Source organism: Brachyhypopomus gauderio, chromosome 1, assembly GCF_052324685.1.
Source record: "Brachyhypopomus gauderio isolate BG-103 chromosome 1, BGAUD_0.2, whole genome shotgun sequence".
In the NCBI taxonomy this organism is placed as follows: Eukaryota; Metazoa; Chordata; class Actinopteri; order Gymnotiformes; family Hypopomidae; genus Brachyhypopomus; species Brachyhypopomus gauderio.
The window spans coordinates 54,381,057-54,453,145 of NC_135211.1; the positions used below are offsets into that span (position 1 = coordinate 54,381,057).

The 72,089-nt window shown below is 42.9% G+C and overlaps 2 protein-coding genes across 2 annotated transcripts; both read right to left on the bottom strand.

The window, feature by feature from the left end:
- Positions 1-971: 971 nt before the first annotated feature.
- LOC143525612 (NLR family CARD domain-containing protein 3-like) lies at positions 972-54,020 on the bottom strand. The gene is made up of 7 exons (XM_077019784.1): positions 53,607-54,020; positions 51,018-52,806; positions 48,409-48,579; positions 39,581-39,754; positions 2,604-2,650; positions 2,021-2,507; positions 972-1,620 (listed from the first exon to the last, which is right to left on the bottom strand). The coding sequence occupies exons 1-7, from the start codon at positions 53,671-53,673 to the stop codon at positions 1,554-1,556; spliced, it is 2,802 nt and encodes a 933-aa protein (XP_076875899.1). The 5' UTR covers positions 53,674-54,020; the 3' UTR covers positions 972-1,553.
- On the bottom strand, positions 16,121-23,790 carry LOC143525715 (uncharacterized). Its single transcript, XM_077019974.1, has 5 exons — positions 23,754-23,790; positions 21,753-21,922; positions 19,304-19,479; positions 18,814-18,915; positions 16,121-18,676 (listed from the first exon to the last, which is right to left on the bottom strand). Exons 2-5 carry the CDS (start codon positions 21,912-21,914, stop codon positions 17,878-17,880), a joined length of 1,239 nt encoding a protein of 412 aa, XP_076876089.1. The 5' UTR covers positions 21,915-21,922; positions 23,754-23,790; the 3' UTR covers positions 16,121-17,877.
- Positions 54,021-72,089: the final 18,069 nt, after the last annotated feature.

The following is a 72,089-nucleotide window of genomic DNA, read 5'->3' on the forward strand; positions in this document are numbered from 1 at the left end:
CGGATCGCGGGGTGACGGCAGGAGAAAGAACTGGATATGTTCGGTATGGAACAGCCCCACCTAGAGTACAACAGGTACAGTACACTGAGTAATAAGCCCTTCACCAATAGGCTGGCCGTTCAGGGCATTAACACGCAACGGAGGACTGACAGATGTCGTGGGGATGTGCAACCGATGCGCCAGGTCAACATCAATGATGTTTCCTGCAGCCCCCGAGTCTAACAGTGCAGAAAGGTGAGTGGATATACCTCCCCATGTGACTTGTACAGGCAAGTTAAGCTGGTTCTTACGGTTCAAACAAAACACTGGGTTGCTTACTCGTTTGTTCGTGCCGTCTTCTCCAGCGCGAGTAGGGCGAACAGGGCAGCGATCGCGGAAGTGACCTCTCTCACCACAGTACAGGCACAAGCCCTCTCGCAGACGCCGAGACCTCTCGTGTAGAGACAGGGGTGTTCTGCCCAGTTGCATGGGTTCTGCACCTTCACGCGTAGTGTCAGACGTCGGTTGATTCGGGCGACTCGAAGCAGCGAAGGCAGGACCTCTCCCTGACGTCGGACGACGGGTGAGCAGCAGCTTGTCTACGTTGACAGCGGTTTGGATGAACTCCGACAGCGATTTTCCTTCACCCCGGCAGGCGAGCTCCACCTGAAGGTCTTGTCTTAGCCCTCTACGGAACACTGTCGTCAAGGCGGGTTCGCTCCATCCGCTGCCGGCAGCCAAGGTGCGGAACTCTCGTGCGTAATCGGCTGCACTGCGTTGTCCTTGGTGTATCTCACATAACATAGTGCCCACGTCTCTTCCTGCAGCTGGGTGATCAAACACGGACTTGAACAGCATGGAGAACTGAGCTTCGGATTCAAGTGCCGGGTCTTTACTGTTCCACAGTGCAGTACCCCAGGCACCAGCCTCCCCGGTAAGGTGTGTCAGGACGAAGTGGATCTTTTGTTTCTCTGTTTGGAACTGGACTGGGTGATAGTCGAAGTACATGGAACACTGCATGAGAAAGTTCTGACACCGCTCTGGAGAACCGTCGTATCGCTCCGGCACTGCAACAGGAATACAAGGAGGAAAACCAGGAGGAGCGACGGCGGCAGCAGCCTGGTGTTGAGAAGCCTGCTGTTGGAATACCTGCTGCTGTATCGCCTGGTGTTGTGCCACCTGTTGTTGGGCCGTCTGTAACTGCGCGGCTTGAGCTTGCATGGTCTCCGTGAGTCGTCGGACGTCTTCCTGGAGCGCGGCGATGGTGTTCTCTTGTTGGGCCAGGAGTGCAGGTACGTCCGCTGGATCCATTGAACTTGGCGAAGTATTATGTAACGTTTCAGCCAGGAAGACACGGATCCAAATGCGGATTGCTGATGTTTTTATTTCTTGAGTGAATACGGAGTACTCGCACAGGTGAATAACTCCGTGTGGTGTGTGCAGTGTGTGAGTGCGGTTGTCGTGGTCAGGACGGTCCGAGTTCACGCCGGGTAGACAGATGGCTGGAGGTACAAAGGGGCTAGGCTGGAGACGAGGTCTGTAACGAGAGCAGAGGTCAAGACACAGGAGAGCAATCAGGAGATAACGCTTGGTAGATGGCATGCCAACAATACTTCGCAACCCGGAAGATAGAGGAGGAAGCTTAAATAGCGTGAAAGGGGAGGGGCGATGAGCGGCAGGTGAAACGCATCTCATGGCGATCATGTGCTGTTCCTGACAGTGGGTGGTGTTTGGAGCTTCGTCAAGCCCATTCCTACTCGCAGCCACCATTCGGAAGCATTTGGGACAGTACAAATTAGAACACCCAAAAGTGGTAGAAATAATCAGCTCCTCACTCTATGTGGATGACTTTATTTCAAGTTCAAGTGAGGTAACAGGCCTACACGGTAACAAAAACGGCCAAGGACATAATGTCTGAAGCAGGCATGGAGCTATGCAAATGGATGACGACCTCTCCTGAGCTCAAAGAAAAATGGCAGGAAAGCTCGATGGATCTAGCTCACACACACACACTGAGGCGTCAGAATAATAAACCCTAAACCCTGCATACAGGGGCTCAGTGAATGTGGAGTGGAATGTGTGTAAGTGTGTGAGTGTGTGTGTGTGAGAGGAGACGCTGTAGAAGGACAGAATGCCAGCCGGCCAGTCCAGATACACTCCTACTCTGTTGGAGCTGGAGGGGGCAGAGATCCCAGTGTAGTTATTATTGTGATGGACAGAGTATCTGTTATTACAGTAGCGCAGCATCCAGGACTTTATATTGTATCCAAACCAACAGTCATTACTGTCTCCTTTCCTGCTGATTCCTTTATATGTCACTGCTATACCAGTATCACCACTACACTCAGCCTCCCAGTAACAGCGTCCAGTCAGACTCTCTCTACACATCACCTGAAACCAGTAATCAAATCTCTCTGGATGATCAGGATACGTCTGCTGCTCCTGCATACACGTCACCTTTCTGTTCCCCTCAGACAGAGAGAGACGTGTGTGTGCTGTGTTTGGGTCCAGTGTGAGCTCACACGCATCTGCACACAAGAAGACACATTAGAGGAGACGACACAAATACTGTGTGTGTGTGTGTGTGTGTGTGTGTGTGTATTAACTACATAACTGCTGCTTACATTTTCTTAGTCCTGGTTTGAGTCTGATCTTCCCTGCATGATCCAACCTAAAGAACACACACACAACACACACACCCACACCAGAATCAGAATCAGAAATACTTTATTAATCCCCTGGGGGAAATTGCAATTGTTACGGCTGCTCCTATTAATAAAAGTACACTATATAAAAAATACCAAAAATATTTACATAATTAAATAACAAATCAAACAGAGTTTAGGAGAAGAAATAGAAATAAATAAAATAACGTGTCAATAGAAATAAAAATAAAGTGTCAGTAGAAATAAAAATAAAGTGTGAAGTGTCAGATGCAATTGTTGTTGTTATTGAGAGGGTATTGCACATTTGAAAAGTAATAATAATATTGTATAATCTTGTAATAATAATAGTATTGCACATTTGAAGGTAATACTAGTAGTAAACATTACACAGATGAATATTGAGCATTATGCTTTTAAAGAGGAGTTGTATAGTTTAATGGCCACAGGTAAAAATGATCTTCTGTGGCGCTCTGTAGTGCATTTTGGATTTATGAGTCACACACACACACACACACACACACACACACACCTATATAACAGGACTGTCTGTCTGTCTCACACACATGCGTCTTGATAACTGGACTTTCTGTCCCTGACACACACATGCGTCTTGATAACTGGACTGTCTGTCCCTCACACACAGATGCGTCTTGATAACTGGACTATCTGTCCCTCACACACACATGCACCTTGATAACTGGACTGTCTGTCCCTCACACACACGTGTCTTGATAACTGGACTGTATGTCCCTCACACACACATGCGTCTTGATAACTGGACTGTCTGTCCCTCACACACACATGCGTCTTGATAACTGGACTGTCTGTCCCTCACACACACATGCGTCTTGCTAACTGGACTGTCTGTCCCTCACACACACAATTGATAACTGGACTGTCTGTCCCTCACACACACGTGTCTTGGTAACTGGACTGTCTGTCCCTCACACACACATGCGTCTTGATAACTGGACTGTCTGTCCCTCACACACACATTTACTGAATGAATGGTGTTTGGTCAGTATTACTAGTTTCATAATACTTTTGTAATATATAATTTACGGTACCACTTTAAAATAAGGCTCCCTTTATAAAGGGTTATAAATGGTTTATAAATGCATTTATAAATGTTTATTAATTAGGTTGTAAACCCCTTAAAAGCATTAATAAACAGTTATAATGCATTAATAGAACGGGCAATAGTAACCTGTTTTTTTGCCAAATAGTGATCCTCATCCGTCTTTAGTGTTAAATCTCATATTTTGCTGGAATTTTTGTATTACTTTGTCTTCTACATTTAGCCAGCTTTAAACGTGCATACTTTATCACAAACATGTTAATAAGTTTAACCATTTAATCACCAAGTTTAATAATTAAACCACCTACAAGATGTTATTTATTCATTAATTAGGATTGCATTCATGGCAACATTCTTTATCATATGTTCATGTGATTCTCACAGGTATTGATTTAATGTTGTAAGGCGCTAACGTATACCTTGTACTCTTGAGGTCGAGTAGCATCTTCTTTAGGACAGCATTCCAGGTGTGACTTCCTTTACTGTTTACTGCTGGCCATTTCCAGACATCTGTGATCTGCCTAAACTATCATTTTAAGTTTATTATATTTTATTATATATTATTGCTGCTCCCAGATCAGTATGTAGTTTTCAATTTTGCATTTGCTGATCCACAAATCTCAAATGGTCTCCCATCACTAGTTATTGAGGTATCAACATTTATAGCCACCATTTATTAATGAGTTATTAACACTTATAACCGTCAAATGGGAGCCTTATTCCAAAGTGTAAACAACATCACCATTTGTTAATAAGTTATTAACACTTATAACCGTCAAATGGGAGCCTTATTCTAAAGTGTAGACCCCATCACCATTTGTTAATGAGTTATTAACACTTATAACCATCAAATGGGAGCCTTATTCTAAAGTGTAAACCCCATCACCATTTGTTAATAAGTTATTCATACTTATAAACACCAAAATGGAGACTAATTGTAAAGTATAAAGCATATCACCATTGGTTAACCCTTATATGGTCCAAGGGTCTGTGGGACCCATTTTGAAAAAATCAGCTTAAAAAAATTCTACAATTTTTTTTTTTTCAAACTGAGATTCATTGATCCTTGGCTCATTTTCCGTGAGCAACATTAGTCAGAAAATATTTTCAATGACCACCCCCCCGTACCCCCCCCTTCACATTTGTATTACATACAGGGTCCAGGGTCCACTGGGCCCTGGGCTAGTCAAAGTGGGCAATCAACATTGGGTTGGGTAGTTGACAGTCGTCTGTATGACTTTAAAGGAAATACAAACAAAGGACAGAGGTGTTTGGCATGCAAAGGTGGGCAACCATCAACACTTTTGATGGTTGTCACATCAGGGGTTGATTGCATATTGTCAGACAGTAGACAAAGAATCTCTATAGAGACAAAGGGGTGAGATCTGAAAGAAGCATCTTTTCTCTCAGCCCTCATTATCCCTCCCTCCTCTCTGGACCTGTATGTGTGTGTATGTATGTGTGTGTATGTGTGTGTGTGTGTGTATGTGTGTGTGTGTGTGTGTTTCACCCAATCATGGGGACATGATGCTATAAATGCTAAAAATGCTAAAAATGCTATAAAAGATGGCAAAGCGATTCTCAGTTCAGACTGCCTTACAGCTGATATTGGAAGAGACAGAGGATTTTGATGGTGATTCAGAAGAGGAAATTTCAGGATCACATTTCAGAAATATCAGAATCTGATACTGATAATGAAATGGAGGATGAGCAGCAGCCAGCTCCGTTAGCACCAGCCCGTGAGCAGCTAGCCATAGGACCAGCCTGTCAGCCAGCATGATTTATGATTGATTTCCTTATTGTGTTACATTTTAATAAAAAAGTAACTAATAAATAAATAAGAGAGCAAACTAATTTAACATATGTATTGTTTATTTTACTTGCAATTGGGCTGAATCTGCTGATTATTTTAACAAAAATTGCAATGGGTCCCCCACACCCAGCTGGACCCCAAGAATGTAGACCACGCCTGGATCTCATCAGGGTTAATGAGTTATTAACACTTATAACCACCAAAAATAACCCTATTGTAAAGTACAAAATACATCACCATTTATTAATTTGCAAGCATTTACAGTTAACTCATTTTCTTACATGGAATACAAGGATAAACTACAGAAATAAGCCTAAGCAATATTTTCAATTATACATGCTGAAACACTTTTCACAATCAAAGTTATTAAAGTTCAAGAAACAATTGATATTCAAATTCAGACATTACACCAGTCTTTACTAAATGATTAAGAATAAATAATGAATTTCCGACCGGAAAGGCTTTTTGAATATCTTTGAACAAACGTCCAAGTAGCCCATTGGGGTAATGAGTGCCAAGCCAGGATGACCACTCAAAAACCATGAGGTGTTCTTTCAGCAAGGTCTCGGTGCGATTTCCTCTCAGTCTACGGATGTGTCCTTTGATAGTCCCCCAAGCTCTTTCAATATGTTGGGTATGGCTACCAGACCTGACATCCACAAACTGCCTGCTGTGGTTTAGTGTAATGCTTGTACCACATGTTTCTCAAATCAGCCTTTTATGCCCTCCACTCATCAATGATTATGTTGCTTCCTGCTTTAACATACTGTCTAATCAGAGGGAGAAGGTGGTGTCTTGATCTCTTCTCCACTAGTTTTAACAGTAGTCTCCGTCTTTTTTCTCTAACTCCCATCATTCCAAAGACCGATTTCTTTCTTCTCCAGGTGTGTCCAAACCGCCCCCTTGCATACAAAAAAAAACACTATAGGTTAGAAGGTGAATTATCAATGTAATGCACATAGAAAATCATATTAACATCAATTAGTTATATTATTGTCTGCCCTGTGGTGGATTGGTGGTCCATCCAGCATGTTTCTGGCCTCCGCCCTGTGAATGATGGGATATGCCCCAGCACCCCCCACAACCCAGAAAGATAAAGCAGATTAGAAGATGAATGAATGAATGAATAATGACTCCTTTCAAGGGCAGCAGTGATTGATGTTTGTTAATTTGATTGTCATTAATAACTTGTGCTTAAGCTATTTCTGTTGTCAGCTGGAAGGTACTAAGTATCAACAGCTAGGAAGTTTACAGGGCATGTTACCTATGTCCAGTGGCGGACTTAGCAATTTGGGGGCTCAAGGCGAATTTAGCTAGGGGGCCCTTCCCTGTAGGCCTATGGCCTACACTGCAGGCTACAGTGGGCTGCAGTGGGAGGGCCCCAAGATAGTTGCCTAGCAAAGACCGCCTCTGACTATGTCATATACAATGATCAAACAATCACAAGCATCTTAATGGCAATAGCAACAGGCCTATTATGTACAGTGAGGAGAACAAGTATTTGATACGCTGTCGATTTTGCTGGTTTTCACACTTGCATGTAAAAATCTGTAATTTTTATCATAGGTGCTCTTCAATTGTGAGTGATGGAATCTAAAAACAAAATTCAGAAAATCACACTGAATGACTTTTAAATTATTAATTTGCATTTTATTGCAGGAAATAAGTATTTGATACATCAGAAAAATGAAACTTAATACTTGGTACAGAAACCTTTGTTTGCGATTACACACACAAACACACAAACACAGAAGGTTTGCACACTCTACAGCAGGGATTTTGGCCCACTCCTCCATACAGATCTTCTCCAGATCCTTGAGGATTCTATAGGCTGTCGCTGGGCAACACAGTGTTTCAGGTGTCTCCAGAGATTTTCGATCTGGTTCAGATCTGGAGACTGGCTAGGCCACTCCAGGACCTGGAGATGCTTCTTATGTAGTCACTCCTTAGTTGCCCGGGCGGTGTGCTTCGGGTCATTGTCATGTTGATAGACCCAACCGCGACCCATCTTCAGTGCTCTTACTGAGGGAAGAAGGTTGTTGGCCAATATCTCACGATACATGGCTCCATCTATCCTCCCCTCAATACAGTGCAGTCGCCCTGTCCCCTTTGCAGAAAAGCATCCCCAAACCATGATGTTTCCACCTGCGTGTTTCACTGTAGGGATGGTGTTCTTGGGTTTGTACTCTTCCTTCATTCTACTCCAAACACTGTGAGTGAAGTTTAGACCATAAAGCTCTATTTTCGTCTCATCTGACCACATTACCTTCTCCCACACATCATCTGGATCTTCTATATGGTCATAGGCAAACTTCAGACCGGCCTGGACATGTGCTGGCTTAAGCAGGGGGACCTTGCATGCACTGCAGGATTTTAAGCCATGACGGCGCAATGTATTATGTTGTGATTTTCAGCAGATGGGAGTTTTAGTTACTCAAAAGTGTTCTGAGGGCAGAACGAAAAATGATTGGTTCGGAGAGATAACCAATCACATTGTAGAGGAGGCGGGCGCGCCCCCAAAAATCGAAAACCGACGGGACCAAAAAAAAAAAAACAAAGAACTGTTGCGCCTGAGAAATTTACCAAAAGGTAAGAATTTTTCATTTCGATTTGTTTTAATTGCTTATTTGGGCTTATATCGATGAGTTAGGTTGAATCAAGTAAGGTAACCTTATAAGGCTAACGAGGTAAACACTAGCTAGCTAATTTTTAACCTCGATTAACAGTAGTTTCACTAACGTTAGCTAGATAGCTAGCAATTTCAATTACGTCTGAACGCCAACATTATTTACAGACTAATAAAAACATGGTTAGCTAGCTTGATATAGTAGATGTAGTTAGGGAATTAGCATGTAACACTTGCATTTTAGTGCTTGGCTAGCTTCCTAGCTAGATTTCCTATTTGTCATTGACAGTGAAAAATCCCAGTGTTGACTCGCCAATAGCTTTTCTAGCTATTTTAAATATGCGTTAGCAACGGGTTTTTTTTTGCTAAACGAGCCAGATAAATGTAGCGTGTAGTGTAGTGCTGCTCTTAAGGCAGGAGAAATGTTCCGTATAGTGTAGTGCTGCTCTTAAGGCAGGAGAAATGTACTGTATAGTGTAGTGCTGCTCTTGAGGCAGGAGAAATGTACCGTATAGTGTAGTGCTGCTCTTGAGGCAGGAGAAATGTACCGTATAGTGTAGTGCTGCTCTTGAGGCAGGAGAAATGTACCGTATAGTGTAGTGCTGCTCTTGAGGCAGGAGAAATGTACCGTATAGTGTAGTGCTGCTCTTGAGGCAGGAGAAATGTTCCGTATAGTGTAGTGCTGCTCTTAAGGCAGGAGAAATGTACAGTATAGTGTAGTGCTGCTCTTAAGGCAGGAGAAATGTACAGTATAGTGTAGTGCTGCTCTTAAAGCGGGAGAAATGTACCGTATAGTGTAGTGCTGCTCTTAAAGCGGGAGAAATGTACCGTATAGTGTAGTGCTGCTCTTAAGGCGAGAGAAATTTTCCGTATAGTGTAGTGCTGCTCTTAAGGCAGGAGAAATGTACAGTATAGTGTAGTGCTGCTCTTAAGGCAGGAGAAATGTACCATATAGTGTAGTGTTGCTCTTAAGGCAGGAGATATGTACCGTATAGTGTAGTGCTGCTCTTAAGGCAGGAGAAATGTACCGTATAGTGTAGTGCTGCTCTTAAGGCAGGAGAAATGTACCGTATAGTGTAGCGCTGCTCTTAAGGCAGGAGAAATGTACCGTATAGTGTAGCGCTGCTCTTAAGGCACGAGAAATGTACCGTATAGTGTAGCGCTGCTCTTAAGGCAGGAGAAATGTACCGTACAGTGTAGCGCTGCTCTTAAGGCACGAGAAATGTACCATATAGTGTAGTGTTGCTCTTAAGGCAGGAGATATGTACCGTATAGTGTAGTGCTGCTCTTAAGGCAGGAGAAATGTACCGTATAGTGTAGTGCTGCTCTTAAGGCAGGAGAAATGTACCGTATAGTGTAGCGCTGCTCTTAAGGCAGGAGAAATGTACCGTATAGTGTAGCGCTGCTCTTAAGGCACGAGAAATGTACCATATAGTGTAGTGTTGCTCTTAAGGCAGGAGAAATGTACAGTATAGTGTAGTGCTGCTCTTGAGGCAGGAGAAATGTACTGTATAGTGTAGTGCTGCTCTTGAGGCAGGAGAAATGTACCGTATAGTGTAGTGCTGCTCTTAAGGCGGGAGAAATGTTCCGTATAGTGTAGTGCTGCTCTTAAAGCGGGAGAAATGTACCGTATAGTGTAGTGTTGCTCTTGAGGCAGGAGAAATGTACCGTATAGTGTAGTGCTGCTCTTGAGGCAGGAGAAATGTACCGTATAGTGTAGTGCTGCTCTTAAGGCAGGAGAAATGTACCGTATAGTGTAGCGCTGCTCTTAAGGCAGGAGAAATGTACCGTATAGTGTAGCGCTGCTCTTAACCTTATACTGCAGATTCGCACGCCCGGTGGCCATTTTTAACATTTTTGACATAGTTCACATTAAAACTAGATATCTCAAGTTGTACATATAGGAAAATTATCATTCATGGCTCAAACTGAAGTAGGCAGTTGGGGGAACATATTAATACACTTCAGTATCATATTCACATAATTTGGTTTATTTTAGAGCCTCTATTGCAGATGCTAATATGCCAGGAATGTCACAAATGCTGACTTGAACTTGAACATGACTGGAATGTATATTCACATAGTTATTCAAATTAGGTATCAGAAATTACAATAAATTTCGCTAGGGTCTTTTCTAACAACACAGAAAAAATGGAGCAAATCCATGCAAGCATTGAAAAGTTATTCAGCTTTATCCAAGGTATGTCAAGTGCACCACACCCATGTCTAAATATGCCACACCCGGTACACACCCTTAGTCAACCAAGCTAACATGCTAACAAATTCCATACACGAAACCGATGAGCCATTTCAAACAACAACGCTGCACATATTACAGAAAGACCAGAAAATTCCAATGAATAAATTCCATGTCCAAATATGAACGTTATGATATCATATTTATGTCCAATATAGTCCGACAGCATAAGCTAGGTTACCGTAGCCAACTCCGGTAGCATCCGACACGATACAGAGTGCTGCAGCACTCAAACGCTCTAAAACTGTTTATAATCTAACGCTTAGTTAATGTTTAGTATTAGAATATATATTTTGTACAATATCGCTTATGAAAAATTATCCATTGTCACTCACAGTACGTAGAATCGCGTCGTAGCCGGTGTACCGTCTTACTTCCGGGTTGGCGAAAATTCCGAAAATTGCTCATATATTCCACACAAAGTAATCCGTTTATGTTCAAAAGTATCCACAATCCGCATAAAAACGAACAAAATAATCCATGGCTGCTTCAGTTTCGCCGAACAGTGTGTTCTGGGGAGCTTAGCTTAGGTTAGCAAAGGGTTAGCTTATGTTGCTATGCTAGCGGCCGAAATTGGAAATGAAGCGCCAGTTTCCGAGGGCTCAATTTAAAAATATACTTGACCAATCATGTCATATGAGGGCTGGCTAGCTTCGGAAGGATGTACACTATTGGTTAGAACAGCTTTCAATCACTTCTGAGGCGCCAGCTTGTCTCTGTGGGCTTATTGGTTCACCCTCCCCCCCTCCCCTTCGCACCTCGCCGTGGGAGAGGTTGTAAAACCTGTCACTCAAAGTCACTACCCCACTTTAGACCAATAAAAACCACTCAAATCAAAGCAGAACCGCTGCAGCTTTGTAATGAGGGGTCAAATCAGCGTTAAGAATGCTTCTGTGACGCTTAGGGGGCAGATTTGTCGGAGTGTCTCATTCAGGAAGCGGATTTTGGAAAATTTTGCAGTGAGGTGAGCAAGCTTTTTAAGGTACTTAACCACAACGGATCTACGCTGTTAAGGTCTTAAATGAAAGCCTTATTAGTAAACGATTTTTAGGTGACAAAACATTAAGACATTTCACAACATAAATATGTTTTGTAAACGGATATGTCGGGAGACCCCCTCGCGGGGTGCACTTTTGTGGTCAACTTCAAAGCCGGATATCTCGCGATCGGCTGCACGTAGACGGCTGAAACTCGGTAGGCATGTAGATGGGATAGGAAATTTTGATTTAAGCGCTGTTGTTCGGAGATTCATTAATGTTTAATATGTTTTATATCGCCGTAAAGGAGCTGGGCCCGCCGGCGGGCCCACTAGGGGGCGCTTCACGAGAAATGTACCATATAGTGTAGTGTTGCTCTTAAGGCAGGAGAAATGTACAGTATAGTGTAGTGCTGCTCTTGAGGCAGGAGAAATGTACTGTATAGTGTAGTGCTGCTCTTGAGGCAGGAGAAATGTACCGTATAGTGTAGTGCTGCTCTTAAGGCGGGAGAAATGTACCGTATAGTGTAGTGCTGCTCTTAAGGCGGGAGAAATGTTCCGTATAGTGTAGTGCTGCTCTTAAGGCGGGAGAAATGTACCGTATAGTGTAGTGCTGCTCTTAAGGCAGGAGAAATGTACCGTATAGTGTAGTGCTGCTCTTAAGGCAGGAGAAATGTACCGTATAGTGTAGTGCTGCTCTTAAGGCAGGAGAAATGTACCGTATAGTGTAGTGCTGCTCTTAAGGCAGAGGTGCTTATAGTGGCTAAGCTGAGACCAACTATTGTGTTAACAGATATTTGTTTTCACAGATACTATATTGTTTGTGTCATAATTTGTTTATGGAGGTTGATTAAAATGATCTTTAGTCAATGTGATTTAGAATTATATTGAAAACTGTTTTTTTTTATACTAATCCGTCTTTTTATTTCTTTATATTTTCAAGGAATCGTCAACTGTCTGCAGGGAAAAATGAATGGTAAGCATGAAGTGCATGTGCCTTTTAATAACATACCATGTTAATTAGGTATAAACAATACAAGGGATGTCTTCCAGTGTGGTAGCATTTTAAGAGAGCTTTTTGGCATATGAGAGAAATGTATAGGCTTGTAAATTTTATACAACAATCTTTGCAAAATGTTTTAACATTAAACCTTTACCGATGCAGTCTTACAAACTGTGATGTCTGGAGGAAGGGAGACCAAAATTGGAAGTGTTGGGCCCTATCCACTTTATGTGGGTGTCACGTATGGCTACGCCCCCTCTCCTAGCTGTCACTCCGGGTTCCCTTGTGTCTGTGTCCCGTGCCTGTTTATCCCGCCCTGCTCGTTGTCTCCGTGATTCCTCGGGTGCTACCACGCCCCGTGTCATTGTTATCACCTGTTCCTTGTTTCAGTTCTATGTATTTAAGTCCCGTCATTCCCCCAGTCGAGTCATCCGTGGTTTTGTTCTATCAGTCGGTTTGTGCTTTCACGTTCGTTGTTTTTCTAGCCCTGTATTTCCCGTCATCTGTTTGTTCCTGCCTGGTCCGTGAGTCTTCCCTGTTCTCGTCTCGTCATGCCTGTTTCTTGTTCTTGTTCGGACTGCTTGCACGTTATGACCCCTGCCTGTTCTATCGACTCTGGTTTTGGTATTCCCTGTATTAAATCTCGCTCATCTCTGCATTTGTGTCCGTCTCCTCGCTCCGTGGCGCGAGCCACGTTACATAACCACGGATCTATCCAGGACACAGCGAGAGAGCGAGACTCCGGTGAGTTTAGTCGCTGTAACGAGTTGTTGGCTGCTTCCGTGCAGTTTAACTCTCATGTGTTACAGCGCGAACGAGCCGGAGACAGGAATACCCCTGGCGCTGTGGGAACACGGAAGTCTCGACGCGCACCAACGAAAGCCCAGTCACTTTCGGTTTCGACTGGCTTTCGCGTCGAGACTCCTATTGAGCGCTACGTGTCTGCCCGGCTTGGCGAACACCACAGGCGTGAGCAACCTGTGGTGCAAGCAGCGGGCAGACGGAATGAGCGCACAGACGAGCGTTGGCTTAACCCTCGGTTTGCTCTCGGTGGCCACTGCGAGCTCCCGACGCCTCGGAGGAGGCGGAGCCGTCGCAGAGAGAGCAACCGAGAGGCTTCTGTGTCTGTGTGTTCTTCCAGGCTCAACCCGGACACTGAGGAGGAGGACTTAACACCGCTGATCCCGCCGGCTACTCCACAGGACACCCCCATGTATTTTTTGGGGGGGAGTACAAGCCACGTCGGCTTGGCGGACACGCCCCCCGATGACGTCAGTATGGTGGCTCCGCCCCCCGAGGACGTCGGCTTGGCGGACACGCCCCCCGATGACGTCAGTATGGTGGCTCCGCCCCCCGAGGACGTCGGCTTGGCGGACACGCCCCCCGATGACGTCAGTATGGTGGCTCCGCCCCCCGATGACGTCAGTATGGTGGCTCCGCCCCCCGATGACGTCAGCATGGCGGTTCCGCCCCCCGAGAGCATCTCCTCACCTCGGGTTCCTGTCCCCGCTGCCCGTCGGCAGTTCGTGCCTGTTCCTGTCCCCGCGACCCTGGAGGGGTCGTCCACGCCGGTTCCTGTCCCCGCGACCCTGGAGAGGTCGTCCACGCCGGTTCCTGTCCCCGCGACCCAGGAGAGGTCGTTCACGCCGGTTCCTGTCCCCGCGACCCAGGAGGGGTCGTCCACGCCGGTTCCTGTCCCCGCGACCCAGGAGGGGTCGTCCACGCCGGTTCCTGTTCCCGCTGCCCGCCAGCGGACCCTGCCTGTTCCCGCTGCCCGCCAGCGGACCCTGCCTGTTCCCGCTGCCCGCCAGCGGACCCTGCCTGTTCCCGCTGCCCGCCAGCGGACCCTGCCTGTGCCCGCTGCCCGCCGCCCGGCTCCGCCTGTGCCCGCTGCCCGCCCGCGCCTGTGCCCGCTGCCCGCCGCCCGGCCGCGCCTGTGCCCGCTGCCCGCCGCCCGGCCGCGCCTGTGCCCGCTGCCCGCCGCCCGGCCGCGCCTGTGCCCGCTGCCCGCCGCCCGGCCGCGCCTGTGCCCCAAGAGACTGTGCTGCCCCCTGTTGGGCATGGACTCCATGTACTGTCTGCTCCGCCCTGTGTTCCTGCTCCTGTGCCCGGGTTCCCCATGTTCCCCAGTCCTGTCCCTGGTTTTGTTTTGGTTCCTGTCCCTGTGGTTGTGTCTGTCAAGGTCTGTGTTCCTGTTCCCGTGTCTGTTTCTGGTGGTGTCGTCTCTGTCCCTGTCCCTGTGTCTGTTCCCCAAGTCATCACCCACCTTGTTCCTGTCCCAGTCTCAGTTGTCCACGCTGTGTTTGCCTCCGTGTGTGCCTCTGCCCTGTCCCCTGGCCCCACTCCCGTGTCTGTTCCCGGTCCTGTCCTGTCTGGCCCTGCTCCGGTACCTCGCCCTGGCCCTGTCCAGTCTCCCTGTATCCCATGTCATGCCGTGTCCCTGTCCGACTCTAGGCCAGTCTCCGCGTCTCCCGTCTTTGTCCCTGCCATGCCCCAGGTCCCGTGTCCTGTCCCTCTGGTCCGTCCCGTGTCTGCTGTCCCTTGCCATGGACCGTGGTTCCCTGTCCGGTCCTAGTCTGTTTCCCTGTCCTGTCTGCCCTTGCGTGCCCCGGTGTGGCACGCTTTGAGGGGGGGTACTGTCACGTATGGCTACGCCCCCTCTCCTAGCTGTCACTCCGGGTTCCCTTGTGTCTGTGTCCCGTGCCTGTTTATCCCGCCCTGCTCGTTGTCTCCGTGATTCCTCGGGTGCTACCACGCCCCGTGTCATTGTTATCACCTGTTCCTTGTTTCAGTTCTATGTATTTAAGTCCCGTCATTCCCCCAGTCGAGTCATCCGTGGTTTTGTTCTATCAGTCGGTTTGTGCTTTCACGTTCGTTGTTTTTCTAGCCCTGTATTTCCCGTCATCTGTTTGTTCCTGCCTGGTCCGTGAGTCTTCCCTGTTCTCGTCTCGTCATGCCTGTTTCTTGTTCTTGTTCGGACTGCTTGCACGTTATGACCCCTGCCTGTTCTATCGACTCTGGTTTTGGTATTCCCTGTATTAAATCTCGCTCATCTCTGCATTTGTGTCCGTCTCCTCGCTCCGTGGCGCGAGCCACGTTACAGTGGGAAGTTTTCAATCCCTTATAGCAACAATGAAGTATCTGATGAGGTATCTGATGTTTATATAATTCTACTTTTGTTTCTATACGTGTATGTAAATAATTACCTTGAGTGTATGTAAATTACTTTGTATCTTTAACATTAGCTTAGCCAGCAGTTTACACATTTTACACAGTTTATACACAGTTTACAGTCTACACATCCCAACATGGTTTATTTACATGTTATGTATTTTAAATATTTGTGTTAAGTGCAATTATTACATTTTAGATGAATGCAGTGACCTAGCTGGTGACATAATGTACCTGGCAACAAAATTCATCCCACAGAAAAAAAGTGGGTCAAGCCTTGATGGAAAGTGGCAATGTCCATGCTGCCATGGCCAAAACAGAGGACTGTAGGTAATAAAGAAATACTATGTGTGGCATTAACTGAAAGAATCAATGATCAGTTTAAATATTAATTAAAGTTAAACACTGTTTTTCATTTCAATTGCAGGAAGACGTTGGATGCTGTAAAGAATGCTTTAGAGGCCAATTGGGAAACATTTGATCTGTCAACTCATGGTCTTGGCCCTGCTGTTATAAAAGGCACTTTTGCATTAATTGATGCATGTCTTAAAGAAAAAATGAGAGCACTGAAATCAATTGATTACACAGATGAGTAGGTTTTTTTTTTTTACCTCTTTATTTTGTATTTGCAAAAATAGTTTATTACTTTATGTCCTTGCATATTTACATAATTTGTGAGTACATTGTTGATAGGAACATGGAAAAAACATGTATGTTAAAGTGGAAAGAAGTGTTTAAATAAAGACTCAAGAGGAGCAAGGTTTTCTTCCCATTTTATTTGTATTTAGTCTTTACCCTCCTGTCGTGTTCGGGTCAAATCTGACCGATTTACAACTTAAACCACTCATAAATATTGTGTTTTACATCTGATTGCTACAAGGCCTTATGCCATCCTCCACACTATGCACTGGAACATATAAAAGTGATGATCATCTTTTTCATTGAATTTTGAGTGTTTTAAACCAATGTTTTACATCTGTGTTGTTGCCGGTCAAGCGTGACCGTCACAGGAAGTGAATGGGTATTCAGAATATATTCATCTATGAGACAGAAAACATCCCCATACACACACACCTACACACACCTACACACACACCTACACACACACACACACCTACACACACACACACACACACACACACACTCGCTCTCTCACACACACACACCTATACAGACACCTAAACACACACACACACACACACACCTACACACACAGACACACACACACCTATACACACAGACACTCACTCGCTCACTCACTCACTCACACACACCTACACACACACAGACACACACATATACACACACACCTACACACACAGACACAGACACACGTTATGCCTATGTTTGCAAGGCCCCTCTGATCTGAGTGTGACATGCCACTCATGTGCATGAATTCACACACACACACACACACACACACCTAGACACACATACACACACACCTACAGACACAGACACACACACGTTATGCCTATGTTTGCAAGGCACACTCTGATCTGAGTGTGATGAATTCACACACACACACACACCTACACACACAGACACACACACACCTACACACACAGACACACACACACCTACACACACAGACACACACACATGTTATGCCTATGTTTGCAAGGCACACTCTGATCTGAGTGTGATGAATTCACACACACACACACTCACACACCTACACACACACCTAAACACACACAGACACACACACACCTAAACACACACAGACACACACACACTCACTCACTCACACACACACACACCTACACACACAGACACACCTACACACACACCTACAGACACAGACACACACACATGTTATGCCTATGTTTGCAAGGCACACTCTGATCTGAGTGTGACATGCCACTCATGTGCATGAATTCACATGCACGCGTGCACACACACACACACACAGACACACACACACTCTCACTCACTCACACACCTACACACACACACCTAAACACACACACACACACACACCTAAACACACACAGACACGCACACACACACACACTCACTCACACACACACACCTACACACACACAGACACACCTACACACACACCTACAGACACACACACGTTATGCCTATGTTTGCAAGGTGGTGAAATTTTTTTTTGTGTGTTAAAACAGACCGGTCTCTGAAGACCGGGAACACTAAAGTAAAAAACGTGAGGTCAACAAAACCGAAGGGTTAAATTGACTGCCACACTGTACAGCTGTCATGTACAGAAAATTTAAATACACTATGTTCACTATCACTATGTTCCACTATGGACTTAAATTCTTTCAAATGTGTTGCAGCTCTAATTTTTATTTTTCCTTTGTTTCGCTCTGCTTTTCTGTCTACAAACGTAATTCATACTGACTGTACATCTTGCCTTTTTTACTTGTTGCCGATAGGCATGTAGTGCAGTTGTTTTTCTTTTCCTTGACTGAATGCTGAAGTTTGAAAAAACTAGTTTGTGTGACCTCTCCACCATCTTGTACAGCTCCCTGTTCTCAGTATACTTGTCTGATTGGCTCCATTCAATTAGGTCCATCAACATGGCCTGCAGTTCAGCTTTTGTATTTGGCTTGTTTTTTTTCTGCCAATCTGCATCATTTAAGATCAACTTGCAAGGTGTCGGTGGCAGGTAGAGGATGTTGTGAACTAAAATACAGACACATTTCTCACTGTGACTATTAGCTACACATGTACAAAATTGTGGACTTTTGTGATTGAGAATTCCTACACTCCCATCGCTATGAAAGACTGTTAGGTTATTATCATCTAAGATGTATGAATGATTATCAATGATTTTTCTAGCAACAGCAGTCCTGAGGTCTTGAATATCTATTCCTTGCTGCTGTGCCACTACTCTTGAGAAAACAATATGTTTGCACATAGAACCACTTTTGGATCTTCTGCAGTCACACTTGACCATCACCAAATCAACACTGTGAGACTGTGCACTCGTATCAGGTGGAACAAAACAGGTTCCAGTTTCAGTTATGTTAACTTTTGAGTCTAGTCCCTTCTCAATCATAGACTGGACCGCATTAGAGAAGTCATCGGTATTGACTCCCTTGATTCGTCCAATGTCTGCTAGGTCATCCATGTAACTTAAGAAAAAACAAAAAATCAGAAGCAATCAGTCAAATTGATTTCCATTTCCATTCAGTGTAGCAGGAAACATCTAATACAATATGGACACTTTGTTTTTTAAGACAATAGTAAATGCTACAATAATCTTACATACCAGTAATATTTCTGAACATTGCCACACAGCAAGCAAAGGAGCTGATCTATCCGCCTGTTAGCGTTCCCCTTCAGGAACTGATATTTCATTGTGAGAAAGAATCTATGAAAGGAAGAAATAACCACATTACCACAGTAAATCAACAGCATCAGAACAGTAAATACATTTGAAATATTATTATTAGTTACGTTTTAAGTAATCTATGACCAATGAAATTTAGTTTTTTAATACCAGCATGTTTCAGATAGAGAATCTAGATTTTGGAGTAAGTTTTTTAAAAGTGCCCAGACTGGGTTGGCACATCATGGTAATGTAAAATATGAATCTCAGGCAATACACTTCCTAAAAATAGTTATCTTTGTCATTTCGTGTTTTAGTATGGGTGTGCATGTTGATTTTATAAAAGACATTCATTTGCCTATGGAATTGTGAATGTGCTTCAGTGATGAGAAGGAATGTTCCTTCTTACAAGAAACAGGTATAATCCTACCTCTCTGCCTTGTTGTTTGTCTCGCTGTTTTCGTGATTGAATAATCTACCAAAACTGGACCACAGCTCCCCACAAGAAATCCACTGAGTCTTCAAGTAGGTAGATACATGTGCACTACCAAGGTTGGAATCCAGCTCTTTGCACTTTGTGGCAGAAGTGTTATTAAACTCCTCTTCCTGAAAAACAAAAACTTTAAATGAGCATGTTTACAACATTACAAGATCTTACAAACTGAAGCCAGGGAAAACAGGAGTAGATAATCTTAAGGCAAGTTTGTCTTAACATAATTGAGACTAAAGTGTTGTAGTGGAGATAGGCAAGGCCACTTCACCACGGCGACCAGGGGCCCCTCTTGTCGTAAAAGTTGGGGAGGAGGACATCACTTAAAAGGCTGAGGAAAAGGTAATCAAGAGAAAGAATGCTCTTCCCCCACCATGTGTATATATATATATATATATATATATATATATATATATATATATATATATATATATATATATATATATATATATACACTGTATATAACTAACATGCACAGGAAGTTGTTGCACACGTATACACAGCAAATACTGCAAAAGCAGGAACAGCAGACTGCTGTTTTTTAAGAAAAATATATTTGTATTTGATGTGTGTTTCTGAAATGTTTAAATAAATTTGTTTTACAGACTAGAGTTTTTATGTCAACCCATTTCTGGTGTTTGCATTTTTCAACTAATATTAATGAAAAATATGACACATTTAAAATTATTTAATTTTAATTAAATAACCACCCGCACCCACGGAGGTACACAGACGCAGACGAATAGACGCAGACAACGTTAACACACGCCCCAAAGGAAGGGTTTGGGGACCGTAGCGTGACAATAGCAAAATATTAAGATCTGGGCTATTATACGGGTGACTTCTTTTCCAAAGTTTCCCTATTAAATGTATATGTGTCAAAGAGTCTTACTGATAAGCACTCTTATCTTCATTGCCACCATTGCTTGAATCACCATATTTCTCTTCTCCACTGACAGGTTCCCTCCATCCCTTTTTATCAACCACCTATGCACAGCCTACATGTTAAAAGAAATCAGAAGATTTACATCATGGTTGTGATGTTTATGGATTTAAAATATTATGAAATATTACAAAAAATATTTACTGTTTTACCCTTTATGTCACCAGCAGTAATTTGCAGTAACATAAATTTCTAAAATTGGTCTGAAATCTACCTGCAGTACATGAAACCAGCAAATGAGGACCTTTGCTGAAGGAAAAATCTGTCTTATGGCATTGAGCTCCTTCAGGTCCTTGTCAATCATCACTGACCTACAAAGAAATGAAATGAAATAAATATTCAGTGTATCTGTATTAGACATTAAATAGACATTAGACAGTGTATCTGTATTAGACATTAATAGCTGTAAATTGAGTTATTTTGAGGGAAGAATAAATTTACACTGTTATATAAGCTGCACTACTGTTAATTGTGTCAAAGTGTAATTTTGTCTGTTGTCCCATGAAAATATACTTAAATATCTGCAGAAATGTGAGGGGTATACTCACTGTTGTGATACACTGTATTAGAAATTATTTGAAAAAATCTTTAGGATTTGAAAAATATGCAACGCGGGCAGCAAAGGGGGTAAATAAACATCTCCTGTCATATATATAGACTGTAAAATCCAAAATAAAAGCATTAGTTTACTGACCTGGGAAGAAAGCCAGGGTTATGACTAGAAAGTTTTTCCAGGCAGAGAGAGAGTGTGGCTGTTGATTCCTGACTGATAATGAAGTATGCAAATGGAACACCTCTTCCAATACTATTAGTGATAAGAAGTGCATAAAACGCATAGCCATACGAAGTCATGCTTTTGTAGGTGGCGTCCATGAACATCATGGGATGTGGATGTTCTTTTAGAAGCTGTTTCTGCCAGGGTGTCTGTACTACAATTATCAAGGGTTTTTCATCACTTAAAGGCTGGTAAAAACAAATGTTTTCCTTTAGCTTTGATGTGGCTAGAATGTCAACACTGACACAGTCTTTCACGTCAGGAAAAATTAGGGCATTGATGCTTTTTTTGATTGTTCTTATATCATCTGGTGTAACATAGTATCGACGATTGTGTTTGTCCATATGTCCATGCCGTTCTGCCCATTCCACACTTTTCAGAAGTGTTTCCGAGACTGATAGCCCTTGTTCAAGCCACATATCAATGAAAGCCTGTAGCTCTGGATCAATCCGATTTTTTACACTTTCTTCTTGAATGCCAACATCATGTCCATTGTGTTTGAGCATTTTATGCACCACAGCACCTGTGAATCCAGCATCTTTGATTATACTGAAAGAGACATATGCCCTGCAAGAGTTAGCCCTGGTTTTGGTTGGTTTCCCTTTGCTATTTCCTGTTGCTTTATTGGATCTCTCACAGGCATAATAGTAGTAGCCCTTTCGAGTACATACAGGAGATTTAAAGTAGCTGTGAGTTTCCTCTTCCAATTTTTTGATACAAGACTGCATAAAGTTCTTCTCCTCTTCAAAAATAACAACAACGTCTTGGATAATCTCAGGATCTGTTAGCTTCTTCAGCTTTCGTTTGACACCTTCAATCCAAATATTCTCCATTTCTTTCCCTAAACAAATAAAATAAAATAAATTAAAATAAAGTAACATTCAAAGACCTATTCTAAATATTCTATACTATACAATATACATCCTCTGCCTTAAGAGCAGCACTACTGTCACGTATGACCGTGTCCCCCTCCGTTAGCTGTCACTCCGAACCCCTCGTGTCTGTGTTCCGTATCTGTTCATCCCGCCCCACTCGTTTGTCTCGTAATTCCCTTGTTTATTGCCACGCCCCTGTATCATTGTCTACACCTGCTCGTAGTTAGTTTCCATGTATTTAAGCCCCTGAGTCTCCCTTGTCCTTTGTCCGGTATTTTGAATTGATTTGTGATCGTGTCTGTCCCATTGCTGTTCTCTGTACCCGACCGTTTTTGTGTTTCTCCTGTTTCCCGTGCTCCCTGTCTTGTAATGCCTGTCTTTGCGTGTTTCTCGGACTGCCCTCCTGCTATCGACCCTGCCTGGCTATCTGACGATGAGTATGGTATTTCCTTTAATAAATCTCGCTCCTCTCAGCATTTGTGTCCGTCTCCTCGCTACGCAGCGCGAGAAACGTTACAACTACACTATACGGTACATTTCTCCTGCCTTAAGAGCAGCACTACACTATATGGTACATTTCTCCTGCCTTAAGAGCAGCACTACACTATACGGTACATTTCTCCTGCCTTAAGAGCAGCACTACACTATACGGTACATTTCTCCTGCCTTAAGAGCAGCACTACACTATACGGTACATTTCTCCTGCCTTAAGAGCAGCACTACACTATACGGTACATTTCTCCCGCTTTAAGAGCAGCACTACACTATACGGTACATTTCTCCCGCTTTAAGAGCAGCACTACACTATACTGTACATTTCTCCTGCCTTAAGAGCAGCACTACACTATACGGTACATTTCTCCTGCCTTAAGAGCAGCACTACACTATACGGAACATTTCTCCTGCCTCAAGAGCAGCACTACACTATACGGTACATTTCTCCTGCCTCAAGAGCAGCACTACACTATACGGTACATTTCTCCTGCCTTAAGAGCAGCACTACACTATACGGTACATTTCTCCTGCCTTAAGAGCAGCACTACACTATACGGTACATTTCTCCTGCCTTAAGAGCAGCACTACACTATACGGTACATTTCTCCTGCCTTAAGAGCAGCACTACACTATACGGTACATTTCTCCCGCTTTAAGAGCAGCGCTACACTATACGGTACATTTCTCCCGCCTTAAGAGCAGCGCTACACTATACGGTACATTTCTCCTGCCTTAAGAGCAGCACTACACTATATGGTACATTTCTCCTGCCTTAAGAGCAGCACTACACTATACGGTACATTTCTCCTGCCTTAAGAGCAGCACTACACTATACGATACATTTCTCCTGCCTTAAGAGCAGCACTACACTACACGCTACATTTATCTGGCTTGTTTAGCAAAAAAAAAACCCGTTGCTAACGCATATTTAAAATAGCTAGAAAAGCTATTGGCGAGTCAACACTGGGATTTTTCACTGTCAATGACAAATAGGAAATCTAGCTAGGAAGCTAGCTAAGCACTAAAATGCAAGTGTTACATGCTAATTCCCTAACTACATCTACTATATCAAGCTAGCTAACTATGTTTTTATTAGTCTGTAAATAATGTTGGCGTTCAGACGTAATTGAAATTGCTAGCTAGCTAGCTAACGTTAGTGAAACTACTGTTAATCGAGGTTAAAAATTAGCTAGCTAGTGTTTACCTCGTTAGCCTTATAAGGTTACCTTACTTGATTCAACCTAACTCATCGATATAAGCCCAAATAAGCAATTAAAACAAATCGAAATGAAAAATTCTTACCTTTTGGTAAATTTCTCAGGCGCAACAGTTCTTTGTTTTTTTTTTTGGTCCCGTCGGTTTTCGATTTTTGGGGGGGCTCCCGCCTTTTTCGCTCCCGCCTCCTCTACAATGTGATTGGTTATCTCTCCGAACCAATCATTTTTCGTTCTGCCCTCAGAACACTTTTGAGTAACTAAAATTCCCATCTGCTGATTTTCATCTTAATCCCTTCATAGTTTGTTTACATTACAGTATTGAATCAACAGCTTATCATAATTTATATATTTTGACTAGTCATAAAGTATTAATCAAATCTCTAATATTAATTACTATATGTTTTGCTTTCATTATATTAAGGATTAAGTTGCTTGTTAGTAAGAATGACTGTGTACGTGCTTGTGTGCCACTTCCAATACTCCATGCGTTTGCAGTAGGCTAAAAATGGGATGTGTGAGAGGAGGCTCACTGTGACCTTATGTGGTAAGGCCAGGTAGTAAGACCTCGCTTCCAGAATAGAGACAGCTGTAGGTTGAACAATGGAATGTGCAGTTCCTATGTTTAGGAAGGAAAGCATATATAATGGTGAAGAGAGCAGACAGCTTCAGAGCTGCACATGGGGTGACATAATTAGGTAATGTGAGCTCTCCAGAGATCTCTGTATTAATTAATAGGCCTATGTGTATTTTTTAATGAAAGGATAAAGACAAGACTGGTAATGTTTTCTTTTGCAATCAACGAACACGCTGCGCTAAGGTAAGAAGGTTCAGCGCAACATTTTGGTGACCCCGACGTGATTGCAAAATAATTTGGAACTTTTTTCTTTTCATCTAATGACTGACAGTTTGACCGTGCCGGCACAACAATAGTGGTAAAGCAGAACCTGTTAAAACAAATCTGCAAAATTTGAATTGCAACTAAATTGTGGTGAACTGACAGTACTTGGATGATTCTAAATTAAATCCAGTCTTGTCTAAAAAGGTAAAAGTATAAGTATACTATGGAAAATGGGTTTGAGTCCCATAAAGGTGATTCTAGGGTTGAAGTCCCTACCGGCAAAATGAAAGCTAACAAGTTTTTGTGTAATAATGAAAACTAACAAGTTTTTATTTAAGGTTTATTCCGTGGTGTGGCGGCCGATCCGTTCTTTTGACGAGAGGAACGAGACCTACGCAAGTTCGAGTCTTGCGAGCTGGGTATTGATATTAACCTTTGGATCTTGAGGAGTCCATAAATTAATATTATTTCGATAAAGCAAAAAGCCGGATAATGCACCTGAATTGATTGAGGATGGTAAAACCTCACGGTGTCAGAACGGAACTCTCGTTCTATATTTAGAACTTCTGGGTGAGTATCTGTTTTTATCAACGTTTGTAACTGGTGAGGAAAATGCAAGTTTTATAAATGGTTTTAAGTAGAATATAATGTTAGTTTTAAGGGTATGGAGTACCTTAGTGGAACAGATGAGTGTGACTAGTAAAGTGATTCATACTATTGAAGAATATCATAAGCAGTGTGATATTTGAAGGGCTGGCTGTTATGTGACAGTATGGGTGACCAACATAGAATCGTGTGTCCTCAGATGTAATTAATTGATCAAAATAAAACATTAGAGTCTCGTATGTAATATGTGACTCCTCCCTCATTTGTATTTAATTTATTCAGGTTTCCCCTTTGGTTTGGTCCTGCATATATTTAGTATCAGCTGTACCTTGTGTCTTTGGCGATTACGTTGAGTATTCATTTGCATAGTAAGTAAGGCGTGCTGTGGGTCATGTTGTATAATTAAGTCTATTGCATCTGTTTCTGTTCCATGCATTGTTTGCATATTGTATATAAGTTCTCCTTGTGTCTGGTCGGTAAAGCTTAGTGATCGTGCGTGGATATTTTCTCGTCCTGAGATTACTTGTGTTTTACTTCTGAGTTAAATTTCTCAATTTCGCACCCTCCCCTAGTCTCAGACTATACTTTGTGGGTTCATATATTGTCATTGTTTGAGTGTTGAATATGTTTCAGGCCAACCCATAGTCTAAAACTATACTTTAGGGATCATAAAACAAGTCCGGTTGTTAATAAGTTCGTGTGTCGTTTATTGTGTTGAATAAGTTGGGTTCGCTATGCTGACGGTCTTTGTTATACTTTAAATGGTTGCTGGGTTTGTCCTGTTAATGACAGTTGTTTCTCTGTATCCCATATATATATTGGCTATAAGTCATCGGATAAATTTCTTCCTTCGTTGTTTAACAAATAGCATAGTATGTGCTTTGTCTGAGGTGTTATAGTTTTGATTGTAAGTGGGTGTATTTAATTTCCTCATAATTTCTTATATCTTAACGCTAGGTTATGTCATTTAGTATTGAAATCAGGATTGTTTGTACACAGTATGGGTTTTGTCCCTCCTCTGTATTTAGTAACTAAGTAATTAATCTTAGTTGAACGTCTAGAGAAATGCCTCAGCGCGCGCACCTGTTGCGTAGGGACAGTGTGCCTAGACAAGCAGACAAGCGAGCAAAAAGTAAAATTTCATTCGTGTATTTGCCTCCGCCTCTTAACCGAGAATTGTTACATCATCGCAAAATAGACCAACTGGCTAAAGTGCACACGTTTAACTCGCAAAATTATCAAACGCGGAGAAGATTTAGCTCTGAGACGCATGTACAAATACTGTTTGCTGGGGGTTGTTCATAATCAACTAGAAGGAGTGGGGTCTACACAGCAGATATTCAGGAAGATACACCACAGCCACCGTATGAGTTAAACTCGGTAATGCCCACTAACTAAGTTATCCAGGAATTAATGTAAAAACAGGAATCGTACAAATAGATAAAATCGACGACGTGGAGTTTAAAACGCGCGAGTTACCCTTGACACTGAATATTAGTATTTAAGGCTAAAAAAGGGAACGCATGCCGTGGGGTGAAGTGTAAACTGCGTTTTAAAAGAGACTTGGATGGAGTAGTTATAAATAGCACACACACACCGGAGTAAGTAAAGCGAGTGTGTGAGGTGGAAATGTCAGTGAAACGGTGAGGTATTTGGATAGCTAAAACTGGACAAGCTGACAGCAGCTAGAGAGCTTGGTTCTGGCAGACTTGTGGTGTTAAGTATTATAATAATAAAGATATTATTTTAATAATAATAATAATAATACTTGAAATCGTTTACACTGAGGGCCTTAAAAAGATAATCTAGGAAAGTAGCTTTTTGAATTATAATCAATGTTTCTATGTTTTTCTAATTTTGGAATAGGTCTGTATGTTGTCAGTTTAATATGAGAAACCTGATGCCAGTTAAAGTGACTAGGAAATGTTTAATAATAATAATAATAATACTCTGTATTGGTATAGCACCTTTCAAACATACATGCAACTCAAAGTGTTTTATAGAATAGACAAAAAAGAAAAATGTTAAAAGAAATCAAACATAATAAAAGAATGTAATAGAGTAACAAATTATAAGATAATATTGCAATAAAGAAAGTAAGATGGCAATTAGAATAAAGTTGGAGTTTCTTAATTAAAAGCAGATCTAAACAGGAAGGTGTTGAGACTCTTCTTGAAGTTGGGCAGAGATAAAATGTCTCTGAGCAAGCTGTTGCAATCTAAAAGATCTCAGAGCACAGGGGATCCGCCCCAGAGACCTCAATATGTCCCCTAAGTGTATTATTTTATGCAGTAGTGTTAACAGTATGGGTTTAACCTAAATTTTAGAAGAAGGGGTTTTGGGAAGGGGCAAGGAAGGTCACAGTGATCCTGGCAACTTCGTTGTGGCAGGTGGGGTGGATGCTTTCTCTTTGTGTTCAGGAGAGTCATTGGGCGAAAGAGAGTCCCCACAAAACCGTAGGATGGAGGAGGGCCAGAGGTCAGAGGTCCAGCACCAAACCCTTCTGCAGTACCAGGGCAATGGCGGGGCCCTGATGAGAACTTGGACAGCAAAGCTACGGCAAACCCTATGCTGTCCCTCACTGGCGGTACTCAAAGACTATCATTTCTGGCTGGAGAATATCAAAGTCTGCACAGAACTGTTCAAATGACTGTACAATGCGGCCAGCAGGCCACTAAACACAGGTTCCTGAGATCAAAGACTGCACCTGTTAACCTGTGGAAGAGACATTACAAATGCACTGTTTACAGACAGCAGACACCTGATGTACCTGAAGTCCACAGACTGGCCTCCACGGTTGCTATCTACAGGGGTTTCCTGAAGTCTCACTCATGAGCCGCGAGGGGCGTCCACTCCCAGTTCATTTCTTGGTAGCCAGATCACTTTGATTGAACCTTTGTCCTGCCACCCGACCCAGTTTGTTATATTGTTGTATGACATAGGAGGGGATCCAATTCATGGGAGGAATTTGAAGAACAGCTACAGGATCAGGTAACCTAGGTTACTGGGGCCTGAGGGGCGGCAACCCTGCAAAGCTGAGACATGCGCAGCAGTGCTGGTAGATAATGGGAAATTCAGCCACTCCACAAATCTAATTATCTTCACACCATGGTCACATGGGTAAGGAGTAGGTGAGCATGATAAGGAAACCAGTACAACAAGGCATCGGGTAACAACTAACTTTCTGAGTGGGAGCTAATTTAAATCTTGTAATAACTAGTGTATTAAAATAACTTCATTTGACTAGTATTTTCCATCTCAAAGAAGGACTTATTTTAAGTTTAAGGACTTAAAGTTTAATTTATTAAACAAAAACAGACATTGGCATAGGCTGTGGACTTAGCAAATTACTGATTAAAACTTATTACTCTTTTTAGAAGTTTCTGAAATACATTCCTGAATGATATTTCAGTAAAGGGGGAGATACACCTGTTAGAAAACACCATGCACACAGCATGAAGCAGAGGTTGTACGTACAGAGTGACAAGATAACAAAAGGGGGTAAGCTGAGAGACAGAGGCAAATAGGAGCACATTAGATGGTTTGCAAGGCAGACCACAGGACTAAGAGCTATGTAAAGTACAGGAGAATTGACCCCAGAGAAAAAATTTAAGAAATAGAGTACTTAAATAAAATTTTATTATTAAAATAAAATGGCATTGCTGAGTAAATATGGTAAGAAATAAGGAAGTCTGGAAAGGACAAAATGGGAAACGAATTTTATAGAATCAATTGATCAAACCAGTGTTAACTGAGGCACACAGGGTAGCACGTGGGTAGAAATAAATGAAGAAAAATTTTGGTTAACTGATGGCACCTATACTGACGTAATAGCAGTCTGGACAGAGTAATGTGATATTTGAGACATGCATAACAGCTGTCATGCTTTAAGGAAAGGTCTAAGCAGGCTCCCTGGACCAAAGGAGGTAAGATAGGATATTATAATTCTTTGTTAATCTCTCAGTGGGGAAATTTGCATTGTTACAGCAGCAGAGAATTGTGTAAGGAAATACACATATCTAAGACTATGTACAAATGCAATGAATATAGGAGATGAAGTTCAGATTGACTACATGGGTATAGAAATACCAATACGGGGATTAAAGTATTTGTTAGTGACTGAGGATAAATTCTCAGGTTGGGTAGAAGCATTTCCACCAGGGCAGATGACTCGAGGTCAGTCTGCAGAATGTTGATAAAAATTACTGGATACTGCACCATTGTTTACTAAATTAAGTATGCTCAGATAATGGGATGCACTTCACTAGCTGGGAGCTAAAATTTGTGGAACAAAATTTGGGTTTGAGACACAAATGTGGGTTGGTTTATCATTCTCAATCTCAGGCTAAAATGGAGATTATAAATGGTAAGTATAATGGTAAAGGTAAAGGAAAAGGTATGTGCACAAAGGTATTTATGTGGTTGGCCAGAAGATCTTCAGTGAATTTTGTTGCAGGATTCACTTCGTTTGAGCTCATGACAGTGAGAAGTTTTCGGGGGTCCCCCAATGCGCTTGCGAAACCTGACAGGTACACTCGGGGTCGTACAAGGAAGGTTACAGTGAACTAAAAAAGTAATTTGTGAAGCTTATTCTGTCCAGGTACCAGGAGAGGAGTTAGAACCAACGGACCTGCCGGTAACCAAATGGGTCCTGCTTAAGGTCATCAAAAGAAAGTGGTCAGAGCCCAGGTGGACCAGTTCATTCAAGGTCACTAAAGAGAACATCACACTCTGTCCGATTGAAGGGCAAAGGAGAAACGTGGTACCACCTCAGCCGGTGCTGAGCATCAGAACCAGCGCGCCGAGATACGGAGCTCTCAAACGACAGGTCAAAATAACACCTGAGAGCGGAGGTACATCCAGGTAGTCCACCCTGACCTCCTTCGCGGGATAAGAAGATAATCTTGCCTCCAACAGGGCGGAAGAATAGATGATGCTGCAGTAAAAGTTTTGTGATGTATTTGGATGTTTAGTAATATTGTCTAATGTTTTACAGGCCTTGTGTAACATTGTTTTTTGTCTATATGTTTTTATATTATCATTGAAAGTAGTAGCATTGTGATTGTTAGTATTTAACAACATGTTAAAGGACCTTACAGGGGACTGCCCCCTGTGCATATGGATCCATGGTGGGTCAAGGCCAATATTGTTGTAATAGTAGCTGCATAACTGAGATCCCTTGGAGAGTTTCACATAAAGCTTTAGGAGTTGATAATCATACTACTGGCCGGCTGGGACGGCCATTTAGCAATAATAAAGTTCAAAGGTAAGCATTATTGTTCAGAGAGACGCACATCGTACCAAGAACCTAGTTATTCTATCAATAGAATTGGGATGTTTTCATCTGGAGTACTGGCACATCTCTAGTGTAGGTCGTGTACTGTATATCTAGTAATAGGAGTGGGCCAATTGTGTTAAGACCCTTTAGGCCTAATTAGGATAAACATAGTATGGTTTAGACCTGCCCCAACACTGGGACCATCACTGGAAAATACGTCAGAAATTAAGATATAAGGCATTCATGGATCAGATTATACTAAATGGACACGACAGCAGATAATTGAATTGACTGTCTTATTATGTCTGTGTTAACTTCTGTGGGAATACTTTTGACTTATGATTACAGGTAAATGTTGTATTCCAATGTAGAAGAAGCTTAGTGGGAAGCTTAATCAGCAGTAAGATTGAGAAGCAGGAACCACAAAGATGTTTGGGTATGATGTCATAGTTGGAGTCAGAAGATGAAAATGTAGTTTTGGATTAACTTAAAGTTTGATCTATTTAGAGATCAAAAAGGGGGAATTGTTGTGATTTTCATCTTAATCCCTTCATAGTTTGTTTACATTACAGTATTGAATCAACAGCTTATCATAATTTATATATTTTGACTAGTCATAAAGTATTAATCAAATCTCTAATATTAATTACTATATGTTTTGCTTTCATTATATTAAGGATTAAGTTGCTTGTTAGTAAGAATGACTGTGTACGTGCTTGTGTGCCACTTCCAATACTCCATGCGTTTGCAGTAGGCTAAAAATGGGATGTGTGAGAGGAGGCTCACTGTGACCTTATGTGGTAAGGCCAGGTAGTAAGACCTCGCTTCCAGAATAGAGACAGCTGTAGGTTGAACAATGGAATGTGCAGTTCCTATGTTTAGGAAGGAAAGCATATATAATGGTGAAGAGAGCAGACAGCTTCAGAGCTGCACATGGGGTGACATAATTAGGTAATGTGAGCTCTCCAGAGATCTCTGTATTAATTAATAGGCCTATGTGTATTTTTTAATAAAAGGATAAAGACAAGACTGGTAATGTTTTCTTTTGCAATCAACGAACACGCTGCGCTAAGGTAAGAAGGTTCAGCGCAACAATTACTAATAGTTTTTTTGGAAACAGTGGTTCCAGCTTGCTGCAGGTCATTGACCAGGTCCTGCCGAGTAGTTTTTGGCTCTTTCCTTACTATCAGTGCAACCCCACGAGGTGAGATCTTGCAGGGAGCTCCAGACCGAGGGAGGTTGACTGTTATCTTTGTCTTCTTCCATTTTCTAATTATTGTGCCTACAGGTGTTGTCTTCTCATTAACCTGTAGCCTATCTTCCTGTAGCCCATTTCTCCCGCTTTAAGAGCAGCACTACACTATACTGTACATTTCTCCTGCCTTAAGAGCAGCACTACACTATACGGTACATTTCTCCTGCCTTAAGAGCAGCACTACACTATACGGAACATTTCTCCTGCCTCAAGAGCAGCACTACACTATACGGTACATTTCTCCTGCCTCAAGAGCAGCACTACACTATACGGTACATTTCTCCTGCCTTAAGAGCAGCACTACACTATACGGTACATTTCTCCTGCCTTAAGAGCAGCACTACACTATACGGTACATTTCTCCTGCCTTAAGAGCAGCACTACACTATACGGTACATTTCTCCTGCCTTAAGAGCAGCACTACACTATACGGTACATTTCTCCCGCTTTAAGAGCAGCGCTACACTATACGGTACATTTCTCCCGCCTTAAGAGCAGCGCTACACTATACGGTACATTTCTCCTGCCTTAAGAGCAGCACTACACTATATGGTACATTTCTCCTGCCTTAAGAGCAGCACTACACTATACGGTACATTTCTCCTGCCTTAAGAGCAGCACTACACTATACGATACATTTCTCCTGCCTTAAGAGCAGCACTACACTACACGCTACATTTATCTGGCTTGTTTAGCAAAAAAAAAACCCGTTGCTAACGCATATTTAAAATAGCTAGAAAAGCTATTGGCGAGTCAACACTGGGATTTTTCACTGTCAATGACAAATAGGAAATCTAGCTAGGAAGCTAGCTAAGCACTAAAATGCAAGTGTTACATGCTAATTCCCTAACTACATCTACTATATCAAGCTAGCTAACTATGTTTTTATTAGTCTGTAAATAATGTTGGCGTTCAGACGTAATTGAAATTGCTAGCTAGCTAGCTAACGTTAGTGAAACTACTGTTAATCGAGGTTAAAAATTAGCTAGCTAGTGTTTACCTCGTTAGCCTTATAAGGTTACCTTACTTGATTCAACCTAACTCATCGATATAAGCCCAAATAAGCAATTAAAACAAATCGAAATGAAAAATTCTTACCTTTTGGTAAATTTCTCAGGCGCAACAGTTCTTTGTTTTTTTTTTTGGTCCCGTCGGTTTTCGATTTTTGGGGGGGCTCCCGCCTTTTTCGCTCCCGCCTCCTCTACAATGTGATTGGTTATCTCTCCGAACCAATCATTTTTCGTTCTGCCCTCAGAACACTTTTGAGTAACTAAAATTCCCATCTGCTGATTTTCATCTTAATCCCTTCATAGTTTGTTTACATTACAGTATTGAATCAACAGCTTATCATAATTTATATATTTTGACTAGTCATAAAGTATTAATCAAATCTCTAATATTAATTACTATATGTTTTGCTTTCATTATATTAAGGATTAAGTTGCTTGTTAGTAAGAATGACTGTGTACGTGCTTGTGTGCCACTTCCAATACTCCATGCGTTTGCAGTAGGCTAAAAATGGGATGTGTGAGAGGAGGCTCACTGTGACCTTATGTGGTAAGGCCAGGTAGTAAGACCTCGCTTCCAGAATAGAGACAGCTGTAGGTTGAACAATGGAATGTGCAGTTCCTATGTTTAGGAAGGAAAGCATATATAATGGTGAAGAGAGCAGACAGCTTCAGAGCTGCACATGGGGTGACATAATTAGGTAATGTGAGCTCTCCAGAGATCTCTGTATTAATTAATAGGCCTATGTGTATTTTTTAATAAAAGGATAAAGACAAGACTGGTAATGTTTTCTTTTGCAATCAACGAACACGCTGCGCTAAGGTAAGAAGGTTCAGCGCAACAATTACTAATAGTTTTTTTGGAAACAGTGGTTCCAGCTTGCTGCAGGTCATTGACCAGGTCCTGCCGAGTAGTTTTTGGCTCTTTCCTTACTATCAGTGCAACCCCACGAGGTGAGATCTTGCAGGGAGCTCCAGACCGAGGGAGGTTGACTGTTATCTTTGTCTTCTTCCATTTTCTAATTATTGTGCCTACAGGTGTTGTCTTCTCATTAACCTGTAGCCTATCTTCCTGTAGCCCATTCCGGCCTTGTGCAGGGCTGTAATTTTGTCCCTGATGTCCTTGCACAGCTCTCTGGTCTTGGCCATTGTGGTGAGGTTGGAGTTTGTTTGTGTGTGAGTGTGGACAGGTGTCTTTTTATTCTATTTAGTTCAAACAGGTGCAGGTAATACAGGTAATGAGTGGAGAACAGGAGGGCCTCTTAAAGAGCAACTAACAGGTCTGTGAGAGCCAGAATTCGTATTGTTTGGTAAGGTATCAAATACTTATTTCCTGCAATAAAATGCAAATTAATAATTTAAAAGTCATTCAGTATGATTTTCTGGATTTTGTTTTTAGATTCCATCACTCACACTTGAAGAGCACCTATGATAAAAATTACAGATTTCTACATGCATTGCAAGTGTGAAAACCAGCAAAATCGGCAGCGTATCAAATACTTGTTCTCCTCACTGTATATGTGTGGTCAACCAAATAGTGGTGTCTTTAAGAAGCTCACATTTTAAAAGTACTGAAAATGTTTACAAACCTTTCTTTGATGACAGAAGCAGCTCTCGTCTATCACAACAAATTCCTTTCGACCACCAAGACACTGTCTGCCTTTCCTTCTGTGTCTGTCCATTGCACCAATACAGACCTCTCGAATGCACCTTGCCATTTTAGTCAGTGTTGTGGAGCTACCAGCAATTTCATCACTGATCATATCTGTCTGAGCCTGAGTCCTTGTGAGAATCTGTAGTAGAGGAATAATGTAATAGCACACATTGACAAGACTTCTGCAGTCATGTGCTTAGCTTAAAGGTATGTGTTTACAATGTAATGTAATATATATCATACAGTTTTCATTATGCAAAACACAGCATGGTACCTGTAAATATACTTCATCCAACTGAAGAGAGATGATTTTGACTTTTCAAAGAGGGATCCAGCTCTGACAGTTTTTGAGACTCTTCTGTGACCTGCCCTTTTACAGCACCTGTGAACATGGTACATATAATTTTCACTTTAATACACTTTGCACTCTGAGTTTAGCTTTATTTTAGGTTTAGATTTTGAGTTTGGATTTATTAATTTATACATATCATAATTTATAGAAGCAGTAGTAGTAATGTAATAGAAGAAGAGAGGAGTATGTATGAGAAGAAAGATATCCATGATAGTATTGTAAGGAATGCCACCTGATCTTCCCTAACCAGCCTCACCTGCCCCTCATTACCACGCCCCCTTTTCAGTCACACTTATACACCTTCCCCAGCACGTCTCAGTCGCGAAGTATTGCCGACTCATGCCGCGTACCAAGCCGTTCTATTACCTGTCTGCTTTCCTGTGTTCTGACCCTCGCTTACGTCCCCGACCTTGTCTCCTGCCTGATCCCTCTGTACCTCCTGACTTCTGCTCCCCCGGTATGACCCTGGACCGTCCTGACCACGCCAAGAACACGCTGTTACTTATCCTAGTACTCGTGATTCCCCTGCCTGTTTCTGTACCAGCTTCTCATTTCAATAAAAGCGGTGTTCTTCCGCATTTGGATCCCTCTCTGCCTGGTCAATTCGTAACAAGTATTAGGATAAGCTGATAATGATATAGATTATCAGGCCATATAACATACCAGATATACTGGTCCTTTTTTGACACAGATACCATTTTCATTTTGTGGTGGCAGAGTGTGCATCTAATCTTCTCCTTCAGAAGGTGTTTCCTCTGCAACCACTTAATCAACTTTAGTGTCTTCTTTTTTTCCCTCAACCCTGGCTCGCAATTTTGATTCCAGAGACATTCTGCTGAGGGAGTACACATTGACAATTAACAAGAACATATTTTTTCCTGAAATACCTTTATGATGAAAGCTTTTTCAGTTTTTGGTATAATTCTATTTTTCATATTGGGTAAGAACACACACTAAATAAACTATGCATTAAAATACAACATAATAGAATTGACAATCCAAAATAGTTACATCTTTACACAGTGAAAAAACAACAGGTGAATGAATCAATGGATTTTGATAATATAACGAAACTAGAAGCACAACAATGGAGTAGGTTGAAAATACACGAGAAGCATAGAGAACAGTATTGCAAAATTATAGTATTGTGTGAAGAATGATTGTGATCATGTCAGTATTTATCTCACTGCATTTATCATGCATCTTAAAACAAAATATTTTTGCAGGCTTACAAAAAATAATATTTAAATTATTTATGTATTTATATTTTATACTTCTTACCTGTTTGGAGCAGTTTCTTAGCACAAAGTATATGGCGCCTTCTGTTTCCAGACGATTGATGCGAAGAGGAAAAAACAACAATATTTTGGCGCTAGAATTTGAAGATCCAACCACAGACAGCGATGTAGAAACATCCAATCACAGGAGAACTTGTTAATGACGTATCCTACCGTCCCATCCAAGTTTCAAAAGATGAGCGACAAAGTAAGTTTTTTTTTTTTATTTGTCAGTCCCTCAGATAATTAAACGTTTCTGTAGTTCTGCCATTAGCTGACCTTACTTGGCAGGGTAGCAGCTAGCTAGACTAGCTAGCCTACCTAGCTCGTAGCAGAGAGTGGTAAACTAGCTAGCTAACGTTAGCTAACATGCTCAACGGTTTTCCTGCGTATATATTTCACTGCCACTGAAGTGCAGGTACTTTCCACAGAAATTAATTTTACAAAACGTATTCGTTCACAGTTTGAGTGTTTAGTGTATTTTTGCAAAAAAAAATCTCATGCTGAAATGTTAGTAGTTATAATGGTAGGATATTTCCAAGTGCCTTGCGCTTCATGGCTGTACTTCTAGCCAACCTTTTTGCAGTGAACTACAAAAACAGTAATAGCATTGTGTTTTAGTTGTAAGGTGTATGTATTTCTGTTTAAACTAAAAGGTGTTTACAAGGCTTTAAACCTCTTATTAAGTCAGAGGATAGCCAGGATAGTGGATCTGACCTTCTAATTTTTGTAATATCTGTTTTAGGCTCAGCTTCTGACCTAGCCCCTACTGCAACAGTACTCCTGAACAAGGAGAAACAAGAGGTGATATTTCTAAAAGAAAAGTTGGAGTGGCAGAATAAGAAAATCGAAGAACTGGAAAAAGAGAGAGATTTTCTCCGTGGGCAGTTGTCCGCCTTGACAGGTGAGTAGCTGGAATTAGTTAGATTTGCTAGTCGGTATTATGTGATATCAAGTACTGGGGTTAGTTTACCTAGTTACACTTAGTACATGGGCCACATGGTAAAATCTCAGTGATTCTTTTTTGCACCTTTCAGTTAAAACAAAGGAAGAAACCATGGACAAGCCAGTCACTGTGAATGATTCTGAAACCACTGATACATCATCCATGTCCTCATCCTCATTCTCTTTATCCTCATCCTCATCTTCAACCCACAAGAAGTGTAAGAAAAAATCTAAAAAAAAGCACAGCAAGGGAGCCAAGAAACCAAAGAAAGAGCACAAAAAGTTTCGGCAGCGTGGTAAGCAGTAAATAAATACAGAGATGTATTTGCACTGGCAGAATGTATATATCATGCAAAAAGTAACATTCTCATGTAGTTTTACAGTTATGTCTTGATTTCAGAATTCAGATTGTTGCGACTAACATTCAAAAGAACACAACCAATCAATATATAAAAGTTTTTATAATATAAATATTAAATTTGGGCTCTGAAATCAGTTGTGTGGGCCATGGACATAGTACTGATAGGTTGAGCCAGGCATAAGCATGCATATGAAGTAAAAACCCCAACATACTGAGAATACAATGCCACTAACAGTATGTAGTTTACCATGGTAACCTGTGTATGCCATTATATGCTTTTCTCAACATTGTAATTAGTGTATGTTTATCTTGATTTTGGATACTGTTATGGTTTCTGTGGAATTACGTATTTTTACTCCATGCACCTAAATTCTGATTTTTTTCCCCCTTGCCTAGTACAAACACCAAGTGAAATTGTACACCGCTACAAATCTATTCTTAAAACACTACCAAAGGCCAAGACCATGACCAGGGCCTTCCGGAAGCACAGCATTGACAGGAACACTGTGGTGTCCACTTCAGCGATTGGAGAGCTCTCTATTGCAGCTCCTGAGGTGTATGAAGAGGAACTGGCCAAAAGGCCTAGTGGAGACACAGTGCTGGCGTTTGCTAAGCGATGTGAAGCTACTATTCATAGAGCTGAAGATTTAAAAGATAAAATAGAAAAAATGAAAGCTGGGGGTACACTCCTGCCCATTAGGAGAAGCAAGCAAGTTTAATGGCCTGTATACACTTGGTCTTGTTCATTTGGCACATTTGTTTTTACATTAGTAAGAAAACTTACAGCGGTAAATAATGTTTATTTTGTTTGTTTTTTTTCTGAAAAAAAATGTTAGAAAAAAATTTAGATGTTTAAATGTTTTTGAATTATTTAATTTAACTGATTTAAGAAATCAGTAATAGATATAATTTATTTTAGTGACATTTTTATTTTAAATTACCATTGTATGGGTCATTTTAGTTAAGCCAGTTTGTATTTCAGGCTCCTTTGCACATGTTTTATTCTATTGTGCAAATAAATCTGTTTTGTGTAAATAAATGTGTTCATTATTTCTTTTATATTTTTATCACATAAATGTGACTAATTGATTGGTCATGTGTTTTATACTTGTGGCAGTTATAACTGTAAATAACTCATTAACAAATGGTGATGGGGTTTACACTGGAATAAGGCTCCCATTTGACGGTTATAAGTCTACTCATTAACAAATGGTGATGGGGTTTACACTGGAATAAGGATCCCATTTGACGGTTATATGTGTTAATAACTCATTAACAAATGGTGATGGGGTTTACACTTTAGAATAAGGCTCCCATTTGACGGTTATAAGTGTTAATAACTCATTAACAAATGGTGATGGGGTTTACACTTTGGAATAAGGCTCCCATTTGACGGTTATAAGTGTTAATAACTCATTAATAAATGGTGGCTATAAATGTTGATACCTCATTAACAAGTGAGGGGAGACCATTTGCGATTTGTGGATTAGCAAATGCAAAATTGAAAACTACATACTGATCTGGGAGCAGCAGTAATATATAATAAAATATAATAAACTTATTAAATATAATAAACAGATCACAGATGTCTGGAAGTGGCCAGCAGTAAACAGTAAAGGAAGTCACACCTGGAATGCTGTCCTAAAGAAGATGCTACTCGACCTCAAGAGTACAAGGTATATGTTAGCGCCTTACAACATTAAATCAATATCTGTGAGAATCACATGAACATATCATGATAAAGAATGTTGCCATGAATGCAATCCTAATTAATGAATAAATAACATCTTGTAGGTGGTTTAATTATTAAACTTGGTGATTAAATGGTTAAACTTATTAACATGTTTGTGATAAAGTATGCACGTTTAAAGCTGGCTAAATGTAGAAGACAATGTAATACAAAAATTCCAGCAAAATATGAGATTTAACACTAAAGACGGACGAGGATCACTATTTGGCAAAAAAACAGGTTACTATTGCCTATTCTATTAATGCGTTATAACTGTTTATTAATGCTTTTAAGGGGTTTACAACCTAATTAATAAACATTTGTAAATGCATTTATAAACCATTTATAACCCTTTATAAAGGGAGCCTTATTTTAAAGTGGTACCTAATTTACATAAGTTCATATGTCTAAGTCAAATTTTTTTCTATGGATAATTTGATGAGGGCGGCACCCCAGCGCCCCCTACTGACGAGCTGTCACTGGTGTCATGTATGATACTGTATGTATTTTAGGAATAAGACCATGGGTGCTGTTTCTATGTATGACACTGTTCTTCTCACATTTGGAGTGTGTGTTCACACACAGGGTGTTTAAGGGGATTCCTACATACCTGAGTGTGTCCAGTCTGCAGTGGGGATCCTCCAGTCTAGCAGAGAGCAGCTTCACTCCTGAGTCTCCTGGGTGGTTGTAAGTCAGATCCAGTTCTTTCAGGTGTGAGGGGTTTGAACTCAGAGCTGAAGCCAGAGAAGAACAGCCTTCCTCTGTGACCAAACAACCAGACAATCTGCAGAAAGTAGGGAAAAAGAGGGAGAAAGACAGTGCCCTCACTGCATTTGCAGAGCAGCCAGTATGGGGCGCTAGAGAGGCCAGTAACTGTAGTACCCTGTGCTTTATAATAAACTACTGTTCAAGGTGAGGTCTCATATCCATTCCTCAACTATGATCCTACACCACCAAACACCCTCCATAATATTAAACCTAATAATCCTAAACTGCTTAGTTCTGAACTTTGATATAATGTTGTCAAATGTGTGTGCACAAGCACTGAAAAGATGGTTTTTTCATTACATGTCATTTTAATATTGAGGTATTTGTCATATGTGTAAATGAAATTAAAAGATATTGCCACATTTTCTTTCACAGTAGTGTGGATGTGGACGTCTGGATTTGGAACATTAATAAGACACTTGGGACAGAGCTGTTTTACAATCTGTGTGTTTCAGTCAGGTATGTGTAGGAGTGTGTCTGTTCAGTGGTGTGTAGGTGTGACGGGCAGGTGTGAGCAACTGAAAAGGAAGCGATCACGCCAAGTCTCAGGAAAATAGGATGGTTTAATAGAAAGTGTGCAAACCAAAAACCCGTGCATGGTTCCAGATTAAGGAAATAATAACCAGCAGTCAACTGGTACAAAGACAAGACGTATATAGACGAACAAACGACCCTCAGGTGAGACGGATCACGGGTCCCGCCCACCTGACGGACGAACATCACGTGACCAAAAACAGGACCGCTGCCGCTGTAACCGGGGGCGACCGGTAGGGGGCCCCCCCACAACGTGACAGACCCCCCCACCAAAGCCGCACTCCCCTCCGGATGTGCGGCTTACAGCGGCAGCACACAAAACACAACAAAGGGGCGGGAGGGCGGGGACAAGACAGGGACCCGTTCCCTGCCGTCCTGAGCTGAAACACAAAACACACATATAAGCTCCTCGTCACAGGACGCAGACAAGGCAGGGACCTGTTCCCTGCAGTCCTGGAGCTGAAAACATAAAACACATAGGTTAGCTCGCCTCCTGGGCGGGACCCTGGACCGACTGGGCCATCAACAAGACGATAACCACGCCCCGGTCGGTCACAGGGCCCTCGCGCCCTAACCGGCCTTAGGCCGCTTAAGCCCCACCGCTGTGTGCTGACCGGGAGCACATGGCCCAACACACGTCACAGGTGTGGATGTGTGCAGGCCGCCACACTGGGGTGCGGCCACGGCTTCCACCAACCACCTCCCGAACCTACCTCCTCGCTCGGAGCTGACCCCTGCCCTTTTAGCTAGGGGTCACCCCAGACTCCTGGGGAGTGAACCCCTCCCCGGGGCCCCTCATCTCAAGGTGGACTCCTCCACCCAACCCAGGAGCGCCAGAGACCAGGGCCCTGGCAATCCGCAACAGGGACACGCTGGTCACCCCGAGCTCGAAGGAGAGGGTCTCCTCCTGGAGACCCCACTAGGTCCGGGAGTACCGCAGTCCACCACCAGGAGCGACCTGCAACACATCACACACACACACGCACACAGACAACACACAACACATAACGCGCACTGCCCTGCCTGTTAAACCCCCTTTACCCAGGGGGGAGGAGACCCCTTCTTAGCCTGAGGAGACACCCTGCCGCTAACACCCCAGGCATCCTCTGCCTACTTAAAGGGGTACAGGGGCTCCTACCTGCTCAGGGATCCCTCCCAACAGGACAGGTCTCCCAATGGAGCAGTGCCTTCTGAGCCACATGCCGTGGCTCAGGAACCCCATAGCTCCCCCCCCCCAAAAACATATTTAGGGGGGGCCCCTCTGGGGAACAACAAAACAAAAAACACAGACACAACATACAACATACACGCACCCAGGATGCCATGGGCCCCTCCCCACACACAGTGAAGAGGGGTGCAAGAGAGGAATTACATAAAACAAAGCACGCTACACTCTAGGACAAAACGAACACGCAAAGACAGAACACAAACAAATGGACAGGACCCACCGATGCGCGCGCTCTGCGGTGCGCGACGCGCCCACTTCAGCTCTCTCTCTCTCACCGTTCTCCCAACGGGATCCGCAGATCTTTGGAGAGAGAGAGAGCTATACGCGAGCGGCTTACGCGTCACGCCCACAGCGACGCGTCTCTCGGGCGCAGTCGCTCACCCCCGTCACCACGGGATATCAGGTGAGCGAGGCAAAAGGCACCGAGAGACCCTCGCGTCTAACGCGGTCTAGCATGCGGCACGCACCGGTGGACCCGACTACATACACACACGAACACCACCAGCTAAACACACACACCACGGCACACTCACACACTCGCTCACGCCTGCGTCGTTATTAAAATGTAGGTACCATGCCTCCACAGACAAAGGAAGGGGGGGTGCTCCCCCTAGCTGCATGGCCCACGTCAGGACGGATGTGGAACTACGTCATCAGACGAATCCCCTTTAAAAGGGGGGATCCCCCTTTGTTCGTTCTCTCTACCTGGCTGCATCAAAGTAGCTACCTAGAGACGAAGAGCGCGCACACCTTCGGGAACAAAGCGGTATTGGTTCTGCACTCGAACCCTGTGCAGCACGCGACGCAAGAAGTAACTAGTTCGCTACTTTTATTTCTTTTGCGGAGTTCGCTAAAACCAATCGCTTCAGCTAGCCAACGATTAAGAACTGTTTGAACATTCGCGCGACGGCCGGACCTCCGCGAGTTCATCTTAACGTCGACAGCGACCACTTCCCCGGGACACCACGCAACGGACCATCGAGGGACCGCCGATTGAACGGCCACCACAGCTTCCCCTGGGAGTCCTCCTCAAGAGGCTACCTGGCCTACTGCGCGGGCCGTGGACTGAACAACTCAAAGTAAGACTGTGCATCTGGGCAGACTTAGAACAATATCTTGTTTTACTGTTTTCTGTGTGCTTAGATCGATGCTTTGTGAACGCTTGTTTGCAGTGGTGTTTATAATCACGTTCATGTTAAACCGTACTCTGTTTAAGGCTTAAAGAGATATTCTGTTCAAAGCTTAAATAGGTATTCTGTTTAAACTTGTTCGGTTATTCACACTGATTCTTTTATTTCATAGTTAATACTTAACTCCTCGTATAACTGTTAACACTAGGACTACCAGCATTTTCACTCCAAAATTTTGTACCTGGTCTCCACCAGGGGGCAGTTCTGGGGACATTTGCATTCCATTAGGCCACCCTTTGTTATGTACATGCAACCACTTAGGGGGGGGGGGGGGTGATGGTGTCAGTTCATTGTTCAGCTGGATGTGTTCACTGACTCAGATAGAGAAGAAAAAAACCCTGGCCTCCCCCATTGCAGTGGTCATTTGAGCTGTGTTTTTTTTCTTCCCTTCCCTTTTTATAATAAATAATAATAATAACCTTTATTTGTATAGCACCTTTCATACATACATGCAACTCAAAGTGCTAAAAACTACTGAAAATAATGTTTGTGGGTGTGTGTGTGTGTGAGGCTGTATATGTGTTTGGGTGAATATGTATGAAAAGAGAGGTCACATGGAGACAAACGAGCAGCTGATCTCTTCTGGTAAGATTTACTAAATGTCCTTTTTTGTTTACTGGTTATGGCTGTTGTGTTTTTGGAAGAGACACACTGTAAAAAGTACCATCTTGATAAGTTAAAATAGCTCAAGATTATTATTCTATTTCAAGAAGCTAAGGGGTTTTTTTTGTATAAATTAATGTAAAAATATCTTTACCTAGTGGCAGTTTTTCAAAAGACGAAAACTATTTCAAAAAAGGTAAAACAAATCAGAGCTATTTTGACTAATAAAATGCTACTTTTTGCAGTGTGAGAACAATCCTACATAAGTACAAAAGAGGCTTACTTGAAATGTTTTGGAATTATAATTCAAATATTATGTTTGTGTCAATTTCACATTATTTCAACCTTTCACTAATCAAATCTCAAACCTATGTTCCTGTGGATCACGAGACTTCATCACCTCCAGAAAAGAGAGGTCACATGGAGTCACACGAGCAGCTGACAGAGATGGCAAAAGACGGCACAGTGTGGCATGAGGAACAGATTGGTAGACATTATGGAAGGCATCACAGCCCAATTGAATGCCATCCCATGAATGGAGAGCCAACTGCTTTTGTCAGAAGTGAAGTGTCTAGTCGCTTACAGAGTTTCCTCTGTTTCATCTCTCTGAAAATGCTTCGGACCATACAGGAGTGGACTGTTCAGCATGCACACCTGACGACACAGCATGAAAACTGGTTCATGGCCCTCCCTGAACTAATGGCTTTCATTGCCATCCTCATCCAGCAATGCAGCAGCCCTCCATCATGAAGATTATGCAGCGATACCGGTTCCAGGACACACGCATGTGTGTACAGCATGGACACATGCAGTGAACGAGCTGCAACTGACCCGTTTGCTGCAGTCTCTAATGTTTGGGGGTCTTTCGTTGCCAACTGCTTCAATGCTTACAACCCAGGAAGGCATATCACAATAGATGAGCAACAACATGCACAGGTGTAAAAAAGAGATGGGCAGACTTCTTGGTGAAGCTTGCAGGAGAGCTTGGACAGGCTCATATGGCAGCCAAGGAGGTGGCCAAGGAAAAGGTTCAGCAGCAACCACCCACACCTGACACAGGGAAAAGGGCATTGTGCCAAGTCAAGTGTGGCTGCAAGAATAATCATGTATTTTACAGAATTGTTTTCTTTTTATTCTTACATAAAAATAAAGTTGTCCTCCAAAGATGGGGAGGCAAAAAAAAGAGTAGTGACTCGGAAATCTCTTCTGGTAAGATTGTTGTTGTGTTTTTGGAAGAGACACAATAAAAAGTACCATCTTGATAAGTTAAAATTGCTCAAGATTATTATTCTATTTCAAGTAGCTGAGGGTTTTTTGTATAAATGTATGTAAAAATATCTTTACCTATGGGCAGTTTTTCAAAAGACTAAATACTGAAAATAAGGTTAAAAAAATCAGTGCCATTTTGAATAATCAATATGCCACTTATATGTCACTATAATTCAAATATTATGTTTGTGACTTCTGACTTCTTCTCACTTTGTGACTTCTTGCAAGAGAGCTTGCAGTCTCTTGTGGCAGGCAGCCAAAGGTGTGTATTGAAGCAGCAACCACCCACACCTGAGACACGCCTCATTTACATAACACTGGAGGTAAGAAGGGCTTATCACACCCCCCAACCCTAGCCTTCTGGCTAAGCTCTGGTACGTGGCAGGGATGATAGCCTTTTGGCTAAGGTATGGCCACCCCAGTGTTAAACATGTGTCCCACTATACGCTCGTTGGGGCTGTATAGTGACCGACGATACCGTGTCTTAGTTGGAGGAAATTTGCGTTGTGTTTGTGGCTGTAGTGAGAACTCGGTTTAAGTTTCGCGCCATCGAGTTTCTCTTTGTCTCAAAGATCTCCTCCCCCATACGCACGTACACACGCACGCGCATCCGCGCGCACTCGAATACACATCCACACACACACCCGCATACACACACACACACTAGCCTACCCTCCTGTCCCCTTTGTTTGCTATGCTTTTATTATTATGCTTTGTGATCAATAAATGTTTTTATGTTTAAATACTGTCGTATGAGTCGTTGTTTCTCTGTTACAACCTGAAGCCAGAACTGTTATTTGAACTGTAACCTTCAGATTTATGGTTTGTTAATCAAACAATTTGGGCTACGGGAGTTGACCACAATTAGTGGCGACCTTAGTTAAATGAGTTTATATAAAATTTGGGTAAATTTAACACGGTCTGAACTCCCACCATTTCGTAGGTAATTTTATGAGACTGATTACTAAATAAATTTGGCCAGCACCTACAAAAACAAAACACTACAACGTACATACACACACACACATACAGACGATAACGGACAACGAACGTGCGCAATGTGAGGCACCGGTAGTTTCGCTGGGCGAGAGCGGAGTCTACCAGTCCCCAGCTCTAGTCACCGCCATGTAATTTTACGGGTTTTACACAAACGACAGATAAACACGGCGGGATGAGTGGAGACAGACTCAACACACTCTCGGACAATACACGACAAACACACAGCACGTAGACAAACACTTACCACGAGACATGACCACGAACGAAGGAGAAAGCAAAGGAGACTGGCGGCTTCCGAAAGGTGGCTGGTTATTCTGTGACGGGCAGGTGTGAGCAACTGAAAAGGAAGCGATCACGCCAAGTCTCAGGGAAATAGGATGGTTTAATAGAAAGTGTGCAAACCAAAAACCCGTGCATGGTTCCAGATTAAGGAAATACTAACCAGCAGTCAACTGGTACAAAGACAAGACGTATATAGACGAACAAACGACCCTCAGGTGAGACGGATCACGGGTCCCGCCCACCTGAGGGACGAACATCACGTGACCAAAAACAGGACCGCTGCCGCTGTAACCGGGGGCGACCGGTAGGGGGCCCCCCCACAACGTGACAGTAGGAGTGTGTGTTTCCATAAATACCCACATACATTTGGACAAGGACTCAGTCAATGAAATGTAGTTAATGTATTTAATTTTAACAGGAAATATTTGGAATTAATAAAGAAAGAAAGCCTCATAAAATAATAAAGTGTGAAATTGTCATGCATTGCCTTGTGGTAGGATTTTTATAGTGTACTCAAAGGAAGTTTATTAATTTTAAAAGGAAATTGAAGTTTTAAAAGTATATAAATATTTATCTTAAAATGTATTAAAACCATGTAGTGTCACCACACTTTACTGTTTCCATTCCAGGTTAAATTGACAGAAAACTCACCTGAGAATCTCCAGTTTACAGTTTGAACTCTTCAGTCCAGCACAGAGCTGCTCCACTCCTGAATCTTTTAGATCATTATTATTAATCTCCAGCTCTTTCAATTAGTTTTCTGTTCGCAGAACTGATGTGAGAGATTTGCAAGACTCCTCAGTGAGACCACAGAGAGACAGTCTGTAAAGGAGGAGTAAATACAGTACAAAATGCAATCAATCAGATGATGCTGGAATCCAGAATCTGAACTGCTGATTAAATTATCCTCTGTATCTATCATGCAGCTCAACCTTGGAGACTGCAACTCCCAGAATGCCCCACGTCATCTGACCCGTTCCTCCTCCCCTCAGTAATAGTTCACACCTGGTTCTCATCATAGGCTATTATATATATCAGGACACTCACTAAACTCTTTGTGAAGTATTGCTGACATTTTGAAAGCATACCAAGCAGTTTTTCCTGTATTCTATTTTCTTCGTGGTTCGACCCAGTTTGTCTAGTTCACTGCTCTCCTGGATTCTCCCTTTTTGTACCTCTGTCTGTTTTTTCTTCTTTTTGTGTGTACCTGGACTGCTTTTTTGACATTGATTTTGGATTACGTCTGGATCCCTCTGCCCAGTTGTTTCCTCCATTTATTTCAATAAACACAGTGTGCTTAGGTCTGTGTGCGTTTGTGACTAATATGAACCCTGCATCACAGTATCTTGTAAAACAGGATTAAATTAATTGCATTAACAGATTAAAAAGTATAAAAGCAGAGGCCAGTAACTGTAGTGGAGGCTTCACCCTGTGCTTTATAATAAACTACTGACATGGTGAGGTCTCATATCCATTCCTCACATATGATCCTACACAAACAAACATCCTCCATAATATTAAACCTAATAATTCTAACCGGTTTAGCTCTGAAGTTTGATATAATGTTGTCAAATGTGTGTGCACATGCACTGAACAGGTGGATTTTTCAAGAAGTCATTTTAACATTGGGAATTTGTCATATGTGTAAATGAAATTAAAAGATATTGCCACATTTTCTTTCACAGTACTGTGGATGTGGACGTCTGGATTTGGAACATTAATAACACACTTGGGGCAGAGCTGTTTTACAACCTGTGTTTTTGTCGCTTCTATGCAGGTGTGTGTGTGTGTGTGTGTGTGTGTGTGTGTGTGTGTGTTCAGCTCTGTGTAGGAGTATGAACGTTTCCATAAATACCCACATACATTTGAACAAGGGCTCATCTGAGTCTCTTTAGTGTGTTACATTTCTCTTCTAGGAGATTCTGGAAATCTACTTATGCATCACACATTTTTCTTTCTCTCCGCAATGTGGTCAGTCAGTGAAATGTAGTTCATGTAGTTAATTTTAACAGAAAATATTTGGAATGAACAAAGAAAGAAAACCTCATAAACTAATAAAGAATGAAATTGTCTTGCATTGCATTGTGGTTGTCACGTTGAGGACCCCGGCCCCTCCCTTTTGGGCGTGTTTACGTTGTCCACGTGTATCATCTGCGTCTGTGTATCTCCGTGGTAGTGGTTGTGTCCCGTGATAATATGTCTCACCTGTGGCTCGTCTCGTGAATCACGTGGGGCTGATGTGGTTTGTCTATTTAATGTGCGCTCGCGCAGTGTCCTGTGCTCGTCGTTGTCTACAGTTACACGTTTCAGCGTCTGTTTATTTGTTTTACGTGCGCTATTGCGCAACACCATTAAAGTGACGTCTGCTGAAAAGAGGGATTCCGTGTCTCATCCTTCGCCCAGCCCGCACGTCACAGTGGTAGATTTTTAATACTGTACTCAAAGGAGGTTTATTAGTTAAAAAAAGGAAATTTACTTTTTAAAGTACACAAATATTTATTAAAACTCTGTAGTGTCACTACACTTCACTGTTTCCATTCCAGATTAAATTGACAGAAAACTCACCTGAGAATCTCCAGTTTACAGTTTGAACTCTTCAGTCCAGCACAGAGCTGCTCCACTCCTGAATCTTTTAGGTCATTGTTATTAATCTCTAGCTGTTTCAGTGAGTTTTCTGTTTGTAGAACTGATGTGAGAGATTTGCAAGACTCCTCAGTGACACCACAGCCAGACAGTCTGTAAAGGAGTAAATACAGTACAAAATGCAGATCAATCAGATGATGCTGGATTCCATAATCTGAACTGCTGATTAAATTATCCTCTGTATCTGTCATGCAGCTCAACCCTGGAGACTGCAACTCCCAGAATGCCCCACGTCATCTGACCCGTTCCTCCTCCCCTCAGTACTAGTTTCACCTGGTTCTCATCATAGGCTATTATATATATATATATATATATATATATATATATATATATATATATATATATATATATATATATATATATATATATATCAGGACACTCACTAAAGTCTTTGTGAAGTATTGCCGACATTTTGAAAACATATCAAGCGTTTTTTCCTGCATTCTTTTATCTTCGTGGTTGGACCCAGTTTGTCTTATTTCACTGCTCTCCTGGATTCTCCCTTTTTGTTCCTCTGTCTGTTTTTTCTTCTTTTTGTGTATACCTGACCTGGACTGCATTTTTTGCCATTGACTTTGGATTACGTCTGGATCCCTCTGCCCAGTTGTTTCCTCCATTTACTTCAATAAACAAAGTGTGTTTAGCTCTGTGTGCGTCTAATATGTAGGCTCCATGTAGGACTGTGTGTGTGTGTGTTCATGTAGTTAACTTTAACAGAAAATATTTGGAATGAATTAATATAAAATTAATAAAACTTCCTCCACCTCCACCTCCCCATCTTTGGAGGACAACTTTGTTTTTATGTACAGATCAAATGATAGCAATTCTGTATAATACAGTGCAATAGTGATAACAATTATTGGGGTTAGGTGGACCATACGAAGATAGAATATAAAAAAGAGGTGAAGAGAAAAGAGGGGGAGAGAAAATAAAAAGGGAAAAGACAGAAAAAAGGGGAGAAGTAACCACAGGGGAGCAGCCGGGAGAGGACTGGGCACGACAAGCCCCAGACCCAGAACCAGCTGTACTCACACATACACTCAAACTCATATTTACATTCACCCCCATGTATACACCCCTACATACATACACACACCCCCTTATATACACCCTCATTATGTATACACCTACACACATCCATATACACACACACACACACACTCACCCACATATATACACCTACACGCACATGTACATCCACACAAATATACACTCCCACACAAATTCACCCACACCCATATACACTCATACGGACATGTATACACCCACAAATGTACTTACACATTCACCCCAATATATACACACATACACCCATATATATATACACCCCCCCCCCCCCCCAACACGTACACATTCACACACCTATACAAAAAGAGACAAGGACAAAGACACACATTCATCCAAACTAACACACCCTCCGTGGCGCGGGCAAATGGCTGGACCAGCAAGGATCGGCAGCGGCCCCAGGACGCCACCAGTCCAGCCCTGTGCTAGCGACCCATCCCCACCCCGGCAGGGAGCAGGAAACGGGTGAAGGAAGGCATTCCCACCCCTCCACCCCCAGTGCTGTGTAGTGTGTAGGTGTTGGTGTATATGCATGTATGGTAGTGTGTGATACTATGGTGTAGTTAAAATTGAGGGGACAGGTGCTGAGACAAACGTGGGCAAAGCCCCGGGCCACTGGTCAGTGTTTGTCCACACCGTCCCCTCAAAAGCCCTCAATGTCTAAAGTGCAGTAAAAACTGAGGGACAGACAGTGGTGAGGAGACGGGTGAGACCATGGCAGCAGGTCCACCTCATTGACCTCTGGGTAACATGCCTGCCCCCCAGGATCCTAAATGACTAGGAAGACACCACACTCCGCCACAGCATCCCAGCCCAGACCCCGACCACCCCCACCACAGAGAGTTGCCGGTCTGGACATCCACATTCACCTAAACACATATTCACCCACACACACGTATACACCCACACACATTCATCCCATATATACACCCACACACATTCATCCCATATATACATGTCCACACATATACACCCACACATATTGATCCATATATACATCTCCACACACCTTCATACCATATGCACAACACACTCATGTATGCACCCACAACCATACCAATCGCATAATAATCAAACGACAACAGACATCTACAGGATTGAAGAGAAGCTGGTCTGAGTCTGAAACCCAGTGCCCCCAGCCCACTCCAGATACCCCCAACCAGATATTAAAAATAATACCACAAGAAAAGTGTCCTGATAAATAACCTTATCAATTGGTGTCAGTATCTTGTGAAATTGTTCTTTAATGTAGGGTCTCTCTACTCTTTTCTCTCTCAAATGTTCCCTCTCTTTTTAATGCAGGTTCTCTACTCTTCTCTCGAATCTTCTTTCTCTTTTTATTGTAGGGCCTCTCTACCCCTCTCTCTCTAAATTTCTCTCACTCTCTTATTCATGTGTCATAGACCTTCTGATTCAGATGCATCCAGTGCTATGTCCACTGTGAATCTCTGAATGAAAATACTCACATGACTTTTCTGGATACTCTGACCACTGGCAGCAGTCTCACTAGACATTCCTCTGATGGGTTATATTTATTCAGTTCAAATTCATCCAGCTCCTCTTCTGAGTTCAGCAACACAAACACCACAGCTGACCACTGAGCAGGAGAGAGGCAGGCTCCACGCAGAAGAGTGTCACCTCCTCTGCTCAGGTATGTTTGGACTTCCTGTACTAGAGAATGATCATTCAGTTCATTCAGACAGTGAAACAGATTGATGGATTTCTCAGGAGAGGGATTCTCCCTGATCTTCTCCTTAATGTACTTGACGGTTTCCTCTTTGCTGTGAGATCTGCTTCCTGTCTGTGTCAGTAGACCTCGTAAGAGAGTCTGATTGGACTCCAGTGAGAGACCCAGAAGGAAGCGGAGGAAAAGGTCCAGGTGTCCATTCTGGCTCTGTAAGGCCTTGTCCACTGCACTGTTGAGGAGAGAAAATATTGATTTTTTGAAAATACTGAAAAATCCAGGTTGTTGCTGTTGCAGCACATTTGTGTTGGTGGAGATGAAGGTAATGAGCACATATAAAGCAGCCAGAAACTCCTGAACACTCAGATGTACAAAGCTGAACACTTTCCCCAGCTGTAGACCAAACTCCTCTCTGAAGATCTGAGTGCACATTCCTGAATACACAGACATTTCTCTGACATCAATGCCACTGTTTCTCAGGTCTTCCTCATAGAAGATCAGGTTGCCTTTTTCCAGCTGTTGGAAAGCCAGTTTTCCCAGTGCCAAAACATGTTTTCTAGTTTGTTGAGGGTCAGTGTCTCTTTTCTGATCATACTTTTGGTGCTTGTGTTTGATGTGAAAGATCAGGAAGTGTGTGAACATCTGAGTCAGAGTCTTGGGGATCTCTCCACTCTCTGCTTCACCCAACATCCTCTCTAGAACAGTGGCTGCAATCCAACAGAAGACTGGAATGTGGCACATGATGTAGAGACTTCTTGATGACTTCATGTGTGAGATGATTCTGTTGGCCAGACTCTGGTCTCTGATTCTCTTCCTGAAGTACTCCTCTTTCTGTGGGCCACTGAACCCTCGCACCTCTGTTACCTGGTCAACACTCTCAGGAGGGATCTGATTGGCTGCTGCTGGTCGAGAGGTTATCCAGAGGAGAGCAGAGGGAAGCAGATTCCCCTTGATGAGGTTTGTCAGCAGCACGTCCACTGAGGTCGACTCTGTTACATCCCACACGCTGTCATTGTTCTGGAAATCTAGAGGAAGACGACACTCATCCAGGCCATCAAAGATGAACAGGATTTTGTAGTATGTATAGTGAGTTGGTTTTAATTCACGTGTTTCTGGAAAAAAGCAATGAAGAAGCTGCACCAGACTGAGCTTTTTCTCCTTCATCAAATTCAGCTCCCTAAAAGGAAGTGGAAATATGAAGAGAACATCCTCATTTACATTTCCTTCAGACCAGTCCAGTATGAACTTCTGCACTGAGACTGTTTTACCAATTCCAGCCACTCCTTTAGTCAACACAGTTCTGATGGCTTTGTCTTGTCCTGGTAAGGGTCTAAAGATGTCACTGCATTTGATAGGTGTCTCCTGTGTTGCTGGTCTCCTGGATTCTGTTTCAATCTGTCTGACCTCATGTTCATTATTCATCTCTCCACTCCCTCCCTCTGTGATGTAGAGCTCTGTGTAGATCTCATTCAGAAGTGCTGTGGTTCCATGCTGTGAGATTCCTTCATTAATTTTCTGACATTTTTCCCTCAGTTTGGATTTGAGTTTTCTGTAGCAAGCAGTGGCCAGTTCTGATAAAGAGGAAGACAACAGCACACATGTTAATGTCTTTAGGATCAATCATAACAGACTCATCACAGGAAATACAAGAAAAGACATCATTATTACAGTCACCCAGGGGGCTGTGTATTCCTGTGGAGAGTACACTTCTCACTGGTGTGTGATTGGTTGTGTAAGACTTGTGTTACAATTGTAAAGCAACCTTGAGTATCTTGAAAGGCGCTATATAAATTGAACATTAATTCATCACTATGAATAGATTTTTAGTCCCCATAGGTCATGATACGTTCAGGAAATTTAAGTACTGTAAGAGTTAAATTAGAGGATGATTAGAGTGTCTGGGTATCAATAACACTGAATGATCAGCAGTTTGACATTGAGAACACATGGGTTCATGGAGGAAGCCATTACACCAGCTGAAGTTCCACCACACACACTGGTAACTATCACCTGACTGAGGAGACCTACAACTAGCAGACTGGACATCTGAGAGACAATGGAGGGAAATAGAAAACACACCTGTGTATGACATCATGAGACAGTGACCTGTGGTCAAATCTGATTGGTCAAATCTCAGTTCTAAAGAATAACAATGTATCCTCAAAACTTCAGCATTCTACAGTCACATGACAAGAGTGATAAATGTAGGAGAGTCTTGGGTCTGCACCTGAGCAGACTACACTCAAGGGAGGTCAACTGAGGACAAACCAACACTGATTTAAAATCCTCATTGTGAACTGAGATTCACCAACAGTGTCCTCCCTCTGAAGTAATAAAGTGATGTTATGATGTCATGACCCAGAGTTCTTACTGGTCTCTAGTGTGTTAGCGAGGTCTGTCTGGTTCATGTTCCTCAAGACGTGCAGTGTGATCTTCATCGCCCCCTCTCTGACACTGCTCTGATCCTCCTCATCCTCCACCTGTCTCCCAGTGCATGCTGGGTAATCTGGACTCAGTAGATTCTTGAATCTCTTCAGCTCATTTTTCACCAGAGAGATGATTTTGTGCTCCAGCTCCTGAATAAACAGTATCAGTAAAACTACAGTGTTACAGACAGATGATTATAACACAGGATAATCCATTAAACATAAGAGAGGACTGAACTGAGAGGGACTGGGTGGTCCTGTGGACATTATGGTTTATTACAAAAGTTTAAGTACAAAAGTTTGATATTTAAGTTTCAAGAATACAGTTTTAAGTTTTAGTATTAAGTTTAAGAATACAACCACAGAACTCAAACAAGCCAGAACATACCGGTAATACAATATCTCCCAATATAAGAACTACCACAGAAAGAGAATTAACAAAGCTTAATTAGGACAGACTAACAAGAAAAGAGACAGAGCTTAAATAGGACAGACCAACGAGAGAAGAGACAGAGCTTAAATAGGACAGACTAACAAGTGAGGTCAACTGTGAAGAGGTGGGACTGATAATCACAGGGTGGAGTTACTGAATGGAAGGAGGGACAGACAGACATGAAAAACACATGGGAAGTATAAACAGGGAAAGGCTGGGCGGGGCTAGAGGGACCAAACAGACAGATTGACAGGAGAGGGTGGAGCTCAGCATGACACCCTACACACACACACACACACACACACACACACACACACACACACACACACACACACACACACACACACACACATACGGACAAATACACACATTGAATACTGACTCCAGTTTGTCTTTAGAAATATTTGCAGGTTTCTTGTGGGCACTGTCAAACAGAACAACAACTTTAATGGAAAATCTACATTTTATAGACATGAGTACATGTTACATTCATAAATACATGTTACATTCATGCTTCTCTTCATGATGATGTAGCACATGTGCAATAACCCAACACATCTGAACATGTGACGGTTCACTGGGCTCCCAGACTGGAGATGCTGCTCTCTGACATCAGGTTCATTATAATCAGAGTTTCAGTGTCCTGCTCCTCCTCTTTATGATGAACTGTTGACAGGGAGCAGAGAGCAGCATCTCCAGTGTCCAGCTGTGTGTGTGTGAAGAGGAACAACTCCATGATGGAGCCTCATAACTCCAGCAGTGGAGGAGGAACCTCTAAACACCCGGCTGTGTACAATTAAACAGTACAGATGTTTAATGTGCTTTAATGTATTTTTAATGGTTTTTCCTGCATATTCTCTAACAGAGGGCAACAACACAACCCAACAACACAAATTTAGTTTGCTCTCTCTGCAGTGAAGATTACCCATATAGTCAATGTTACCCATGTAGTCAAGGTTACCCATGTAGTTTAAACCAAGTGTGAAACCCAAGTGTGTTAGGTAGTCCAGGATACAGATGTCTCTATGCTATGTTCAGAGTTCTGAGGTTCAGAGGTCTGATGCTAAACCCATGTTGCTGGCATAAATATGCTCAAACATGCATCCTCAGATAAAATGTAGCCACACACACAAGTATTAGTGTGATTTTACACACATACATGTAAGGCTATTAGTGTGATTACACACATACAATCTTCATGTACTTTGAAACTAGAAATGCTCGTCATGTTAACATTACCAAAAAAGAAAGAAAAAGAGATGTCAAAATGTTTTTGTAGAATTCTGAGTTTGGATCTCTTCCATTGTACCTTCCATTGTGCTGTGTTTCTCTTGGGATTGTCTTCTGGTTTTAAGGTAGGCCTTGGATTACATTACTTTCAGCTTGATTCTGCTAGTCTGTAGTCTACTTGGTATCTATTGTTGTCATTAGTGAAATCAGCTGTCTTAGTTTCGGGTTAGGAAGTGTGAATAACTGAGGAGGCGGGACCACATATTGACTGCTGCTTAAATAAGTGGCATTTCTGATTGGAATTAGTTGTGTTGTGTTTCTCTTGGGATTGTCTTCTGGTTTTAAGGTAGGCCTTGGATTACATTACTTTCAGCTTGAGTGCGGTTAGAGACATCCTCTGCTCTTCAATCAACTAAAGCCCATCTTCATTTTTTGGTTAAGTATCACACTCTTTACACACATCATATACCACCTTCATTCATTCATTCATCATGTGTTTTTCCATCCCTGTTCTTGCTCCCTACAGTCGCCGTCAATGCAAACATCACTGCAGAAAACGCACTACCAGTAACCTCATCTACCCTCCACTCTCAACAAACACCACGATCATTGTGACCGGGGGGCTCTGGAACTGCCAGTCTGCAGTCCAGAAAGCAGACTTCATCACAGCCATTGCAGCTCATCAGTCCCTTGACTTCTTGGCCCTAACAGAGACATGGATCACCCCAGAGAACTCTGCTACTCCTGCTGCCCTGTCATCTGCATTTTCCTTCTCGCACTCTCCAAGACAGACTGGAAGGGGCGGTGGCACTGGATTGCTTCTGTCCAGTTGCTGGCGCTTTACTCCTTGCACTTTCCCACAAATTACCATCTCAACATTTGAGTATCATGCTGTCACTGTATGCTTCCCAACCACACTTCACATTATTGTTGTTTATCGTCCACCCTGCACCCTAGGTAACTTCACTGAGGAATTGGACACACTTCTGAGCGTCCTCCCTTACGATGAAACTCCTCTTCTTCTGCTTGGTGACTTCAACCTCCCAACAGATAAACCACAATCATCTGGCGTTCTTCCTCTGCTGTCATCATTCAACCTCAACCTCACCCAGTCTTCTCCAACACACAGAGCAGGCAATGTCTTAGACCTGGTCTTCACCAGACCACCTACAGTGATGGACATTGCAGTAACTCCTCTCCACTGTTCAGATCATCCCATTGTATCTTTTTCCTTAGCTCTTCCTCCCCACCGTCACACCCTTACTGCTACAGGCACTGCCACCATCCGTCGTAACCTTCATTCCATCTCTCCATCAGTACTTGCCTCTACTATCACCACAGTCCTCCCGTCCCATGACTCTTTCTCTTGTCTCTCCACAGACACCGCCACTGACACTTTATTTTCCTCCCTCTCTTCATCTATTGACCTCTATTGGCCCCTCTCTTCCAAACCAACAAGATCCTCCCCACCTGCTCCTTGGCTCTCGGACACCCTACGTAACAACCGACGAGAACTGAGGATGGTTGAGAGGCGATTGAGGAAATCGAAGCTTACTGCTGATCTTCACTTGTATCAGTCTCTCCTGTCCCTATTCTCTATGAAACTAACTGCTGCCAAGACATCATTCTACAGAGAGAAGCTGGAGGCATCTACATCAGATCCACGCAAGATGTTCAAAATCTTCTCTTCTCTCCTCAAACCCTCACCCCTCCAACTCCCACTTCTCTTACTGCAGATGATTTTGTCACCTTCTTTGAAGAGAAGGTCAATACGATTCGCAGCACCTTTTCCCTAGTCCCTGTGCCCACTGTGTCCCCTCCTACTCCTCCCTTTTCTCTAACCTCCTTCTCTCCTCTCTCAGCTGAGATGGTGCTTCAGCTGCTGACATCCAGCAGTCCCACCACATGCCCTCTGGACCACATCCCATCCACACTCCTCCAGACAATCTCCCACAAACTCCTCCCTTTCATCTCGACCATCATCAACAACTCCCTTATCTTCAGGAATTGTGCCATCATTCAAGGCGGCTAGGATGGTGCCAATCCTTAAGAAACCCAACCTTGACGCCACCAACATCAGCAACTATAGACCGGTATCTCTCCTCTCATTCCTCTCTAAGATCCTTGAACGGGCTGTACACAACCAGCTATCCTCTTTTCTCTCACAGAACCAGCTTCAGGATCCCAACCAATCTGGCTTCAAGCCAGCACATTCTACGGAAACTGCACTCATTGCAGTAACTGAGAAACTCCATGCGGCTAGAGCAACTGGACTATCATCAGTTCTGATTCTGCTTGACCTTTCGGCGGCCTTTGACAGTCAATCATGAGATCCACCTGTCCATCCTCTCAGGCCTTGGTATCACTGGCAATGCATGGACATGGTTTGCATCCTACCTGGAGGGTCGTTCCTACCAAGTAACATGGGGAGGATCAACATCCACGCCATGCAAACTCTCCACCGGTGTTCCACAAGGCTCAGTGCTGGGTCCACTTTTTTCTCTTTATACCCGCTCACTGGGTGAGTCAATCTCTGCACATGGCTTCTCTTATCACTGTTATGCAGATGACACCCAGCTCTTCTTTTCCTTCCCACCTTCTGACACACAGGTTTCAGCTCGAATCTCTGCATGTCTAAAAGACATTGCCTCTTGGATGGCAGCTCACCACCTAAAGCTTAACCCAAGCAAGACAGATGCTGTACATCCCTGCAAGAGCCAGTCCTCATCGTAATCTTTCTATCTCATTCGAGAACACCGTGATCACTCCATCCATGGAAGAGCGTAGCCTTGGTGTAGTTGTCGACAATCAACTCTCCTTCACGGCCCACGTTGCTAACACAACACGATCATGCAGATTCACCCTTCACAACATTCGGAGGATTCGGCCATTTCTCTCTAGGGAGGCCACTCAGGTCCTTGTCCAGTCCCTTGTCATCTCAAGACTGGACTACTGCAACTCCCTCCTGGCTGGTCTTCCTATGCATGCCATCAAACCCATGCAACTGATCCAGAACGCTGCAGCTCGGCTGGTCTTCAACCTTCCCAAGTTCAGCCATGTCACTCCCTTGCTGTGCTCCCTCCACTGGCTTCTGGTAGCTGCCCACATCAAATATAAAACCCTGGTGCTGGCCCACAAAGCTCCCAACACACGGGAACTGAATACAACTGTTCAACTGAAAGAGTTTATCATTTATCCATCTATTTACTTCATCCTCAACTAATCTAATCCTCATATAATAAAATTAATAAATGCATTTTATGAATATGCAAAGAACAGTTTCAGTGTGGACCTTCAACCTTTGTCCAGTCATGTTATCTCAAAGAAAGACACAGAGGGAAAGAGAGGAGTGTGAGGATAGATTACACCATGTTGTTTATTTGTTTGTTTAGATTTGGGAGACAGAGGAGGGTTTAAACAGGGTTTCTTGCTCACAGATCAAAATGGAAGAAGATAATTTATTATGCAGCCTCAGATGATGAAATTAAAGCAATTACTATAACAATAATCAGGTCTATGTCTGGAACCCCATGAATAACAATAGCGTGAATCTTCCTGAGAGACGTCTTCATCTGGACAGTTGTGTCCCCCACTGTTTTCAGCCTGACTCCGTGGCCAGATTCAGTCCTGCCTCACCACAGCACTGTCCATGCTGACTTTCAACATTTGTGTGAGAAGATGTTGGGAGATTAAATAAGACGCCAATGTTATAGTCCATGTGTAGCCCAGCTATGCCAATCCACGTTGTACCTTGATGGTAACGGCACACATATACGCATGTATAACTAGATATCCCTAACTTAAATTCACAATTTACTGTGTAGCTATCCTGTGTGTGTAAGAGAGAGACAGACCGGTTACCTAGGTGTTTGTATGTGTGTGAGAGAGAGACAGACAGATCTGTTACCTAGGTGCTTGTATGTGTGTGTGAGAGACAGACAGACCTGTTAACTAGGTGCCTGTATGTGTGTATGTGATAGAGAGAGACAGACAGACCTGTTCAATGATTACCGTCCGGTTGCACTAACCTCCATCCCCATGAAGTGCTTCGAACGGCTAGTCATGCACCACATCAGGTCTTCCCTCCCCCCCTTCCTGGACCCCTACCAGTTTGCATATCGGTCTAATCGCTCGACCGATGATGCCATCTCCACTGCCCTACACTCAGCTCTCACACACCTGGACAGAAAGGACACCTACGTCAGAATGCTGTTCCTTGACTTCAGTTCGGCATTCAATACAATCATCCCCCAACAGCTCATTCACAAACTGGACAGTCTGGGGCTGAGCACATCACTGTGTAACTGGCTGCTAGACTTCCTGACCAGAAGACCACAGGCAGTGCGGGTTGACAGTAACACATCCAACAGCATCACACTGAACACAGGGGTTCCCCAAGGATGTGTGCTGAGCCCCCTTCTGTTCACACTGCTGACCCACGACTGCACACCAGAGCACCCCTCCAATCTCTTCATCAAGTTTGCGGATGACACGACGGTGGTGGGTCTCATCAGTGATGAGACACACTACAGGAGCGAGGTGCAAACACAACAATCTCTCTCTGAACACCGACAAGACCAAGGAGATTGTTGTGGATGTAGTGGCAACTCTTTCTTGCTCTGCTTACCACCAACGTAGCGGGTGAATAGCAATCAGTCTGACGCGACAAAATTTCCTTAAGCTCAGAAAATCTTCATGTAACAATGTTTACTGACATATAAGGTCAAAATACAAAAGATATCAATAATCCAAGCTATACATGTCTATCTTAGTTGAGGTCTTAACTGGTCGGTCGTTCAGAAAACTGTATCACCTCAACCCGACCGTCTAGAGAACTTAAACAGAACTGAATCGATTTAACTGCAATTGAAGCACATACACACTCCCCTAGTGGGTAAACACATGTACTGCATTTCTCAACATGGCTCTTACATTTCTGGCCCCTAATTGTTTATGCTACCGGCAGAACAATTACCAAATATAAACTATAATATTGTATATAAACTTTAAACTGTCAAATGTCAATAAATGTCAATACTGAAAACATTTCGTTCAGTCCACTTGAAGAGTCCTTGTGCCAGAATTTCCTGACTCCTGGATCAAGCAGAGCTTAGTCACTGGTCTGTCCAATTGACTGGTCTTTGTTTGCACAACAGCCCGCCTGACCAAGCCCTTGGCATCAGGCAAGGTCTTTGTGATTCGTCCCATCATCCAAGAGTTGCGTGGAGCAGTATCATCTGCTATCAAGGCGACATCTCCCTCTTGAAAGTTCATCTTTGGTCTTGACCACCTTTGGCGACTCTGAAGTAGTGGAAGGTACTCTTTAAGCCACCTTGTCCAAAACAGATCTGCGATATATTGCACCTGCCGCCATCGTCTTCGAACATACTGGTCCTTCGCAAAGAAGATTCCAGGCGGGATGCTCGTTTGTGTCTTCATAAGCAGTAAGTGATTAGGTGTCAAGACATCAAGATCATTAGGATCGTCTGATGCCAGTGTGAGAGGCCTGTTGTTAATAATGGATTCCACCTCACACATGACAGTTAGCAGACCTTCATCATCCAGTGACTGCTGTCCGACGATTGAATTCAAGATCTTCCGGACTGTACGTATCTGCCTTTCCTACACACCACCGTGATGAGAGGCTGCGGGGGCATTGAATATCCATTCGACTCCTCTCTCCATCATTGCATCAACGATTCTCCTTTGGTTCAGGTCTTGTAGTGCCTCACAAAGCTCTTTCTCAGCAGCAACAAAATTAGTCCCATTGTCTGAACGCATAATCTTGACCTGACCTCTTCTGCATGTAAAGCGGCAGAGTGCATTTACACAAGAGTCTGTGTCCAGACTATGGGCAATCTCAATGTGAACAGCTCTTATGGTAAGGCAGGTTAAGAGTACTCCATATCTTTTGACATGGCTTCTTCCTCTCTTGACCAGAAAAGGTCCAAAGAAGTCTACTCCTACGTTGGTAAACGGAGGCTGATCTGGTATGATGCGGTCCAATGGCAGATCTGCCATTTTTTGCTCTCCTGTCCTACTATTGAGCCTTCTGCAGACTGTGCATTTTGAAATTACGCCTCTAATTGCTGAGCTTACTTGAGGTATCCAATACTTGGTACGCAGCTTGGATAGCATGTAGTTGCGCCCACAATGTCCGATTTCCTTGTGGATGTGTTGCAAGATGAGAGCAGCAATTGAAGACCCCTTGCAAAGAATTGCAGGGTTCTTCATCTCCTCAGACATTGGCATTCTGGAGAGACGTCCTCCCACTCTCACAATTTCCTCTTTCAGCAAGGGATCCAGCTGGTAGATTGGACTGGTTCTTTTTACATGTCTACCTGTCTGTAAAGCCATAATTTCCTCTGGATACGTTTGAAGCTGACTAAACCTGATTAGCTCATTTTCAGCCTCTTCCAGGTCTTTTATGGTGAGCAAAGTTGGTTTCACCATCAGGCAACAATTTTTCATGTGCAGTTGTCAGCAGCTCTTGTTGGTTTGGACAGCTCTCTGACAATGTGATTTTGTCCATAAAGATCTTTCTTTCCTTTCTCAAATGTAGCAGAATTCGTTTCAGCTTCAAAACCCAGGCCACTGCTCCTTTCAGCCGTGTCCAATCAGAGTAGTGAGCGATCAGCTTATCCAGAGCCAACACTTTATACAAGAAAAGTATAAAGTTTTTTAACATTGCTTATTATTATTAAGTTGAAACAAAAACACATTTAAATTGAGAAAACATGCAATTTCATAATGTTCAATTTACTAAGGCCCAAGTTCATTTTTTTGTGCACTTTTCTTGTATGCCATGAAATGAAAAGGCAGTCATGGCCTGGTGGTTGGGAACTGGTCTTGTGACCGGAGGGTCGTGGGTTCGATTCCCAGACCTGAGGCCATGACTGAGGTGACCCTGAGCACGGCCCTTAACCCTCAATTGCTCACTTTATAAAAATGAGCTAAAATGTAAGTCGCACTGGATAAGGGTGTCTGCCAAATGCCGTAAATGTAAGTAGAATGAACATGACAAAATTTAGTTAGATTTACAATGTTGAAGTAAATTCTACAAAATATAATTAAGCTGACATTACTTATATGTAAAGAGTAAATGTTACTCAAATTATATCTCTGAATGTAGATAATTTAATTTCATGCAACCCTTTGACAAAAAAATATTAAGTAAATTCAAGGAGTCATTTTTTTCAGTGTATGAGGCAGTGCCACAGCCGGTCTCGGATGCATCAGCAAAGTGATGTAGTTGTGCTGACTGCAAAGGTCCAAATACTATTGGCTTCACACACCTGCTTACTGATAATCCCTCTAGCATTTTCATTTCTGCCAACCATTCTTGCCATCTGACTGCCTGTGAGTCTTTGATTTCTTGATCCCAGCCACACTTTTGTTCACACAGAGTCCTCAGGATCTGCTTTGCGGGCAGAATAACTGGCGCCAAGAGTCCTAGGGGGTCGTATAATGCACTGACCACAGACAGAATCCCCCGCCTTGTTTTTGGCCTTTCCGGAACATTTAGTTGGAATTGGAAACTGTCTGAGTCAGTGCGCCACTGGACACCCAGGGCGCGCTCTATGGGAGGGATGCTGTGGCTCAGATCCAAGTTTTTGACATCAGTTGCACAATCTTCTTCAGGGATGGTCAACATAACAGCATTACTGGAACTGACCCACTTAGTCAGCTGAAAGCCACCCATGGCGCACAGTGCTCTTAGTTCTTTCACAAGCTGAATTGCCTTAGTTTCAGAAGAAACTGACTTCAAGAAGTCATCTACATAACAGTTGTGAGGAACTGTATCAGCTGCTTCTGGGCTTGCTGTTTCCTTGTTGTCCTCTGCTGTTTTCCTTAAGGCATAAGATGCACAACTGGGTGAAGATGTTGCACCGAAAAGGTGAACAGTCATTTTGAATTCTTCCATCTCTTCATCCAGGTTGCCATCTGGCCACCACAGGAAACGTAGAAGGTCTGCATCTTCTTCAGGAACTTTAACCTGATAGAACATGGCTTTGACATCTGCCATCAATGCCACAGGCTCTTGCCTGAATCTCGTTAGAACACCAACAAGAGTATTGGTCAGGTTTGGGCCCTGCAGTAACTGCTCATTTAGAGAGACTCCTCTGTAGGTTGCGGTGCAATCAAAGACAATCTGAAATTTCTTTTTCTTGGGATGATACACTCCGTGGTGGGGAATGTACCACACCCTGCCATCATCATCCAGTAACTTCTCCCTGGGAACCTTGACTGCATATCTATTCTTAATGACGTCTTTCATGAACATCTTATAGTCTTCATGGAAGCTTGGAAGTCTTTTCAGTTTCCTATTCAGGCTGACTGCACGCTGTTCTGCAATACAGCGGTTGTTTGGCATTTTTACTACAACTTCTTGTGACAGTTCTTTTTTCTCTTCATGGACACGTTCTGGGAAATCTGCATTGTACTGTTGTCTTAACAGCTCCTCTATTTCCACAACTGAGAGACGGTTAACCGTGTGGCTCTCGCCGGAGTTACTGTCCATCTTCAAACTTCTTAGCGGTCCATTATTCACCCAGCCTAAAGCAGTTCTCACTGCATAGGGACCATCTCCTTCACTATGTACTACATGCCATGGCTCCATTGCCTTTGGAACATTGGTGCTTATGAGCAGGCCCACTTCAGCATTGATCTGAGGTAAAGACACATCTTTCAGATAAGGCCACCTTGCAATGTCTTCTGGCTTAGGAATATTCTCCTTTTGCACTGGAATGAAGCTATGGGTGAATACTCTGGCCAGGTCTATGTACGTATCCTCCTCCACACCACAAACTTCTTAGTCTGTCAGAACAAATGTCTTCAAAACCTTACTGTCATCTGCCCTGCTACAGCCCATGGTGTTGAGAAGAATCTGTGTTCGTCTGCCCCTGAGTTTCCGCTTTTTTAGTAGATCTTCAGTGCAGAAGCTTGCTGTGCTGCCAGGATCCATAAATGCATGTTTCCACATATCTATCACTCTTCTTGGATTTGATCTTCACGGGCAATACAGCTAAGGCACATTTCCCTCCGGCCCCGGTATAAGCACAAGCTTCACTGTCCAGAGAGATGCATGCACTGGTGATTTCTTTGCTCTCTGAGCAATCTTCTTCCTTTTTATCACAAGGCAAGATGTCCTCATTCTTCTCCATGTGCAACAGGTCTGGATGTCTTTGTGTACATATCTGACACTTTGCTTTCCTTTTGTAGTCCTTGCTAAGATGTCTTGGGAAGAGACATCCAAAGCACAAGCCTTTGGACTTTAGAAAATCCAATCTATCTTTAACTGGTAGCTCTCTAATCTTTCTACATTCTGCTAGAGTGTGCTTGTTGTGACAGTAGACACAAGGTTTCTGCAAAGCAATATTAACAACCTTCTTCACTGTCACTTCTTGTTCCTTTTCTTCTAGTGGAGCCTTAACGCCTGTAGCAAAGCTACTCCTTTGACTACCTCTCCTGACTTCGTTATCCTTTCTGTTCTTTCCTTCTTTTATCGTATGAGACTCTGACATGATTCCAAATATGGGGTCCATGATGATATTTGCCTGGCGATCAATGAACTCGACCATGTCTGAGAACCTGGCACGTCCTCTTCCCTTCTCTTGAATTTCAAAGGCTGTCACTCTCCATTTCTCACGCACTTTGTAAGGAAGCTTCAGAAGAACAGTCCACATATTAGTGGGGTTGTCCATTTCCTCCATGAAGTCTAAATCACCCATTGTGTTCTTGCAGCCGATCAGGAACAGCGCATATGCATTGAGAGCTTTACCATCTTCTTGCCTGATAATAGGCCAATTCAATGCTTTCTCCATGTAGGCATTTGCAATCTTTAACTCATTGCCATAGTTTTTTTGCAGCAGCCTTCTGGCTTCCTTGTAGCCTCTTTCAGATGGCATATGCTCACAGCTACGAACTAGTTCCTGTGCTTCACCACTGGTGTACTGCTCCAGGTAGTAGAACTTGTCTTGGTAGGAATCAGCTTTGCTCTCCACAGCATGTTCATATGACCTAATGAACGACTTGTAAGTGAGAGGATCACCTTTAAACACTGGAACCTCCTTGCGTGGCAGACTTGATAAATTATGCTGTCTTACAAGCATCTCTGTGATGAAACTTTGTTTCTGTAACACTTGATGGAGGTCTTTGTCATCATTCAATTGTCTTGCACCTTGTGTCTGGTTACTACGCACTAGCTGGTATATTCCAGGATCAGACCTCTGTAGTATTCTTTCTGCTGAAGTCTGTGCTCTATCGTCTCTTTCTTCCTTTATATCTTCTTTTGTCTAGAAGATCTTTTAGAGACATAACTGTTCATGCCATCTTCTTCATATGACTCTAACACTTTCAATTTTGCAATTGATTCTGCAAGTGCTGCGTCAACTTTTAACTTCTCTCTTTTAGCCTTGAGCTTGGCTTCTTCAAGATCAAGAACTTGTTTTTGTTCTAGTGCTGCTGCTCGTGCTAGTAGAGCTGCATGTTCTGCTGCCTCTTTGGCGCGCACAGTTGACACTGAGCTCCTTGAGGACCTTCTGGACCCACCTGAGGCTACAGATCCATATTTATTTTTAGGTCTGCAATCCTGCAGATTAACTTGTGAAACACTATCACCCACATCATCATCTTCTTCGAAGGAAACATCTGAAGGTGCACTTGGAACCTTTTCTTGTTTTTGAAGCTGGCATCCAACCCATTCCATTGAACTGTCAACATATGCCTTGACTGACATTACCTTATTGATGAACCATTCCTGATCCACTTTCCTTTCTTCTTCCTCCATTAAAGGAATGATGGAATCATTGAGCTTGACTACTTCTTCATTCAAGTTCCACATATCACCTTGCAAAAGATCTCACACTCTGTATACATTCTCATCATTACCCATGAGCTCATAAATTTCTTTCATTTTAGTTGTGAGCCTGCTGAATTTTCCCTTTCTTGTTCCAATTAGTCTATGCAGCTTCTCTTGTAATGCCCTTTCAGTGGGCTTTGGCGCCCTCCTGTGGCCAACATCTTCAGGTGTCTGTTTGTTTCCAGAACTTTCTGCCATCGTATTAATTCACTAGCAACCCTTTCAACATCAAATGCTCGTGTCCTTATACTTCTTCGAAGTGCAGAGATTATCCTAATATAAGATCCGTGATTAAACAAGACACCACATCCTCACTGAATGACTCAGCACGTAGCAATAGCAGCTATGTTAGCAGGGGTTAGCTTCTGCTTCTGACTCAGCATTTAGCAATAGCAGGAGTTAGCTTCAGCTCACCTTTCCAAACTCTTAAATCCCCTTGACGCTCCTGGAGTGGTTCTGTGAAGGGTCCTACTTCCAGTGAAGTTTTCTGACTTTATGTAGTGGCAACTCTTTCTTGCTCTGCTTACCACCAACGGAGCGGGTGAATAGCAACCAGTCTGAGGCGACAAAATTTCCTCAAGCTCAGAAAATCTTCATGTAACAATGTTTACTGACATATAAGGTCAAAATACAAAAGATATCAATAATCCAAGCTGTACATGTCTATCTTAGTTGAGGTCTTAACTGGTCGGTCATTCAGAAAACTGTATCACCTCAACCCGACCGTCTAGAGAACTTAAACAGAACTGAATCGATTTAACTGCAATTGAAGCACATACACACTCCCCTAGTGGGTAAACACATGTACTGCATTTCTCAACATGGCTCTTACAGTGGACTTCAGGAGAACTCGCACACAGCACAGTCCCCTGTTCATCAATGATACTGAGGTGGAGAGGGTGAGCAGCACCAAGTTCCTGGGTGTGCATGTCACAGAGGACCTCTCCTGGACCACCAACTCAGCATCATTAGCCAGGAAGGCTAATCAGCGGCTCTACTTTCTCCGCAAACTAAGAAGAGCCGGTGCCCCAACCCCCATCATGAGCACCTTCTACAGCGGGGCCATCGAGAGCATCCTGACCAGCTGTCTCACCGTGTGGTATGGGGCCTGCACAGCATCCTGCCGCAGGTCCCTCCAGCGCATCGTGAGCGCAGCTGAGAAGATCGTCGGTACATCTCTCCCCTCCCTTCTGGACTTATTCAGCTCCCGCCTCACACGGAAAGCCCTCCGCCTGGCAGGAGATCCAACACACCCACTACACAGTTTCTTCAGCCTGCTGCCATCAGGGAGGAGACTGTGGAGTCTCAGGGCTAGAACCACCAGACTGAAGGACAGCTACATACACCAGGCTGTGAGACAGCTACATACACCAGACTGTGAGACAGCTACATACACCAGGCTGTGAGACAGCTACATACACCAGGCTGTGAGACAGCTACATACACCAGAATGTGAGACAACTACATACACCAGACTGTGAGACAGCTACATACACCAGACTGAAGGACAGCTACATACACCAGACTGTGAGACAGCTACATACACCAGGCTGTGAGACAGCTACATACACCAGGCTGTGAGACAGCTACATACACCAGGCTGTGAGACAGATACATACACCAGGCTGTGAGACAGCTACATACACCAGACTGTGAGACAGCTACATACACCAGGCTGTGAGACAGCTACATACACCAGACTGTGAGACAGCTACATACACCAGGCTGTGAGACAGCTACATACACCAGACTGTGAGACAGCTACATACACCAGGCTGTGAGACAGCTACATACACCAGGCTGTGAGGATGCTGAACTCTCTCCCAGCTCCACCCCCCCCCCCCCCCCCCCCCCCCCCCTCCTAACCCCAACACACACTCAAATAGCATCCGGATCAACACAGTACTAAAACCTAGTAACAGTACTTACAAGAACTGTTATGCACTAACACATCTCATACATGCACTACTGCTCACATTGCACTTTCTTACCCTCTTAATACTTCATGTCTCTTGTCACACATATGTTTACTCTGTACAGTTATTGTTGCACAGTTATTGTCTCACTCTCCTATTATTTATAATTTTATTTGTACTTCAGTGTACATTCGTGTTGTTTTTTGTGCTGAAACTTGGGAAGGAGAGTACGTAATTTCGATTCTTTGTATGTCCTGTACATTGGCAGAATTGACAATAAAAACTACTTGAACTTGAACTGTTACCTAGGTGCTTGTATGTGTGTGTGAGACAGACTGACCTGTTACCTAGGTGCCTGTATATGTGTGTGTGTGTGTGTGAGACAGACATGTTACCTAGGTGCCTGTATGTGTGTGTGAGAGACAGACAGACCTGTTACCTAGGTGCCTGTATGTGTGTGTGAGAGACAGACAGACTGTTTCCTCATTACCTGTGTGTGTGAGAGAGAAAGACATACAGTCCTCTTATACATGGAATTACTGCATTTGAATTTGAATTTTGAGCTCAAAGTTGCTTGTGGGAGTGGAACATGTAAATGCACATTTAGGATCAAATTGCCAATTTCCATATTATATTTAAATTTTTAATTTTGAGACTGATTTGCTAACATAAAAGAAAAAAAATCAAGTCATAGAACTAAATCACATGCTGAGAATAGCTTTATATATATATATATATATATATATATATATATATATATATATATATATATATATATATATATATATATATATATATATATATATATATGTGTGTGTGTGTGTGTGTGTGTGTGTGTGTAATGTTTTACCTAAGCACAATTTTTCAATCAATTCCAGTGTGTGTCCACTAGATGAAGACCAAGTACTACCATACTGATATTACAATAAAGTAACAAGACACTAATGAATTAAAGCACATATGTGGCTCTTGGTGATCAGTTGATTGCAGAATTGAAGTTGATTGAACATTTCAAGTTCAACCCTCAACTGTACTGGTCCACTCTTGTTACCAGGATGCATACAGTCTGAAGGAATTGAAGAAATCTGAAGATTTGCTCCCTGAGCAACAGTGTTTTGTGACTAAAACCATATAATATTGTCATAATCGTGTCTGTACATTTGTTTGCTGATGTCTTCCCCCTCATTTCTGCCCTTTAGCAGTTTGTGTCTGTGAGGCCTAATGAGGCTCTTCAACTGATTATAAATGGAGTCAGAGTTTCTCAAGAGCCTCCATGTCATGAAGGCTGATGGGCAGAAACCTTCAACACAGACACTTGTCCAGTTTTGTAAAGACTGACCTTTTGACCTTTTGCACTGTAACCTTTAAATAATTATTTTAAATAGTTAACATATAGTGCAGTTTTGACACATTGGAATGGCTGAAGTTATTCAGCTTCTAGAGCTGAATCAAATGGCCCCAATGACTTATGTGTAGCATAAATTAAAATATAATAATCATGTGAGTGTTAAAGATTTTAGATATCTGTGTTCTATCACCCTATAATGGTGAGTTTGGACCAGGTTTCGCATATTGCATGTGAACTTTGAATCTTTGAAAATCTTTGAATCAATCTTTGAAAGTGTTCAATTAGATGATCAGAATGCCTTCAGTATGCCTGAGAAATGTAAAGAAAGCACAAGTATTTAAGCTTCAAGTGTAACTGTGTTATTCATTATTTTTAATCCACCTAATGGATTGTTTTTCAGTCTTGAGAGGAACATCAACATTTGATGTGATTATAAATAACCAGATGGGTGTGACTGTAGCTGAGGTTTCACTTACAGCACATCAGCCAAGCAATATAAACACATCACAAAGATATTTCAGCTGTTGGCATGTCATGTCATGGGTTCCAGGACTGTCCACATGTAATATGAATTGAAGAGTCAAGTTGACCACGGCATCAATAGACCTGTTTGCTCTGTACACAAACTACAGGGGGTCCAGCAGGGGGTCTGTAATAGTCTTTAGGTGGGCTAACACCAAGAGTTCAAGGACCTTCATGACTACAGAGGTCAGGGCAACAGGTCTGTAGTCATTGAGTCTAGTCATGGTGGGTTTCTTGGGAACTGGGATAATGGTGGAGGTTTTGAAACAGGCTGGGACGCCTCCAGTGATCTGTGGAAAATGGTGGTGAAGACTGGGGCTAGTTGGTCACAGCAGTGTTTAAGGGTGGATGGAGAGACTGTCAGGCCCCGGGGCTTTCCTCACCTCTATCTGTTGAAGAGTCTGTGGACGTCCTGCAGGCTGATGGAGAGACACACAGGGGGTGTAGGTGAGAGAGACAGCGTGGGGGAGAAGGGGGTGTTGGGGGGAGAGCGTTTCTTGATTGTCTTTTGTGAGTTCAAATCTGCAGTAGAACTCATTCAGGTGGTTGGTGAGCTGTGGGTCATTCAGGAGGAGGGGGGTCTCCTCTCCTTGTAGTCAGTGAGAAGCTCAAGACTGTTCCAGGATGAAGATGACTTGTTAGCAGTGACGTGGCTGTTCAGCTGCTCTGAATACTTTCTCTTAGCAGCTGTGTTACGCCCCGGTCTAGGGTGTGAGGTGTAACAGCAATGATAAGAAACAACGGAGAAATAGGGGAATGTAAAGGGAAGTGTATTTTTATACAGGCAGTCACAATTTATATATATATAGTGGAGGTATAGTATAACCATTCAACACAAAAAACAAAACTGCAAACAAAAGAGCGTCAAGTTCGCTACTCACCCAAACTGCATTTGTGAATATATATATACAGTACAATAATTACAATAAACATGTTATATACAACTATGCATTAACCAAGCAACCAATCCAAAATGGGGCAAACCAGAATCCTTATCCAAAACTACAACAAATTGGTACACACTAAATCAATCGAATTTACAAAACACCCACAAAATCACACCAACACACAATCGCTCGCTCTCGCTCTCGCTCTCTCTCTCTCTCTCTCTCTCTCTCTCTCTCTCTCTCTCTCTCTAATGTCCTGCGTCTCCCTCCTTGTCCTGCCGGGTCTGTGCGGTTTTTATCCCATGTTGGGGTACACGTCACATCCAGTCCACCAATCGATGAGGAATCCAGAGGCAAGGCGTGGTGAAGTTGTTAGGGACGAGAATGGGTGGCAGAATCCTGAAGGTGACAGCAGAGCCGACGGAAACAGAAACAACAACAATAACAACAACAACAACAACAACACCACGCAGGGGCGTAACAAGCTGTAACACGTCTCTCCAGTCTGTACTTGGCCTTTTTGTAGGCGGTTCTGTCTCCGCTCCTGAACGCTGCTTCCTGTTCCCTCCGAAGCTGTTTGAGTTCTGCAGTAAACCAGGGTTTGCTGTTGCTGTATTTAACCTGTGATGTAGTTGAGACACAGCTGTCTTCAGAGAAACGTACGTATGACAACACAGCGTCTGTATTTGTCCAGTCCGTCTGTGGCCTCTTCAAACAGCCCAGCTTGTGGACGTGAAGCAGCCCTGCAGCCTCTCAATGTCTCCACTAGTCCACCTCTTCACTGCTGGAACCACCGGCTTGCTGTGTTGAGTTTCTGCTGGTATGTAGGAATGAGGTGAACGAGGCTATGATCTGAAAACCCGAGAGCTGCATGTGTGACAGCGCGATCGGCTCTTAATGCTAATGTAGCACTTATCTAGTGTGTTGCCCTCTCCTGTAGCTCACACCATGTGTTGTCTGTATTTGGGCATCTCCTTCGTGAGGTTCACACTGTTAAAGTCCCCCAGGATGATGATGAGTCTGGGTGTCTCTCTCTAGATCCCTTATTTGTTCAGCCAGCTGTCTCTGTGTGTCACCCGTGCACGAGCTCGGTGCAACGTACACACCAGCCAGAATGAAGGAGCTGAACTCTCTGGGAGAGTAAAACAGCCTCTAGTTAATGAACAGAGACTCCAGATGAGGAGAGCGTGATGTTAACAGTACGGTATTGTCACTACACCAGCGCTCCATG

Excerpts from the sequence above, each read along its gene's own strand:
- LOC143525612 (XM_077019784.1), bottom strand. The coding sequence starts at position 53,673 with ATGAAGATCACACTGCACGTCTTGAGGAACATGAACCAGACAGACCTC. Across the intron at positions 52,807-53,606 it reads CGCTAACACACTAGAGACCA|AACTGGCCACTGCTTGCTAC; the intron begins GTAAGAACTCTG and ends CCTCTTTATCAG. Across the intron at positions 48,580-51,017 it reads AGAGTATCCAGAAAAGTCAT|ACTGTCTGGCTGTGGTGTCA; the intron begins GTGAGTATTTTC and ends ACTCCTTTACAG.
- LOC143525715 (XM_077019974.1), bottom strand. The coding sequence starts at position 21,914 with ATGGAGAATATTTGGATTGAAGGTGTCAAACGAAAGCTGAAGAAGCTA. Across the intron at positions 18,916-19,303 it reads ACAAACAACAAGGCAGAGAG|ATTCTTTCTCACAATGAAAT; the intron begins GTAGGATTATAC and ends TTCCTTTCATAG. Across the intron at positions 18,677-18,813 it reads AATGTTCAGAAATATTACTG|TTACATGGATGACCTAGCAG; the intron begins GTATGTAAGATT and ends TTTTTTCTTAAG.